Source organism: Globicephala melas, chromosome 13 (assembly GCF_963455315.2).
Source record: "Globicephala melas chromosome 13, mGloMel1.2, whole genome shotgun sequence".
Taxonomy (NCBI): Eukaryota; Metazoa; Chordata; class Mammalia; order Artiodactyla; family Delphinidae; genus Globicephala; species Globicephala melas.
This window is the reverse complement of record NC_083326.1, coordinates 73,178,099-73,245,276: the sequence shown is the minus strand read 5'-3', so window position 1 is coordinate 73,245,276 and position 67,178 is coordinate 73,178,099. Positions and strand designations below refer to the sequence as shown.

General features: G+C 49.5%; 2 protein-coding genes and 1 long non-coding RNA gene across 7 annotated transcripts; 1 reads left to right on the top strand and 2 right to left on the bottom strand.

The window, feature by feature from the left end:
* Positions 1-961: 961 nt before the first annotated feature.
* POP5 (POP5 homolog, ribonuclease P/MRP subunit) lies at positions 962-3,237 on the bottom strand. The gene is made up of 5 exons (XM_030860559.3): positions 3,138-3,237; positions 2,928-3,070; positions 1,742-1,891; positions 1,477-1,560; positions 962-1,364 (listed from the first exon to the last, which is right to left on the bottom strand). The coding sequence occupies exons 1-5, from the start codon at positions 3,155-3,157 to the stop codon at positions 1,249-1,251; spliced, it is 513 nt and encodes a 170-aa protein (XP_030716419.1). The 5' UTR covers positions 3,158-3,237; the 3' UTR covers positions 962-1,248.
* Positions 3,238-29,657: 26,420 nt separating this feature from the next.
* Positions 29,658-38,914, bottom strand: LOC132598374 (uncharacterized). 2 transcript variants are annotated; one of them, XR_009566488.1, is made up of 4 exons: positions 38,321-38,914; positions 32,922-33,216; positions 32,282-32,417; positions 29,658-32,082 (listed from the first exon to the last, which is right to left on the bottom strand). It is a non-coding gene; the product is annotated as an uncharacterized lncRNA (long non-coding RNA). The 2 variants fall into 2 exon arrangements; XR_009566487.1 differs by having other exon boundaries at positions 33,011-33,216.
* A 2-nt stretch (positions 38,915-38,916) lies between these two features.
* On the top strand, positions 38,917-65,140 carry CABP1 (calcium binding protein 1). Of its 4 annotated transcripts, none has more exons than XM_060310949.1 (7): positions 38,917-39,638; positions 52,011-52,187; positions 55,076-55,106; positions 55,379-55,522; positions 57,286-57,395; positions 57,618-57,765; positions 60,947-65,140. In XM_060310949.1, the coding sequence occupies exons 1-7, from the start codon at positions 38,991-38,993 to the stop codon at positions 60,970-60,972; spliced, it is 1,284 nt and encodes a 427-aa protein (XP_060166932.1). In that variant the 5' UTR covers positions 38,917-38,990; the 3' UTR covers positions 60,973-65,140. The 4 variants fall into 4 exon arrangements, with proteins under 4 accessions (XP_060166932.1, XP_030716422.1, XP_060166934.1 ...); XM_060310951.1 differs by lacking the exon at positions 38,917-39,638 and adding an exon at positions 46,486-46,509; XM_060310950.1 differs by lacking the exon at positions 38,917-39,638 and adding an exon at positions 47,013-47,248.
* The last annotated feature ends 2,038 nt before the right edge of the window (positions 65,141-67,178 follow it).

Genomic DNA, 67,178 nt, shown 5'->3' with positions numbered 1-67,178 from the left:
TTTTGTGGTACGTGGGCCTCTCACTGTTGTGGCCTCTCCAGTTGTGGAGCACAGGCTCCGGACGCGCAGGCTCAGCGGCCATGGCTCACGGGCCCAGCTGCTCCACGGCATGTGGGATCTTCCCGGACCGGGGCACGAACCCATGTCCCCTGCATCGGCAGGCGGACTCTCAACCACTGTGCCACCAGGGAAGACCTATACTTCTTAATAGATTAATAGCTACTATGAGCTTGAGTAATTCGAGTAATGCCTTTAGGTCAGGCCTAAAGGGTTCTTGAGCTGGGTTTAACTCTAACCTCCCATTCTTAAAAGGAAGAGATCCTGGGTCAGGAACTCTTCTGGGTGGATGAAGGGGCATGTGAAGCAAAAAATCACAAATCTTTGTTAAATATTTAAGGGACTTTGAGTGATGTCCATTTCATTAAGGAGAAAATAGGTCCTAGAAATGTCTTTCATAGGTAGCAGATCAAAACTGATCATAGTCTCTTCTTCCTCCTAATTCCTGTGAGTGCACTGTCTCACCTGCCTTCAGGTACCAGGCAGGTAAAAGGCAATGGGGAAGGGTGGAACTGCGGAAAACTACCAGAAGTTGGCAGCTGCTGCTTGACTTTGTAATAATGAGGTCAGGTGAGACCAGGTTTTTTCCCCACTCAAAACTGCAAGAACTGTATTTTTTGTCAGGTTACCTGGTTAAGTATTGGCAAGGAATCTGGAATTCTTAAGGTCCTGTGGGTCAGTACTGAGACCAGCTATAGATTTGTGCCAGTTTAGTTGCTGTGTCTCACTAAAACTGCTACTCTGAATGACCTGGATTACTTAGGGCCCATCCTAGGGGCAGGGGTACAAGGTTTCAAGTGGGAGGCTGTGCATCTAGTACCACATGGGGAGCCAGTTTTCCAGCCGAGGGTGGAGGGGTGAAAGAGACTAGGCCAAGCATGAACTTCACATGCGCACTAAATACTACAGAAGCCAAATACATTTATTAAACCTGCTCTCAGCCAGGCAGTTAGATACAAAGATGTCTATAACTCCAGGGGCTTCACAACCTCCAGAACCACTTAACCAGGCAATGCTGGGTAAAGGTGACTTCGATTAGTTTTAAGCAAATAAGTCCATTTTGAGCTGGTCACTTGGCCTCTGGTCAGCAGTCATGCTGTTTGAGAAGTACAGAAGATGCTGCTGCCTCCCAGAATGTCCTGTCCCAACAAGTGGGCCCTGAGGCTGGGGCACAGGGCAGTCTGTAGAGGTTCACTCCATTGCCTCAGCAGCCTCCTCACCACCACTGTCTGAAAGCTCCTCCCCAGCCGACGACTCCTCTAGTAAACAGCTTCTTGTGACAGACTTCTGGATAGCCTCTCGTTCTCCTGAAGAAAGTACAGTACGGGTGATTAAAGATGTCTTTGGGAGTGGCCTTTCATTCAGCTGGAGGAGGAGGCCAGTCACTTGCTCAGTGGGCACAGGGCTAGCGTGCCTTACCTTCATCAGTGCAGTTCTGCAACAGGATCAACAGCTGTCTCCTGTTGTACTGAATCAGGAACTTCTGACATGTTCTGATTGTACCTGGCACATGAAAGAGCTTTGTGGTCAACAGCTTGTGAAAAGTGTTTGCCTCAAGAGTCTTGCAGAGCTAGGAAAAAGTATCTTGCTCTTGGCAGGAGAGCAGGAAGACCCACCCACCACTGAAGACTGAACACTGAACTTGTTACCTATTGGAAATGAGACATATCACATGCACCCATACCTCCCACGTGTAAGGTGTTGAGAAAACACGGGTAATGGTGTCCTTTGTTCTCCAAGTATGTGATAAAGGGAAGAGCTGACCACACAAGCCGGTAGAATTCCTTCCTGCATCGAAGTAGCACTATTCCAGTATAGGCATTGAGGTATCGCACTACAGCAGGAAAAAAAAAATCATTTGGGGAAACTGGATTCTCGGGAATGGGTTAAACATCTTGGGGTAATTCAGAGCCTATGCGCTAGAGATCCTTCAAGGCAGTGGCAGCTGGGATGCATCAGTAAGCAAGAAATGATTTCTGAAGAAAAAAAAATTAGGACAGACCTTCATTTACAGAAGGGAGAGAAACAACATCCAGTGCCTCGCACACCACTCAGAATTGGTGAATTCAGAATTTAAAACGGTCTTCTAATCGACTGACTAGTTAATGAATGGGTGGGGAGCGTATAGATCCATCTTCCTCAGAAAACCCTTGGCTGAAAAGCAAGTTGCTCTGCAACTGGTCTATGCAGGTTCTTGTAGCAGCCAACTGGGTCTCACCTGATGTAGGAGAGTTGTGCCTACGTGCATTCCTTATACTGGATTCAATTTTGAGTAGATGGTAAGAGAATGAGTTTACATAGAGTGCCTGTTGAAAGGGCCTTCTACATTTACCTACACACATTCTGTACTTCACAGGCCCTTTTCAGGGTTAATTTTGACAATGTTTTTTCCATGTGATGTCAACGTAACCAGTCAAGTAACTTAGAACCATACACGGCTTCCCTCATTTAATTTTCACCATCCTGTTAAACAATACATATGTCAAATAGGTACAGGGGGTTCTTGCCCAAAGTCTCACTGCTTACTGCTCTTAGCTCTCCGCCTAACTCTGGACTCACGCAGACTTTGGGCTCGGATCCGAGATTCCTAAAAAGGACGATATCTTTTTAAAATTTATTTTGCCCCACCCCCACCCACCTCATGTGGGATCTTAGTTCCCCCTCCTGGGATCGAACTCGTGCCCCCTGCATTGGAAGCGAGGAGGCTTAACCATTAGGCCTCCAGCAAAGTCCTAAAGGATTATATCTTACATAGGACTGTGCACAGGGCTTGGCAGTTGCTGGGGTCGCTTGTGCCCCTTCTTTCTCCCTCCTCTGGCCACTGCCCCTTCCACGTCCCGCCAGCCCCCGGTTCCCCAGCACCCTCGCACCCGCGAAGCCGATGGAGCAGGCGGCCGCGCCGAAAGTCCCGTGCACGCGGGCAATCGTGTCCCGTACCAGGCCGCCCAGCACTCGGTCCTCCAGACTCAGGCGGCAGCGGGGGTCGTCAGACACCACTTCACAGAGCAGGTACCTAAGGCGGGCGAGAGGGCGGTGAGCGCGGGGCCAGGCCGCTGGGGACCGGGCAAGGGTCTGCTTACCTGTGCTTGAACCGCACCATTGCGGCCTCCGCCTCCAGCAGGCGGATCCGCAAACCGGATGTCTGCTTTCTGGTCGGCGGCCAATGGGAAGTTGTCCTGGCAGCCACTCAGAGGGAGAGGCGGAGCTAGAATGTAGGCGGAGCCCCGTGTCGGTCTCCTTCGAGCTCCTCCTCCCTCTGAGGAGCGCAGGCGGCCTGCTCAGATATTCGCTGATTTGAGTTGTTTGGGAGCTGGATTCCAAGATTGAACACCTTGTGCTGTGATGGGTGGTTACGCCCCACGCTGGAGTTTCCACCGCTGTGTAGGACGCAGCCGCGGCATTCGGAACCTCCAGGACGTTTACCTTCTATTAGCTTGCAACACAGTCGTGTGTGCACTTATATTTTCTCCCCAAGATGGACGGTGGAACTTTTGAAGGCAACACTTTGCACTCACAGGCAAGGGATTGACAAAGGGGAAATCAGACCCTTATTTTCAGATTAGAGCTCGGTTTAATTTCCCCATACAGCCAAATATGTTATTACTGCTTAGGCCTTTCAACAACCTTATGGAGTCGGGTGTATTGTCTTGTTTTTTGTTTGCAAAAACCATCCGTGGTCTTTATATTTTCTGTGTGGAACAGAAATGCACAAAGAAGCAAATAAAAATAAATTATAATCCCAGCACCGAGAGAGAATAATTTATAATGTAGTGGGTTTTCTTCCTTCATTTTCCCCCTGTGCCAGCAGTTCTCCAGTGAGGTCCAGGAAGCACTGGGTTTTCTGAGACTCTTTCAGGAAGTTCCCAAGATCAAATTACTTTCATAATAATACTAAGATGTTATTTGTTTCACTGTCTCAGAGTGGACAGTGAAGTTTTCCAGAGGCCACATAACAGTGCTGACATTATTGCTCTGATGGCTAAGAGAATTGTGTATTGTGTTTTAAACACTTCTCAGTTTTAACAGACATGGTAAATATCAATATATCCCACAAAACAAAAGCTCTTTGGGATCCTCAATAATTTAATGAGTGAAAAGGGGTCCTGAGACAAAAAAAAAGTATGAGATGAGAACTTCTGCCGTATGTTAAATTATATTTTTCCTTTTATTTTCTTTTTAAGAATAGGATCATACTGGACTTCCCTGGTGGCGTAGTGGTTAAGAATCCGCCTGGCAATGCAGGGTACACGGGTTCGAGCCCTGGTCCGGGAAGATCCCACATGCCGTGGAGCAACTAAGCCCGCGTGCCACAACTACTGAGACTGTGTGCCACAAGTACTGAGTCTGCGTGCCAAAACTACTGAAGCCCGCGTGCCTAGAGTCCGTGCTCCACAACAAGAGAAGCCACCACAATGAGAAGCCTGTGCACCGCAAGGAAGAGTAGCCCCCCGCTCGCCGCAACTAGAGAAAGCCCACGCGCAGCAACAAGACCCAAAGCAGACAAAAAATATATATATATAGGATCATACTGTTTAGTACTCTTTTTTTCCCCTTGAATATCTTTTTTAAAAATTGTCTTAGTGTGGCATAACATACATAAAGCGCATATTAAGTGTACAACTCACTGAATTTTTACATACGTATAGACTTTTGCAACCATTGCCCACATTAAGAGAGCATTTCCAGCACCCAGGAAGGTTCCTGTGCCCTCTCCCAGCCATAAACCTTCCCAGAAATGGCTTCTATTCTGACTTCTATCACGATAGATTAGCTTTGCCTGTCCTTGAACTTTATATAAATATAAATCTCCAACAGCATGTTTGTGTGTGCGCGTCTGGCTCCTTTCTCTCAACATATTGTCTGTACGATTCATTCTTGTCATTTGACTATATTTTAATGTCAACTGTTCTTCAAGGTTATTTTTCAGCTGCTAAACTGGTCAATATTCCCACGATGGACGTTTAAATTAGTTCCAGATTTTCTTGTTATACCCAGCACTTCGATGCCCAGCCTTGTAACAAGCTCTTTATATCCATCCCTGATTATTTGTAGACCTGTCATGGACTTGGTGGGCTCTGTGAGGTCCCTGAAGGGAGTCGGGTTTCACAACCGATTGTTTGCAAGATCTGGAATGAGTTCTCAATTTTTCCATCTCTCACTCTAAGTCACCTTAAAAGAGGGATGCTAAGGAAGTAAGGGGAAGAGGGAGAGCTGTGGTCCTGCTGAGGGACCAGGGCTCTTTGCCCCTCACCCAAGAACCACCTCTTTATCCAAAAACTGTTCCCGCCAGCGTCCTCCTTTGGTCAGCAGGGGGCGTCAGAGGCTCGTAGTGCGTGGAGAAAGTCTCAGCCTCTGAACTTCCCCCCTCCCGTCCCGTCCCTAAAGTAACTCCCCTAACACTTCCCAGCCTTCAACTCACTTAATCCAAACACCGCGCCAATTTTATAGATGCCGTTGGGGCTTTCAGCAAAGTCACACATCCAATAAGGAGCAGGATCAGAATTCGAACTCCAGGCCATCCGACTCCGTGGTCCTTGCTCCGGTCCACACCGCTGATGTCCTCCGGTGCACGGTTTCGCTGTCCACTTCGTATACACTGGAGAGACTACAGACGTAAATTAGAATCTCCTCTCCGTCGTTTACCAGCCACGTGCTGTGAGGCGGTTGATTCGCGTCTCCAAGATCTCAGTTTCCTCATCTGTGCAACAGGATAATAATGGTCCCTCCCTCATGGGTGCATATGAAATTTAAACCAGATATCGTGGGCAAACGCCTGGCACAGTGAGTGCACAGTAAACGCAGATTTGAGCGAATGATTTACCGCTACCCGCAGGCATAGCCCCAGGGGAAGCACAGCGGAGCGGTCCTGGGCCTCCGCTCCTCCGACCAGGCCGGGCGGCCTGCCTGGAGGCCACACGAGGGTCCCGGGCGGCCGGGAGGGGCGGCGCCGGCGGCTCAGCCCGCTCCCCGCGGTAATTAGCCGGTGTCTGCTCCGGCTGCGCCAGCCGCTAATTACACGTCTCCTAATGAGGCCGGTGGCTGTTTGCAATCACCCGGGTCCCCGGCGCGCGGCGCGGGAGGCCGCGGGGGAATCTGCTCGCTGGGGTGTGGACAGCGGCTGCCTCCCCGGCCAGGAGATCCGCTTGGCGGCGGCGGGTGTGCGCCCCGGCAGTGCCTGACCCCAGAATGCGCGTCCGTCAGTCTTTGGAACCATTATCATCCCGCTTTTACAGGTGAGGAAGGGGCCTGTGGTTCGGAGAAGTGAACTCACAGGCGCGAAAACTCACGCTGGAATAGTCTAATCCTTACCTCCCTGCCCCCGAGCCTGTGCTCTTAACCGGCTACTGCCTAGATCAATGGGGTACTTGCTGTTGTGACTCGTGGGACTACTCAGAAGAGTGGGTCTCAGATCAGATAAAAGGAGGAATGGGTGTGTGTGGGGGGGAACTTCCTTTGAGCTCTTCCCCTCCTTCCCATCTGAAGGTTCTCACTGTCAATTTGCCCTTTTGGATCAGACGCAAAGCCGAGTATCAGCTCCAGTAAGTCCTTTAAACCTTACTTGGAAACGTAAATCACACAACCCATTTCTCGGACTGGGAAACCTGGCGCATTCCCTAGGAGGTAGTTGAGGCAACTGCTAAAATGCTCCCATAACATGAAGGTGGGAAGCTGTAACTATGTACCTTGTTCTCAGGGCCTTCTGCGGTGGGATCCAGAGTAGCCGGCTTTATTCTTCATCCTTACGTTCTGGGCTACCAATTTTTTTAAAACAAATTTTATTGGAATATAGTTGATTTAAAATGTGGTGTTTAGTTTCTGCTGTACAGCAAAGTGAAGCAGTTATACATACACATGTATCCACTCTTTTAAAAATTCTTTCCCCATATAGGTTATCACAGAGTATTGAGAATTGTTCCTTGTGCTATATTAGTTATCTATTTTATATGTAGTAGTGTGTATATGTCAATCCCAATCTCCCAATTTATCCCTCCCCCTCACCCCATCGCCAGCTACCATTTATTAGGCTCTCTGTTCCAGACCCTGTACTGAGCACTTCATGCGCTTGACTTCCTTTAGTCCTCATGACAACCCCATGAATGTAGGCCCCATTATTCTCTGAGGCTCAGGGAGGGGAGTGACTTGTCCAAGGTCTCACAGTAATTTCAGCAGACAGAGACCTTTTGTCTTACCCCCAAACCTGTGCTCTTGACCCCTTGCTCTCTACCTCTTCTGGGATGTCTGGGACCTAGAGGAATGTTCAAGGAAGGCATATACATTCTGAAGTGTCTTTGGCAGCCAGGGGGTCCCGATCAGAGCCTGGATGCTGCCGTGGTGGATGGTGGCAAAGGAACATTGTTCAGCTTCAGCATTTTGTTAATCAGCTGCTGCTCATTAGGGGCTCCTGCTCCTCTAATCCAATCAGCCAATTCCCTATAAAACCTTTATGGGGACAACCTGGATAAAATTAAACCCTCCATCTGCCTGGCCAGGGGCCTGGGGAGCTGCTGTATCCACTGGGTTGCAGGGGGAGGCACGGCCCTCCCTGGACCTCAGAGACAGAACCATCCTGCTTCTTCCCTCATCCTCCCTGCTTTGTGGACCTCTTTTCCTCTGCCCTGCCTGCTGTGAGGATTCACTCATCCCCAACTTAGTTGAAATTACAAAGGCACTACTGTTTGACCCAGCAATTTCTCCACCAGGAATTTATCCCACAGAGATTCTTGCACTTGTGCCCAATGACAGGTAGACTAGGACATGTCTTGCAGCATTGTTTGTGATAGCAAAAGGCTACTTCAATGTCCGCCAGAAAGGATCCACTGTATGTGTATATTTATTAGATGACCATGTACCAGAGAATTTGTTAAATGCTTTACATAGATTGACTCATTTAATCCTCACAACTACCCTATAAAACAGGGACTTAGTTTTATTAACCCCATATGACATGTAACTTGCCGAAGCTTCACATAGCTGGTAAGCAGCAGGGCCAGGGTTTGGACCAGGCAGTTCTTGTCCTTAACCACTATCCTATTCAGCTTCTCTTTCTTTATGTGCATGGAAAATTTCCAGAAGGTGACACAAAAGCTTTGATGGTGGTTAACTGTGGGGAGAAGAATTACAGGTGTGACGTAGGATGGGGACCTCACTTTTTACTGTGTCCCCTTCTATACCATATTATTTTACCATGTGCATATGTTAGTTTCATAATTTAGAGGAGTTACTGAGCCCCAGTCACTACAGTATGTTATTACTAATCCTTACCTCAACCCTGGCCGTGGGTTCTATCATGACCCCCATTTTGCAGGTAAGGAAGCTGAGCTCACCGAGGTGGTCTTGCTGGGTGACATGCCTGGGAATGGCAAAGGGGTACTGACCCTCAACCCAGTGCTCACTCCCCTAATTTATATTAGCCTCCTGGGCTTGGAAGGCCCAGAGGGGAGAAAAGCAGTTAAAAGCATGGACTCCAGAGCCAGCTTACCTGGGTTCAAGTCCTGACTCAGCCACTCACCAGCTGTGTGACTTTGGGCCAGTCACTTCCCCTCTCTGAACCTCAGTTTCCTCTCTGTGAGAATTAAATGACTTACCTCCATGTCAAGTGCTTAGAACATTACCTCCATGTCAAGTGCTTAGAACAGGGCCTGTCTCATTGTGAACGCTCAGGAGATGTTGAGTATTTTTATACATTGTCCTGAATCCTGTCTTCCCCAATTTCAAGCTCAGAGCAGTTCCATCTCCCAGCTGGTGGGTTCAGCTGTGGCTGCTCCCGTCCCCTCCCTGAAGGGAAAGGCCCAGCCTGCCCTGTGCCCCAGCCTCCAGCAGAAGTCCTTTGGGATCTGTTCTCCTGGGTTATCCCACTGTGGTTGCTGTGATCAGAATTGATCACATCACCAGAGCTGGAAAAAGGGGCAGAGCCGTAGGGCTGGTGTGGCCCAGATCCAGGGTGAGGCTGCGACGGGCGGCCTCCCAGTTCGGGATGTTCCCAGCGCCTTCCCACCGCTCATGTTTGGAGGGAGAAGGGTCTCAAAATAGCTGTTGCTTCCCCAGCACGGCACTAGGCCAGGGACAGGAATAGACATCTGGGGGTGGCCGCCTCAGCTTCCCTCAGGAGCCCTGGGGGACCGGGAATAGGCAGAGGCCAGCCTCCCCGCAGTGTGGGGCGGGTGGCTCGTGCAGCTGTCGGTATGCAGTGACCCACCTGTGACAATCCAGCCCATGCCAAGTGTTGCCTCACCTGGGCTGGGTGGTCAGCAGGTCACCAGCACTGGCTAGATCCTGGCCAGGACCTGGACTCTTAGACCAATAGGAAGTGCCCTTCAACACTGGCCCCCACAATCCTCTCTTGGCAGGTGGGGAAACTGAGGCCCAGGGAGAGGTTCACATGCTCGAGATCACAAAGCTGGTTAGAAGCCAAGCTGACGGGAGAGGCAGGCTCTGGGGCTTTGAGAGCCTTTATAGGGTGGTGGTTAAAGGGTTAAAGGACTCAGAATATAGGGGTTCAAATCCAGCCACTACTACTTACATGATCTGTATACATACTCGTGGGCCTCAATTCCATTACCTATAAAATGGGCACAATAATAGTTCCCAGCTTCTTTAGTGGTTGTGAAGATTGAATGAGTTAATACTTGTGGCTATTATGATTGTTAGTGTTTTCTTATCAGATTCCTCACTCGTTCATCCTTAAGGCATTGGCTGAATACCTCCCGTGTGCCAGGCACAGTGCTAGGCCTAGATTGGTGCAGCTCACGTAGTGGCAAGAAGAGATTAGTTGATATCTCAGGGAATCTGCCATGTGCCAGCTACTATGCAAAGCATTTTTACCTACAGCATCCCATTTATTCCTCATGACAACCTATGAGGAGACATAATCTTGCTCTGTTTTAGGCCTGAAGGGAGTGAGGCTCAGAGAGGTGAAGTCACTCCTCCAAGGTCACACCGCCAGGAGGTTGCAGAGCCAGAATTTGAAACCTAGCCTGCCTGCCTGTAGAGCTCATGCAAACCGCTGCATGACACTGTCTCTTTACCGGGGAGACGGACAAAGTCGTTCAGTTGGTGCAGTCTGGAGGTTGGGTAGGAGGTTTTTTTTTTTTGGCCGTTCCTCATGGCATGCACTGGACCGCCAGGGAAGTCCCAGGTAGGAGGAGTTGAGTGCATGGAGGAGGGCTGTACTCTACCTCCCTGATTTCTTTCTTCTCCAGGCCCCTCCTAGTAGCCAGGACCTTTTCAGTGCAGGGGCAGGGGAAGTCCACAGCTGAGTCTCACTCACACAGCAGTCCCATGTCAGATGTGAGCTGGTCCTCAGCCCCCACTACCGAATTCCCACCTCTGTTCCCCTGGGTTTCTCTGAGTACCCAGTATATGCCAGGCCTGTGCTAGGCTCTGAAAACACAAGGAAGACTTTGTCTCTTCCCTGAAATTGCTCAGGGTGTGGTGAGAGAAAGAGGTTGCCCAAATAACAAGAGCAATACAGGGCAGCTGCTGTGATGAGGGTGTAAGAACAGGAGCAAGTGGCTGCCAGCAGGAGGTACCTAACTCAGCCTGGAAGTCAGGGAAGGCTTCCTGGAGGCAGTGATGTCTGAACTGAGGCCCAAAAGGAGAAAAATGGTTAACCAGGAGAAGAAAGAGATGTAGGAAAGAGTGTTCTAGATAGAGGGACGGCTTGTGCTAGGAGAGGAAGTGCTGAATTCTGGGAACTCTGAGGAGCAGGGGCTAGAGGTATGGGTGAGGGGCACTGGGGCTGTAGAGGTGGATGGGGACAGTCATTCAGGGACTTGCTGTCCACACTAAGGGGCTTGGATACCATCTGGAGGGCTGGGAGAATGAGATCGGGGGCTAGAAGTTTCCCTCTGGTTTCAAGGGAGGATGGACCTCAGGAGGTTGGACTGAAGGTGGGAAGTTTGATGAAGAGGGTGCTGCCTGGGAGGGAAAAGAGAGCCTTGGACTAGGGTGCTGGGGGGGGGATGGAGAGAAATGAGTGGCTTTGTGAAGGTTTTAGAGGTAGAATTGGTTACCTATTGCTGCGTAATAAATCACCCCCAAACTTTTCGGCTTAAAACAACAACTTATTAGTTTTCATGATTCTGTCAGGTGACAGGGCAGTTCTGCTTCATGTGGCTTGGGGCACTGGGATGGCTGGAAGGTTCTGAAGTGGCCTCACCCACAGAAGGCTGGTAGTAGGTATTGGCTGCCGTCAGTTGGGGCTATCGTCTAGGGGGCCTCAGTTCACTTCCATGTAGCCTGTCCATGGGGCTTGGGCTTCTTACAGCATAGCAGCTGGCTTCCAAGAAGCGGAAGCTGCCACGTTCCTTAAGGCCTGGCTCAGAAGTCCCAGAACGTCACTTCGGCTGCATCGTAATAATCAAAGCCCGTCCTAAGACCAGCCTCGTTCGAGGCGAGGGGAAATACGCACTACCTCTTTTATCAAATTTGTACAATTTAGCGGCATTTAGTGCGTTCACAATGTTGTGCAACCAACACTTCTCCCTGATTTCAACTTCTTTTTATCAGCTCATAAGAACACCCTGTACCCATTATGCCATTGCTCTCCATTCCCCCTCTCCCCAGACCCTGGCAATCACTGGTCTGCTTTCTGTCTCTATGGATTTGCCAATTCTAGATATTTCATATAAAAGGAATCAGAAAATATGTGAACTTCTGTGTCTGGTTTCTTTAGCACAATGTTTTTGAAGTTCATCTATGTGGTAGCATGTATCAGTGCTTCGTTCCATTTTGTGGCTGAATTATTGATCTATTCTACTGTATGGATATACCACAGTTTGCTAATCCATTCATCTGATGGACATTTGGGTTGTTTCCGTCTTTTGGTGATTGTGAATAGTGCTATGATCATTTGTGTATAAGTTTTTGTTTGAACACCTGTTTTCAATTCTTTGGGGTATATACTTAGGAGCTGGGTCATGTGGTGTGGTTTAACTTTTTGAGGACCCACCAAACTATTTTCCACAGCAGCTGTACCATTTTACACTCCCATCAGCAATGTATGAGGGTTCCTGTTCCTCCATATCCTTGCCAACTTTTTTTTTTTTAAATTAAAGCAATCCTAGGGGGTGTGAGGTGATATGTCACTGTGGTCCTGATTTGCATTTACTTAATGACCAATGATGTTGAACATCTCTTCATGTGCTTTTTTACCATTTGTATATCTTCTTCGGAGAAATGTACTTTGCTCAGTTTTCAGTTGGGTTGTTTGGTCTTTTTGTTGTTGAGTTGTAAGTGTTCTTTGCATATTCTAGATACTAGATCCTTATCAGATATATGATTTACAAATATCTCCTCCCATCTTATAGGTTGTCTTTTCACTTTCTTGATAATGTCCTTTGATGCACAAAAGTTTTTACTTTTCATGAAGTCTCATTTATCTATTTTTTCTCTTGTTGCTCATGCTTTCGGTGTCAAATCTAAGAATTCATTGCCAAATTAGAGGTCATGAAGATTCACTCCTATATTTTCTTCTAATTGTTTTATAGTTTTAGCTTTTTAGGTCATTGATCCAGTTTGTGTTAATTTTGAGGAAACAGGCACAGAGAGGTAAAGTAACTTACCCAATGCCACCCAGATAATAAGCAGCAGAGCTGAGATTCAAACCCAGGCCATCTGGCTTCATTGTGCTGACTGGTGGGGAGAGCATTAAATAGGGCAATTTGTTCAGGGAAGAAACACTCTAAAGACATGACATTTGAGTGGAGACACATAAGATGCCAGCCATGGGAAGTCCAGGAGGCTGTGTATATGGAGTGAGGTAGGGGTCTAACTTCATTCTTTTGCATGTGGTTTACCTCTACCTCTTGACGGGACGTCAGCATGCCCTTACAGGGAGGGGGGGGGGATGGTTGGAGGCCATCTTTGGAGACAGTTCAACACAGCAGGTCTTGGTGATGAGTTGTCCATGAGGGGCTGGGGAGGGAAGGGGGTGGAGAAGGCAAGCAGGGTGACATCCACTTTTCTGGATTGAGTCAGTGTCACTGGGCAGATGGGGAAGCCTGGGGGAGGAGCAAGACTTAGGTGAAGGGAATAAGAACTCAGTCCTAGACATGCTGAGTTTGAGCTTTCTCAGGCATCCAGGCACCAAATAAATGATCAAGGAAACATGGAAGGATGCTAAGATTCCATTCATTGAATGAATAGCTATAGGACTCCTAACACTAATACCAGGGAACATTTATGTGGTGCCAGCCATGGGCCAGTCACTTTGCACTTTTTTTTTTTTTTTAACATTCACTATGTGCTCATTACTTGGTGTTTTACAAACGTTAATCTAAAATTCTTACAAAAATTCAGAGTGATGGGTATTTCTAGTTCCATTTTTCATATTCGAAAACTGAAGCTTAGTTTCGTTCCTCAACCTGTCTGAAGTTGCACAGCAGGTTAGCAGCAGAGCCAGAATTTAACCGCAGACCCTCTCTCTTCAAGATCTGGGCTTTTTCGCTTTTTCGCTTTTCAAAAAATTGAGCTACAATGTACATACAGTAAACCAAACAAATCTCAAATTTGTTCATTAAATTTTATATATACCACCTCCTAGGTACAGATGTAGAACATTTCCAGCCCCCTGAAAACTCCCTTTCAGGGATATTTAATTCTCACAGTGACCCTAAGGGGTAGGTATTATTATCGTCCCCATTCTTCAGATGAGGAAACTGAGGCTTAGAGAGGTGAAGCCACTTGTCCAAGACCACACAGCGGTGGAATCTGGATTCTAACTCAAGCCTATAGGACTAGGAGCTTGGAGTCCTTTCCACCTCCCCCCACCCCAAGATTTCTCCCAGAGGCCAGACTCCAGACTCTCAGGTCCTCTGAGACCAGGCTGAGGATCACCTTACCCCTCACTGGGCTGGGACTGGACTCAGGCCTGGAGGGTCCCTGAAGGCAGGAGCTGGCCTCTGCTGAAGGATGGAAGTCCCTCATTTGTGGTTGTGTGGGGAGTGCAGGGCCAGGGAGGATGCAGATTTAGGATAAGGAGAGAGGAATGAAATGAGCTCTTCCTTGTGCCGGTCCCCATCAGTCACGGAGGATGAACAGTGGGCAGGAGCCCAGCTGGGGTCCTTTCCCAGCAATAGGCCCTGGGGGAAAAGCTCAACTCTGCCTGGACCTGATTGGCCCAAAGTGAGGAGAGGAGGGGGCTTTGGACCACTTCCTCAGCATCCCGGGGGCAGCTGGGAGGACCCCAGGAGTGTCCTCTGCACCTCTTCCCACCTCTGTGTGTCTGCCCTGCACCCCTCTGACCTCTTCTCCTGTCCCTCTGCTCCAGCTAAAGCTGGCCTCCTTGCTTTCTTTCCAACCTGTCAAGCTCCTACGTGCCTCAGGGCCTTTGTACTCAATGTTCCCTCCATCTGGATCCTCCTTCCTCCTGGACTTCCTAGGGCTGGTGTCTTATCATGCGTCTCCACTCAAATGTCATGTCTTCAGAGTGCTCTTCCCTGCACAAATTGCCCTATTTAATGCCCTTCCCACCAGCGGGCACAAAGGAGCCAGATGGCCTGGGTTTGAATCTCAGCTCTGCTGCTTATTAGCTGGGTGGCATTGGGCAAGTTACTTAACCTTTCTGTGCCAGTTTCCTCAGCTGTAAAGTGGGGCCAATGATAATAGTGCCTACCTCATAGGGTTGTAGTAAGGATGAAACTATTTAACATGTTAACAATGTTTGGCCCATTGTAGATGCTTTAAAAAATTTGCTGTTTTTCACATAACACTCATCCCATCCTGAAATTATCTTGGTTACTGGTTTGTTTACTTGTTACCCCAGTTAGAATGTGAGCCCCATGAAGATGCTGGGTCCGTCTACGTTGTTCACTGCTCTGTGCCCTGTACAGTGCCTGGATTGCGGTAATAAACTTGGGTCGAATAAATTGAATGGACGAATAAGCCAGGCTGCTAGATGATTCTGCTTGCAGCTCCCCAAACATGCCACGCTCCCTCTTATTTCTTGACCTTTGTGCTTGCCGTTTCCTCTGCCTGGAGCCATTCATTCCCCAGAGGAAGGGAGGGGAGCAATGAAGAAAGACTGCCTTAGGACTTCCCTGGCGGTCCAGTGGTTAAGACTCTGCGCTTCTAATGCAGGGGGTGCAGGTTCAATAGCTGGTCGGGGAACTAAGATCCCACATGCTGCAGGGCCAAAAAAAAAAAAAAGACTGCCTTGCAGCTGCCCAGGTCTCTCTTTTATCCCCTCCTCACTGCCCCCTACCTGAGACATCCACAAGAGAGCAGTGACTGAGAATCTAGACTCTCTGGGACTAGAATCACCTGTCACTACCCCCGTGTTCTGAAACTGAGGAAACAGGCCCAGAGAGGAGAAAGGACTGGGCCAAGGTCTCACAGCCAGCTGAGGGCAACATTCTCCCCACTGGACCCCACATATGTCACCTGGAGGCTGTTTTCAGTGTCCGTGCTGGTCCTGCCTCCCTGCATGGGGCCTGGAGACAGGTGGTAAGTGAGGGGCTTTGGGTTACTGCCCTCCCCCCCGGGGAGGAGGGGCCAGGGCAGCCGGGCCTAGTGAAGGGACACAATTCTGATGCTTCTACTTAGTAACCATGTGGCCTTGGGCTCTCTGAGCCTCAGTTTACTCCCCTGGACGACGAGGAGATGAAAACCCACCCTCCGGGGTCACTAGAAAGATTTGTATTAAAAGTCCTCAGGGAATTCCCTGGCGGTCCAGTGGTTAGGACTCAGCGCTTTCACTGCAGGGGCCCGGGTTCGATCCCTGGTCGGGGAACTAAGATCCCGCAAGCTGTGTGGCATGGCCAAAAAAAAAAAAAAAAATCCTCATGTATCGAGCACTTATTCTCAAATACCCCACAGGGCAGGTATGAATTTTATGCCCATGTTCCAGATAAGGAAACTGAGGCTCAGAATGGGGGCACAGTGACTTGTCCAAGATCACAGAGCCAGCAAAAAATAGAACAGGGATTCGAATCCAGCAGGCTGATGACAGAGCTCACGTTCTCAGCCGGTGCACCGGCCCTGGGCACACAGCAGGCACCCAACAGAGGGTAGCTACGGGTACCCCTCTGACTGAGGCCCTAGGAAAGCCTCGCACCATCTTCGAGGACAAGAGCTCCTCCCTGAAAACCACACCTTTTGTTCATTTCCCTCCCCTCCAATCCCCGCTTGGAGACAGGAGGGCTCTCGCAACCTCTCTCTGATGGATTTTCGGATTATCCCCACCTTGATTAGTTCCAGAGTCTCCTGGCAGAAGCAGGAGTTATTCCGAGGCCTTGATGGCTCCCTCTGGCCTCACTCCCCACCCCCACCCCCACCACCCGGTAGCAAACACCTCTGCTTCCAACTGCACACGTTAGGGTTCGTTAGCTGCCTCCCCACCGCTCACTTTCTGCCCCTGCAGCTCAGACTGGAGCTGACACTTGCTCTCTGCTCCCCGCTCCACAGCCGCTTCCGCCTCCCCACGATCTGGTAGGGTGGGGATATCAACTCTTTCCTAATCCTTGGTCCCCAGACTTTGCCTCAGTTGGAGTGGTGACCCTCCCTCCAATTGCAGGATTTTTCCAGGAAAACCTCACACACCATTTGGATGCAAGTATTTTCTCCCTGTTCCTTTTGGTATCCAGTCCTCAATGTCTTTCAGCCTGGGGTGGGAGTGGCTCAGAAATTTCCAAGGCTAAATTTTATGGTATGTAAATTTTACCACAGTTAAAAAACAATTCCCAAGGGGACTCAGGATGGGGGGCGGCATGGGGGGCAATGGGCAATGTTATGTCACAGAGAGCGGGGCTGACGTCACAGGGACGTGGCATGGGTTCTGCTGTCGCTGTCTGTTCTCTCTGTGCCTGGCTCTCCCTTCCAGTTCTGAGCTCTGCCAGGGCCGCCCGCAGGCCTTGCTTGCTTTTCAAAAATAAATCTGGAGTCTCTCACAGAGGTGGGGAGCTGCTTCCTTGGTGTCCCAGTCTGTGTGTTATTCCTTTCGAGGCAAGACTCCCTGAAGCCGACTCAGGCTGGGCCAGGGGCAGGTCATTGGTTGTCTGTCTGAAGTAGTTCAGATGCTAACATCTGGGTCTAGCATCCATTACCTTCAAGGTAGCAGGGTCCTCCCCGGTGCTCATCAAGTCATTCATTCATTCATTCAGACATTCAACAAGCATTATTAATGCCTGCTATCTGCAGAGCACACCTCTGGGTGGCCTCTATTCTTTTCTCATTTGTTTCTGAGATATCTCCCTGCTTCTCTTTGAATTTCCACTTCCTTCCCTAAAGTAGGGGATCTTAATTAGGGTGGCCAGTCAGTCCCACAAGGAAACAGATGGCATGTTCAAATTGGGCACTTTCAGGAAGGCTGAATAAAGGGACAGTTTAGGTGTGAGCAGGGGGTAAGGAAAGTGCTGTCAGGCCTGGCAGCCTGGGCCCAGGGAGCAGTTCTACTGCCCAGAAGGAGATGTGTGGAGAGAACCACCTTCAGAGAAGCTGTGCCCTTCTGCTGAGGGAGCAGCCAGCCTGAGGTGCCCTGCAGGGAGGGAGCAGAGGAATAAACATCCTGACCTATGAATGGATAAAGAAGATGGGGCACATATATACAATGGAATATTACTCAGCCATAAAAAGAAACAAAATTGAGTTATTTGTAGTGAGGTGGATGGACCTAGAGTCTGTCATACAGAGTGAAGTAAGTCAGAAAGAGAAAAACAAATACTGTATGTTAACACATATCTGTGGAATCTAAAAAAAAAGGTTCTGATGAACCTAGGGGCAGGACAGGAATAAAGACACAGACTTAGAGACTGGACTTGAGGACACGGGGAGGGGGAAGGGTAAGCTGGGACGAAGAAAGAGAGTGGCATGGACATATATACACTACCAAATGTAAAATAGATAGCTAGTGGGAAGCAGCTGCATAGCACAGGGAGATCAGCTCGGTGCTTTGTGACCACCTAGAGGGGCGGGATAGGGAGGGTGGGAGGAGATGCAAGAGGGAGGGGATATGGGGATATATGTATACATATAGCTGATTCACTTTGTTATACAGCAGAGACTAACACACCATTGTAAAGCAATTATACTCCAATAAAGATGTTAAAAAAAAAACCCAAAAACATCCTGACCTGCCTCTTCCTTCCCTTTTCCACCTCCTCCTGGGGCTCCCCATTGGCCAAACCTGATTAGAAGTCTGGGGATGTTGAGTCTGAAGAGGTCAGTCTCCCTGGGCACACAGCAGGGTGGGAAAAGGTGCAGAGTGTTCCTAGATGGACAGATGAAGGATTATTGATTTATCACTGTCTGGTTAGTAATAGCAGAAGTAGTAGTAGGTCCCATGAGACATGCTCAATAAATGTTAGCTACTATTATTAGTGCTTGTATTAGTTATTTACTGCTGTGTAACAAGTTACCCCAGGGACGTCCCTGGTGGTCCATTGGTTAGGACTCTGTGCTTCCACTGCAGCGGGCGCAGGTTCAATACCTGGTTGGGGAAACTAAGATCCCACAAGCCGCGCCACCAAAAAAAAAAGTTACCCCAAAACTTAGTGGCTTAAAACAATAAACATGTATTACCTCACACAGTTCCTGTGGGTCAAGAATTGGAAGCAGCTCAGCTGGATTGTCCTGGCTCCGTCTCTCCCGAGGTTACAGCCTAGCTGTTGGCCGCTCACCTCAAGTAGTTCACTCCTGAGGCTGGCAAGCCTGGCGCTGGCTGTTGGCAGGAGGCTTCAAGTTCTTTGCCATCCAGATTTCTCCACAGGGCTGCTTGAGAGTCCTCGTGGTGTGGTGGGTGGCTGGCTTCCCTCAGAAGGAATGATCCAAGAGCAGAATCCTCAAGATGTTTTCTGACCTCGTCTCAAAAACCACAGACCATCATTTCGACAATACCCTGTAGGTTTCACAGGTCAGCCTATTCAATGTGGGGGGTAGGGGCAGATGGGGGCAGGAATGCCAGGAGGCAGGGATCCTTGGAGGCCTTCTTGGAGGTTGGCTACCCCAGTTCCCAGTACATTCACTCATTTAATCCTTTCCAAATCCCTAGGAGGTTATCTAAACAAAACAAAACAAAACAAAAATCCCTATGAGTATTATTATTATTATTGTCACTTTTCTGTTTAGGAAACAGAGGTACAGAAAAGTGAAATAACTTGCCCAAGATTAAACACCTAAGTGGCAAACCCAGGAATTGAATGCAGATGGAGTATTTTTTTCAATCAATTTTATTGGGCTATAATTTACATACAATAAAAACACTACAGTAGAGATATAGACCATTTTCATCCCCCCCACCCCCCAAAATTTTCCTTCATGCCCTTTGCAGTCAATCCTCCTGGGCCCTGCTCTAGGCAAGCTCTGATCTGCTTTCTGTGACTATAGATTGCTTTGTCTGTTCTAGAACTTCATGTAAATGAAACCATTCAGTATGTTCTCTTTTGTGACTGGCTCCTTTTGTTGAACAAAAATGCTTATGAGGTCCATCTACATTGTTACATGCATTGGTAATTCTTTCTTTTATTGCTGAGTAGTATTCCACTGCATAGATATAGCGTAAGCCTTTTTTAAAATTTTTTAAAAAATAAATTTATTTATTTTACTTATGTATTTTTGGCTGCATTGGGTCTTCGTTGCTGCGCGCAGGCTTTCTCTAGTTGTGGTGAGCGGAGGCTTCTCTTTATTGAGGTGCGCAGCCATTGCGGTGGCTTCTATTGTTGCAGAGCACAGGCTCTAGGAGCGCGGGCTTCAGTAGTTGCGGCGTGGGGCATGGGCTCAGTAGTTGTGGTGTGTGGGCTCTAGGGCACGTGGGCTTCAGTAGTTGTGGCTCACGGGCTCTAGAGCACAGGCTCAGTAGTTGTGGCGCATGGGCTTAGTTGCTCCGCGGCATGTGGGATCTTCCCGGACCAGGGATCAAACCCATGTTCCCCGCACTGGCAGGCAGACTCTCAAACACTGTGCCACCAGGGAAGTCCCCAGTGAATTGTTTTTAATGTTTGTGCTTTTGTGTGTCCTAAGAAATCTTTGCCTACCCCTAGGCCACAAAGGTTTTCTCCTAAAAATTTTATAGTTTTGGTCTTTCCATTTAGGTCTCTGATCCATTTTGAGTTAGTTTTTATGTATGATGTGAGGTAGGGGTCATAGTTCATTTTCTCTTCTGTGTTGATATGTTTCAGTACTAACATCCTTTCTCCACTGAATCATCGTGGAACTTCAGTAAAATAATCAATTGATTGTATTTATGTGGATCTATTTTTTGGACTTTATTCTGTTTCATTGATCTATATGTCTATCCTTATGCTAATAGTACATTGTCTTGATTACTACCGATTCATAGTAATTCTCAAAATCAAGTAGCATTCAGTGCTGCAGTTTTGTTCCTGTTTTTCAAAATTGTTTTGGCTACTCTAGTTTGTTGCCTTTCCATATGCATTTTAGAGTCTACTTGATAATTTCTACAAAAAAAAAAAAAAAACCCTGCTGGAATTTTGATCAGGACTGTATTGAATCTAAGATCAATTTGGGGAGAGTGGCATTTTATACGTGAACATGGTATATCTCTCCATTTATTTAGGTCTTCAATTTCTCTCAGTAAGGTTTTGTAGTTTTCAGACTGCAAATCATGCACATGTTTTGTTAAATGTATCCCTAAATATTTTATGTTTTTTGATGCTATTGGAAATATTTTTATACATTTAACTTCTCGATTGTTCATTGCTAGTACAGTCCACCCTCCTGTATCCAGGGGTTCTGCAACTGCAGATATGGAAGGCTGACTGTATCATCCCATTTCATATAAGGGACTTGAACATCTGTGGATTTTGGTATCCATGGGCAGGGTGGTGGATCCTGGAGCCAATCCCCTGTGGATACCAAGGAACAACTATATATAGAAACACATTATATATTCACTTTGTATCCTTTGATCTTGTTAAATAAAATGATTAGTTCTAGTTTTATTTTGTAAATTCCTTAGGTTTTTCTACATGCATAATCATGTCATCTGAAAATAAAGACCATTTAACTTTTTCCTTTTTCCATTTTTTTTTTTTCTCACCTTATTGTCCTGGCTAGGACCTCCCAATGTTGTATGAAGTGGTGAGAGCAGATATTTTTGCCTTGTTCCCAGTTTCAGGGGGGAAAGTGTGTAGATTTTCAGCATTATATATGTGAGGTATTTTGAAGCCTTGCCTTTTAATGGATTAAGGAAATTCTCTTCTATTCTGACTTGTTTGTTTTTGTTTTTAAATCATGATTAGGTGTTAATTTTATCAAATGTTTTTTCATATCAATTAACATGACCATGAAGTCAACCCAGATATGGATATATATTTAAATTGAGGTGAACGTAAAATTAACATACAATTAACCATTTTAAAGCAAACAATTCAGTGGCATTACACAACCACCATCTCTATGCAGTTCCAAAATATCTTTAGTCACTGCAAAAGGAAACCCTGCACCCATTAAGCAGTTACTACTTCCCATTCCCTCTCCCCAAGATCCTGGCAACCATCAATTTGCCTTCCTTCTCTATGGATTTGCCTACTCTGGACACTTCATATAAATGGAACATTCGACCTTTCCCGTCTGGCTTCTTTGACATTGCATAACATTTTTGAGGCCTATCCACATTATAGCATGTGTCAGTTCTTCATTCCTCTTTTTGGCTGAATAATATTCCATTGTATGGACACACCACAATTTCTTTACCTAGTTTTTTTTATTTTATTGAGGTATAGTTGATATACAATGTTGTGTTAATTTCTGCTGTACAGCAAAGTGACTCAGTTATACATATATGTACATTCTTTTTTTTAATATTCTTTTCCATTATGGTTTATCATAGGAGATATATTTTTTAATTAATTAATTAATTTATTTATTTATATTTTTGGTTGCGTTGGGTCTTCTTTGCTTTCTCTAGTTGCAGCGAGTGGGGGCTACTCTTTGTTGTGGTGCGCGGGCTTCTCATGATGGTGGCTTCTCTCATTGCAGAGCATGGGCTCTAGGTGTGCAGGCTTCAGTAGTTGTGGCTCGTGGGCTCTAAAGCGCAGGCTCAGTAGTTGTGGCACACGGGCTTAGTTGCTCTGCAGCATGTGGGATCTTCCCAGACCAGGGCTCAAACCCGTGTACCCTGCATTGGCAGGTGGCTTCTTAACCACAGCACCACCAGGGAAGTCCTATGATATTGAATATAGTTCTCTGTGCTATACAGTAAGACCTTGTTGTTTATCCATTCTATATATAAAAGCTTACATCTGCTCACCCCAACCTCCCACTTCATCCCTCCCTCAACCCCCTCCCCCTTGGCAACCACCATTCTCTTCTCTATGTCCATGATTCTGTTTCTGTTTCATAGATCGGTTCATTTGTGTCATATTTTAGATTCCACGTATAAGCGATATCATATGATACTTATCTTTCTCTCTCTGACTTATTTCTCTTAGCGTGATTATCTCTAGTTGCATCCATGTTGCTGCAAATGGCATTATTTTGTTCTTTTTATGGCTGAGTAGTATTCCATTGTATATATGTACCACATCTATTTTTTTTTAAATAAACTTTTATTTATTTATTTTTGGCTGCGTTGGGTCTTCGTTGCTGTGCACAGGCTTTCTCTAGTTGTGGCGAGTGGGGGCTACTCTTTGTTGTGGTGCGCGGGCTTCTCATTGCGGTGATTTCTCTGTTGCGTAGCATGGGCTCTAGGTGCACGGGATTCAGTAGTTGTGGCACACAGGCTCAGTAGTTGTGGCTCGCGGGCTCTAGAGCGCAGGCTCAGTAGCTGTGGTGCATGGGCTTAGTTGCTCCGCGGCATGTGGGATCTTCCCGGACCAGGGCTCGAACCCGTGTCCCCTGCATTGGCAGGCGGATTCTTAACTACTGTGCCACCAGGGAAGCCACTGAAGAGATGAGTTTTAATCTGGGAAGGCTTCATGGAGGAAGCAGCTTTTGAGGAGAGCCTTGAAGTTTGAGGAGTGAGAGCTTTCCTTCAGCCCACAGTGATTAATAATGATGGCCACTGTTTACGTGCCAGGCACTGTAACGAGCACATCAACTTCTCTGGCGGCAGCCAGCTCGTGAGGGGCAGAGGAGAGTTTGCATGTGAACCCAGACCCACATCCTTAATGACTGCCTTATACTGCCTTTCCAAGCCTGGTTCCAGATTAGGGTTGGGGTCTTTCTTCTCCATATTCTATCTCCCCGTCTCTTGTTCTGGGGATACCTGAATGGGACTAGAGAGTGACAGGATGATGGGCAAAGCCTGGACTTGGATCATCCCAAGTCTTGGGCAGGACTGTTCAGCTCCTACCCTTCCAGGTCCTTCGGATTTAGCGGAGACCTGGGCCCCTGGGGGACAGCACCTCCCGTTCTTCCCATGGCCCTTTCCTCCCTCAGCCCCCTTCTCCCCCTCTCCTTCCTTAGCCCCTCTAGCTCATTGGGCTGTGCTGGAATCTGTGGGGAAAGGAGCAGGATTTCAGCTAAATATAAACCAGGCTGTTCCAGTTTCCAAATAGAACAAAGGAGCAGGGTGTTAAGTTGATTTTTATAAATAAAGAGAGAGGGAGTGAGAGAATATTTTTTCGAGATGTTTAATAAAATCGCCTTGTGAGAGGCAGGAAAATCACTGGGCTACGGTGGGAGGGTTTGGGGCGGGGGAGAGAATGGGGAATGCTTCCTCCTTCCTGCCGTGATACTTGCTGACTCCTTGTTCTTTTCCCGGGATCAGGGAGAGACCGTGGGGCAGAGGGGGTTAAGAGGCAGGAGACGGACACGAGGGTCCCTGGGAGGAGGAGGAGGACAAGGAAAACTCATCATCATGATAGTTACTGCGTATTGAGCGCCCACAGTATGCCAGGTCCTGTGCTAGATCTATGCATCATCCCACCAAACGCGCACAAGCGTGAGAAGTTGGGATTCTCGTCACTGGGCACTCTGTGATCTAGCCCCTGCCTGCCTCTCTGACCTTATCTCCCTCTCTCCCCCTGGCTCGCTCTGTTCCCACCACACCAGCTCCACACACCAAAGTTATTCCCTTCTCGAGGCTTCTGTGCCTCTAGGTCTTCTCACCATTCATGTCTCAGAATAAATGTCACTTTCTTCCTGACCACGTTGCTAAATATGCATTAGCTAAAAGAATGAGGCTCAGAGAGGTGAAGTGACGTGCCCGAGGTCACACAGCTAGGAAATGACAGAGACAAGAGGGAGCCCAGATTTATCTCACTCCCAAATGCATGCCGTTTCTACTACTTTATAAGGCTTCCAGCATGGTGAGGGCAGGGGACGGGGACTTAAGGAGATTTCTCTGGAACCTGGGGGTTTTGGAGAATGACCAGACACAACTCTGGAGGATCAAAGTGGGGGGGTGATCAATGAAGCCAGAATGTCACCATCATCTTCATCCTTAAACAATGTGTGTAACATCTAAAAATTATTAAACAGACAGACCATCTTTTGGGAGCCATTAGGCAGAGAGAATTTTATTCAATATCACCCAAAGGAGAGCTAGTCTAGGCTTTGGGGAGGTGGCAGAGAGAGGGCTTCTTATCTCAGGAGGTGGGAGGGATGGTCAGAGGAAGCAGAGATATCTTGCACCCCCGCCCACCTGCCCTCTTCTTTCCCTTGACCCCCTACCTCCACTCAGTGGCACATCACGTGTGGGGTGGGCTAGGAGCAAGTGTCTGCACGTGTCCCCACGGTCAGACGGGGGCTGGTTAAGCCTTTCTGCTGATGTCAGATTCTGCCTCACCGGGTACCGTATGGCTTGGACAAGACATATGGCTCTCTCTGAGTCTGTTTCTTCCTGTGTAAGATGGAGATGGTGAAATTGGCTTGGTTATGAAGCCTAGACATACGGCATTAGATGTCAGGAGCCCATACCTCAAACACATGGTAGATGTTCCATAGATTAGATGAAAGCTGTCATTTTCTTATTTATTATTACCCTTCTCCAGATTATAATCTAATTGAGCACAGGGACGGTCACTCCATTAATTGAGCAGCTACTATAAGCCAGGCTCTGGGCTAAGAACTCTATGTGGAGTATCTTGTTGAATAGTACCTACTTCAGTTCCATGAAGTAGGTACTATTATTATCATCATCATAACATCACAATAGTATTGATATTATTACTATAATACTATTCTTTTTTTTTTTTTTTTTTTTTTTTGCGGTACGCAGGCCTCTCACAGTTGTGGCCTCTCCCGTTGCGGAGCACAGGCTCCGGACGCACAGGCTCAGCGGCCATGGCTCACGGGCCCAGCCGCTCCGCGGCATGCGGGATCTTCCCGGGCCGGGGCATGAACCCGTGCCCCCTGCATCAGCAGGCGGACTCTCAACCACTGCACCACCAGGGAAGCCCCTATTCTTTAAAAAAATTTTTTTATGTTTTTGGTTGCGTTGGGTCTTCGTTGCTGCACACGGGCTTTCTCTAGCTGCGGCAAGCAGAGGCAACTCTTCGTTGCAGTGCCTGGGCTTCTCATTGTGGTGGCTTCTCTTGTTGCGGAGCACGGGCTCTAGGTGTATGGGCTTCAGTAGTTGCAGCACGTGGGCTCAGTAGTTGCAGCACGTGGGCTCAGTAGTTGCAACCCATGGGCTCTAGGGAGTGCGGGCTTCAGTAGTTGTGGCGCAGGCTCAGTAGTTGTGGTGCAGGCTCAGTAGTTGTGGCTTGCGGGCTTAGTTGCTCTGCGGCGTGTGGGATCTTCCCAGACCAGCGCTCAAACCCATGTCCCCTGCATTGGAAGGCAGATTCTTAACCATTGTGCCACCAGGGAAGTCCCACTATAATACTATTCTTATTATGAATGAGGAATATGGGGCTCCCGGGGTGAAGTGACTTGCCCAAGGTCACACACCCAGGAAGCAGCAGAGCTGGGCCTGAAATCCAGGTGGGCCCAAGCGCAGATCTTTTTTTTTTTTTTAATTTATTTTTGGCTGCGTTGGGTCTTCATTGCTGCACGCAGGCTTTCTCTTGTTGCGGCGAGCAGGGGCTACTCTTCGTTATGGTGCGCGGGCTTCTCATTGTAGTGGCTTTTCTGTTGTGGAGCATGGGCTTTAGGTGCGCAGGCTCAGTAGTTGTGACTCACGGGCTCTAGAGGGCAGGCTCAGTAGCTGTGGCACACAGGCTTAGTTGCTCCACAGCATGTGGGATCTTGCCGGACCAGGGCTCGAACCCGTGTCCCCTGTATTGGCAGGCGGATTCTTAACCACTGTGCCACCAGGGAAGTCCCCAAGTACAGATCTTGAGCTTTTAAATGTTATACAATCCTGCCTCCCAGAGCTAATGAAGCAGTGGGTCTCCTGGTGCTCCAGGATGTAGAGCCTGGAATCAGAGAAGAATGACAGGGCCAGAGAGGTTCATGGTGAGAAGCAGAGGCCCAGCTTTGATTAGGGGGTCAGCAAGGGAGCCCAGGATGGGGTGGTGGGGTTGGGAAGTTATGTTACAGTTCAGGGGGCTGTGGCTCTGAACCTCTGAGTCATTCAGACTGAGCAGCTTGACTCCCAGCCACAGGAGATGCTATTTATAACCTGCAGGTTCTAGCAGCCTCCGGATCACGGAGCCCTGAAGCTACCTGGGGCCCTTCGCCCTGGGCCTCAGGGCAAGGAGGGAAGGCAAGTGGTCAGGGAAGGCCATGGCCCAGCCTCCCTTCTCCTTGCTCTGGACTCTCCAATCAGCACGAAATACACACTCAGGTACCCTGTGGCTCGCTCTGGGGGAGTCTGGCTTGTCATCAGCATAGTGCCTGGCCCCTAAGAGGCTTGAATAAATGATTGAATGAATGAACGAATGAACAGCCATAGCTTCAGACTTTTTGTTGGGTCAGATGATGTCATTTCTCTGCCCCAAACTCTCCAGTGGTTTTCCATTTCATCTGGAGTAAAAGTCACAGCCCTCACAGCAGCCTACAAAGCTCATACACGATGTGTCTCCTTTGCTGCTCCTGGGAACACTACTGGAATGTTCCTGCCTTGGGGGCCTTGGCTCTGCTTCCTCCTCCTGGGACACTCTTCCCCAGATACTGGCCTGTCTTCCTCCCTCACCTCCTTTAGGTCTCTGCTTAAATGCCAATTTCTTAGTGATGCCTTCCCTGACCCTTCTACTTAAAATTGCACCGACACAGTATACTCCCAATCCCCTTTCCCTGCCTCATTTCTGTGTCTGTTGCCATCATCCAATGCACTACATATATTACTAATTTATCATTTTATTTTCTGTCTCCTTCAATTAGAATGTCAGCTCCAGGAGGACAGGAATTTTTGTCTCTTTTGATTACTGCTGTAACCCTAGTGCCTAGAACAGTGCCTGGCACATATATGGCACTCAAAAAGTATTTGTTGGTGGCATGAATTCACTGGGATTTTTCACAAACTTGCTGTGTGACTTTGGACAGCTAACCTCCCCTCTCTGGGCCTCAGTCTGTTGGATTCAGTGGCCTCCCAGTTTGGCTAGTCATAGGGCTCTATCCCTTCATACTGCTTCCTGTGATATACATTTTTTTTTTTTTTTTTTAACATTTGCTGAAAGGAGAGCTGGCCAAGGCCTGGCTTGATATTTTTCTCCCAGACTAGGCTTCTCTGTGCAGAGCTTTCGGGTCTGTAATCAGGCATATGCCAGCACCCTTATATCTACGTTAGGGGCTTTGAGCAGATGCATCTGTGTGAATGAGCCTCTACATGTGTTTGGGATGGGACATTCCAGCAAAATGTCAGTACAGGTCCTAATTCTGTCTTCCTGCTTCTTTTTGTTTTCAATGGAGCAAAAAGTAGACCTTTCCAAGGGCATGGCTGACCCTTCTCCAATTAACTGATGGAAACACCAACTCCTCTGGAGATGCAAGGGAAGAGCTTGTTGGCTGTGAATCCTCATATCTGTAACAGGCTGTTTTCACTTCCTCTGGAGCCAGCTGTGAGAAACCCACAGCAGCACTGCCCACTGTTGGATGAGGGAGGCCCACAGGAGCACTGCAGCCTTCATTGGGGGTGCCAGGCCCATTTTAGATCTTATCTGTTCTTAAGGGGAAATGGGTCCAAACTTGCCCAGGTTTCTAGAACAATCCCTGGCACATTTTCTTCCCTCATCTCCTCGGGTCTTTCCTCAAATACCAACAACTCAGGGAGGCCTTGCCCTGACACTTTTACTTAAAATTGCACCCATGCAATACGCTCCTTATTCCCTTTCCTTGCTTCATTTTTGCTTCATTTTTATCCATAGCACTTGCTACCATCTAACACACTACATATATTATTAAAGGGCTTTGGAGATTATTAGCATGTTCATACTCTATCTCATTTAATTACACGATCTCTTCTGTTTTTGCACACCCCGAACTTACACAGTACAGTACCTGGCATCTGGTAGGCGTCACTACGTTTTTGTTAGAAGAATTAATTTTCCTGAGTAGCAGAAGGCAGGCAATACTGTCATTTTACAGATGATGATGAGGCTCAGTGGTGACATGACTTGTCTGAAATCATACAGCCAGGACATGAACCCAGGCAGGCAGCTGGCTCAGAGTTACTAGGGATGGAGAGAGGGAACCACTTCCCAGTGGTGACCACACTTCGGGAAAACAAACTTTACTTTTGAAAGATGAGGGAGGGCCTAAGAGAGCTTGGGCGTTTGGGAGCCAGAGAAACTTGGTTCAAATCCCAGGACTGTCATTACCTATGCCTGTGGACAAGTCCCCCAAACCACAGGAGCCTCAGTTTCTCTATCTGTAAATAGACACAGCAATCCCTACTACATAAAGCCCTTGGGGTAATTTAGTCCAATGCCTGCCACTGGACGATGCTCAATACATCCCAAGCCCACCCTGACCGCCCCCACTGACCTCCTGAATCCCTTTCCCATTCCTACACTGCCTCCCGCTTTTAAGCGGACCAGGTTGAAATGTGCAGCTGCAACATCTGGGCGAGGGTGGAGAGATAACGAGAGAACTAATCCTCCCGCGCATGCGCAGCCTCCAAAAGTCACGTGGCTGGATGCCAGACAAGCCCAAGGTGCAAGGCTGAAGGAACGTTATGTTCCCACTGGGACTCGGTCCTGTCATGTTCTCATCTCAGCCGGAGCTCCAGGTCTTGAAGCGCCTAGGTATACACTTGAGGGGGAGAGAGAAAGCAAAGACCTTCCAGAACCTCAAAGAGGTTCTTTTGACCTTTTCATTTTTGAGAGATATCTTGCTGGGCCTCTGGGACCAAAGAATTGGTAGAAATGGCCACCATCAGGCAGGGCAGCCCTCCTGGGTTCAGTCAGGCAACAATTGAGCCTTCAGCTCTTCACGGGCGTCCGGATATAGGGACACAGTGACACAGGCCCAGCTGGGGAGACAGATATTCCCTGGAAAGTGTGAACTGAGGGAAACTGGAGGGGTGAGTCTGAGTTAGTCTGGAGAAGGGAGAGGAAGAGGTTGCAGACAGATCTGGGGACAGAGTGCAAAGGCCTTCAAGTGGGAAGAAGCCTGGATGGTTGAGAGAACTGAGGCAGAACAGTGGCCCTGTGAACAATTTTGGACTTCATCCTAAGAGCAGTGGAAAGCCATTGAGGTTGGGGAATAATGTGGTGTTTATGATCCTTCACTGCATAATATTTTTGCCTTGCTTTCTCATTAAAAAAAAAAAAAGGATTTTGAATTCCACACCTGTCAAAGTAATTTTTTGGGTTTTTTTATTTTTCAGAAGGAGAAAATAAGGGAATGGTAGAATATGCATTTACCTCCAGGATTAAATGTGCTAACAGATGCAAATTGCCTAGCATTCTGTGTGTGGTCTATAAATGGTAGTTCCCTTATCTTTCCTCTGAATTCCATTTCACAATTTCTGCTATTCCAAGAGCACGGAAGGAGACCAATCCTCCCTACAGACTAAAGATAAATTTCATTTGAAGTACTTTAGATGGATGAAAAAACAGAATTGGTTCAAAAGATCAAAGGCTGATTATTTTACCAAATTATTATTCAAATAGTGAGGTCCCCCTGATCATACAACATATTCTCTGATTTATGGAAATACAATCTCTATTCAACTTTTTAGGAACACATTTACAGCATAAAACAAGACCGCATTTCACCATGTCAGAGCCCGTAGCGATGTTATTCCTCACTGTAAGATTTCCATCTTTCTGGCCACGTAGTAGGCATTTGAATATCTGCGTGGTTGATTTAAATATTGGGATAAATCTTCTGCTAAACCTCAAGTCGGGGGCATCAGTTCTGCAACTCTCTCTTCATAGTTGTTCACATGAATTTTGATGGCATGAAAAAGCTTGTTCTCGAATTATATTTAGCTCATACAAACACTACTGCACAATTATGTTGTAAGGAAGAATTAGGTGTTATCTTTAAGTTGTTATCATAGCCTTGTGAAAAGGTGAACATGGAGAATAACTATAAAGTAGTAGCATATCGTATTATTAATTTTGCTTTTTTTTTTTAAACTGTGGTGCAGGGCCTGGAACAGACTGACATGTGTGGTAGGTGTATCAGTCAGGTTCTGTATAAGAAGCAGATGGTACATTCAAATTAGATAACTTGAGGAGGTTTTAATAAAGGGACTATTTACAAAGGTTTGGGTAGAGTGTAGGGAAGCCACAGGGGTAGTGCAGTACCCAGGGGGCTAGGGATAGCTGGGGTCTTTACCATTCCTAGATCTAAAAGTTGAAGGGAGGGAGAAATTCCGGAACCCAGAAAGAGAGCTGTGTGGAAAGGGCTGCCTTGAGAGGGAGCAGTGACCTTTTATCAAAAGACATAACCAACCTGAGGCGATCTGGCAGGGAGAGAACCAGGGAAATAAATACTTCACCCTCACTGCCCTTCTGCCCTCCAGTCTGCTGCTGCTGTCGCCTCCCACTGGCTGTACCCAAATGGAAGCTAGAGGCTCAAGTTGATGGAGTCTGTACAGGGGAGTATCCCAGGCTACATGGTGGATCAAAAAGGGCAAATAGAAAATATCTGGTACAGCGGGCTTCATTTCCAAGTGGAATAAATACCCGACATTTAAATCTTGGTGTCTTAGACAATGTGTCTTTAGGAATGGCCCTTTGGCGGTAGGTTCAAGGTTATCATTTGTTCGTTCTTCGGATCTACTGAACATTCTATAAAAAGTATTATGCTGGGCGTTTTGAGAGAAGCCCGGCAATGACAAAATTATCCCAGAAATGCAGTGAATTCTCCTTCCTGATGCATGTACTTTAAGAACACGTTCCCACTCTATCACAGAAGCACTTGTTTAGAGGTCTGAATATACCTGTGACCCCACTGGACTCAAAATTAGATGCTGCTTCCTTCCCCAGAAGCAAGAGAGTTCAGTTCAGGCAAGGCGCAAGGTTCTGAATCTGGTGGCTGGCAACAGGCAGTTATGTTTCTTGCCGTGTTGGTACCTTTTAGGTAGTGGCTGAATAGTCATTTTTTCAGGCTAGGGGACCAGAAGAGGATTTATCAGTGCAATTCTGGAAATAGGACTTGCTCTTGTGAATGGACTCGACTGTGGTCTCATACTTTCTCAATCTGTAAAATCGTCCCCCTCTTTAATGAGGTCCTCTTGGAAGAGGAGGGAAGGCGTCTCCTTTAGTGACATGACTCTGACAAGCAAATCAATTCGTTCCATTCGTTTCCTCTTTGAAAACAGCAGTCCTCGAGCGTTACATAATCTAATCTCCACGCCTCACTGGTTTGTTCTGTCCTCCTGAGGAACTAGCAGATGGTGCCAACGCGGAGACCCGCACACACGCCTCGCAAGCCTCATGGTAACAGGAGAGCTGCTCACGGTGCCCGTCTCTTTGCTGTGGGGTCCCTCACTGGCATTTGTTTCCCTGGCTCAGTCTGCTCTTTAGCATTCCTCAGGCACCGCTGGCTTCTTGCCTTGGGCTCTCATTCCAAGATTAATTGGAAATACAGAAAGCAGATAAAAAGAGAACAGAAAGTGAAGTTGCCAGGGCAGAGAATTTGCCAGATCTCTTCTAAAAGGCCTCCTCCATTAAAGGCTGAGCATCTTTGGAGAGTTTAGCTCCAGACCTTCCTCATCCAGCTGGTCCCCGGGTCCATCCTTGTTGCTGGGTTACACACAGCCCAGGGACGGGGTTGGCTGTGACAGAGCTGGGAGACCAGAGAGCTGCTTGATAAGGTCTCTGAATTTCTCTCTCTCTCTCTCTCTCTCTCTCTCTCTCTCTCGCTCTCTCTCTCTCTCTCTCTCTCTCTCTCTCTCTCTCTCTCTCTCGCTCTCTCTCGCTCTCTCTCGCTCTCTCTCGCTCTCTCTCGCTCTCTCTCGCTCTTTCGCTCTCTGTGAGTCACATACCTGCAGGAATGATTGTTCCCCAGATAGGGCAGTTGCCTGGATCCGCCTTCAGGCCAGTGATGTCATCCTTGCTTCGGGAAAATTATCTCGGTACTCTGTAAGGGCCTCCCAGCAAGGCCCTGTCAGCGAGAAGGCCCTGTCAGCGAGAACCACAATGTTTAGATGTCCAGGCAAAGATATTGCCTATGTAGCTAATCTAAAAACGTGGAAACGGCAGCCTCCAAGGAAGCAAAGGCTTCTTGAGCATCCTGTGGTGGGTATAGTTCTACTGATACTTTGGACCAGAAATCAGCTGACATGCTCTGGTTGTGAAAATATTGAAATACGTCCATATCAGTTGTTAAATAGTTATATCTTTATGCTCCCAAGTGCCTCCCATCCTTCTGCTAATATGTAAGTCCATTGAGAGGCTCTTATTTTAGGTGATCTCTTTTTTTTTTGATGTGAATAATTTTTAAAGTCTTTATTGAATTTTTTACAATATTGCTTCTGTTTTATGCTTTTATGTTTGGGATTTTTGGGGTGAGGCATGTGGGATCTTAGCTCCCTGACCAGGGATGAAACCCCTACCCCCTGCATTCAAAGTCTTAACCACTGGAACGCCAGGGAAGTCCCTAGGTGATTTCATGAGCAGCTCTACCTTTCCATGCAGCACTGTGAGCCTCCTTTGCTACTTTGTTTCCAACCGCGCGGTACCAGGATGTCTGCTTGGTGTTGGGCCAGGCTCACCTCCACGTGCTGCAGATGTAACTGCCCTGCTCACAGACTGGACTGTTGGCTGACTCGGATTTTGGATGGAACTTCCAGGCAATTAAAGGATAGAGCCCTCCTGCCTGTGGCACAAACATGGCTGGTCCTTGAAGGTCACATGTACCTTTATGCTGGCTGGTCACTCACGATCCAGGTTGTATATACAGATGACAGAAACGATCTGTCTGAAGGAGGAAAACAAACCTAATCATGTAGAATCTTCTTTCAGTTCCATCCCCTCCCCCCACTGAGTCCAAGCATAGGGGACTAATTTCTATAAAAACAACGAATGCTTTGCTTCTTTCAATTTGTGACTCATTCACTCAATGTCAGGTGAGTACCTACTATGCTATTATGTGTCGGTCACCTTGCTAGGTGCGGGATATCTACTAGTGAATAAAACAGACCCTGTCTCTGCTTTCGTGGAACATACAGCCTAGTGGGGGAGACAGATAATAAAGGAGGCCACCATGGTTGGAGTGTCCTTAGGTCATCTGGACATGGGTTGCATTTCAGCTGATGGAAACTGTATGGATGTAATGGTGACTTCTGGTGAATGGTATATGGAGTGCATGTGCCTACACTGCTAGAGTATAGGGGTGTGTGGCATTAGTATTAAAGGAGTAATGGTGGGGCGAGGGTCGGGGGGTGAGTTCACTTCCTGTATCCAGTCAAGATCTCAGAGAGGCTGAGAACTGCCTTGGACTAGGGAAAGAAAATAAGGAATATTCTTAATGACAATGATGATGATGATATATTTAATATTTGGAGATCAGGTATGCTGTTCTTAAAAGAAGATGGTAACTTCTGACCAATCAGTCATCGGTAGGGGACAGAATTTCTCTCATCTATGCTTTTTCTCTCCTTTGCTCTTGAAACCAGGGAACAAATAAATACAGAACTTGCTAGCTAGGAGGAGGGGTACAAACTGCACCCCCAAAACCATGGATGGTTAATGGCCTACGTAGGAATCAGCTCGTGACAACCTTGGCCTCACTGTCAGAGCCTCTTCCCAATGGAATTCAGTCACCACTATTTTGAAAATCATAATTCATGTCCCTAAAACAGCTTGGTAGTTGGTTCTACTTGTCAGTATTAATTATTTTTGCTCTGTCTGTCCCGCTTGTTTGATTTTTCTTTGTATTGAGTTATAATTTATACACAGCAGGATTAGGTGTCTCAGATGTACAGTTCAGTTTTGACATATGCATATATATTCTTATAACCCACATCCCTTTTCATTTTATTTTAAAAATCCTGGAATCCTCTTAAGTGATGAACATTTGGGTCCAAAGGCAGATTTCTGAAAAGGAATCCCCTATTCAGTCCACTGACTGTCCCCTCCCCCCACCCCCTGGAAAAAAATTATCATCCAATCCTTTCCCGAGTTCCCCAATCACCACAGAGGCCTTAAAGCCATAAGAACATTTTGTAATCCCAGCTTTCTGAAACCTAACAGAGAGATTTTCGTCATCTGAAAACAAGGAAGAGATTAAGTACGGAATTTGATTCTGACAATGGCAGAAAGGAACCAGCTAGACAAGAAACGTCCTGGAGAAGTAATCCAAGCACCGCTGTCCAAATCCTCCCCACCTTTTTCACGACTCTGAACATGACATACGGTTCTGTTCAGGACAGAACACTTTTTAAAGGAGTCTGCTACAGGGACATGACAACATCAGATGGAGGTATTTTAAATGAGAGATCCGTGTACATTTTAAGAATTTTGCCCTTAACCCTGCTTTACTCATCTGAATGGATGCTCTTACAAATGAGACACAGGGGCTTCCTTCGTGGCGCAGTTGTTAAGAATCCGCCTGCCAATGCAGGGGACACGGGTTCGAGCCCTGGTCCGGGAAGATCCCACATGCCGCGGAGCAACTAAGCATGTGTGCCACCAACTACTGAAGCCCGTGCGCCTAGAGCCCGTGCTCCACAACAAGAGAAGCCACCGCAATGAGAAGCCCGCGCACTGCAATGAAGAGTAGCCCCCACTCGCCGCAACTATAGAAAGCCCGCGTGCAGCAACGAAGACCCAACGCAGTCAAAAATAAATAAATAAATAATAAATAAGTAAATAAATTTATAAAAAAAGAAAGAAAGAAATGAGACGCAAAGATAGCTAAACACACTGTTCTCTCTAGACTAATGTCGTGGTCCCAGACCCATCTTCTCTATTTCACTGCCCTTGTGTCTTTCCAACACTCCAAAACAGCTCTTCTTTTGCACAACTTTCACCAAGGGTTTTGCAGTCAAATAATATAATGTAATTATACATGTAATTATTTAATAATTATAATTTGTATAACATTTAAAGGCAAGTGAGAGGCTTTATGTGAAAGTGCTTTTAAAGCTATAAAAATATGTATAATCCAAAAGGATTATTTAAAAATTTATTTCTATGTGGCAGGATACTTTGCAGTAACTATACTCCCATTATAGCAATAATCAGAGAGGCAAGCCATTCTCATTTTCCACATGCAGAACTTCCCATGTCTTAACGGTGAGATTTCGGAAATATTTCCTGAATACCCGGCCTCTACATTTAGGCCTTATTACCTCCCCATCAGGCTTACAATCCATAAAGAAAGGCGTGATGTTCCCTTATTTACTGCTCTGTTCCCAATGCCTAGCACATGGTGGGCACTCAAGCATTTTGTTACATAAATGAGCCTAATTTCCTGGTTGGTCCTGCCTTCAGTGTCCTTTTAGTTTACTCCACGACACATCAGCATGACCTTCAAAAACACAGTTCTGCTTATGTCCTATATACACTCAAAAAACCTTAGAGGACTCTGTTGTCTGTAGAATAAAGGACAGACTCCTGAATATCACATTCCAGAGCCTTCATGGTCTGGTTCCAGCCACCTTTCCAGGCCTGTCTTCCAGCCCTTATCCCCCCGCCCTGCCAAACCACTAGATAGTTTCCAGACACCCTCTGCAGGTTCACACTCCCAAGCCTTCACCAAAGCTGTCCCCCCTGCCTGGAATGACCTTCCTTTTACCTTCCTTATTCACCTGGTGGAATTTCACTTCTTCAAAACGCAGCTCAAATGTCACCCTCTCCGATGTTTCTCCAACTCCCCTAAGGATTCCACTTTGGTGCTCCCATATAAGCCTGCCTGTCCTTCCCTTAGTGCATGCTACCCATTATATTATAGCGGGGTTTATCCTCTCTTTTTTGTTTTTGCAAATTCCCGGAGAGCAGGAACTGAATCGTACTGTGATTCTGTACACATCTCCTGAATCTGACCACTCCTTCCCGCCTCCCCCACTATCAAGCTAGTCCAAACCACCACCCTCTCTCGCCTGTGCCACACGACAGCACCCGACCGTCTCCCCCTTGCCACACTGCCATCCAGCAATGGACTTGCTGCAAAGCTGCCAATGCTCCTCAAACAATGTAAACAACCAGATGCCTCGCCTCTACTACAGACCTGCTAGTGGCTTCCCTGGACACTTAAAAACAAAACAAATTGGACTTCCAGAGGACTTCCCTGGTGGTCTAGCGGTTAAGACTCCGTGCTTCCAATGCAGAGGGAACGGGTTCGATGCCTGGTCGGGGAAGTTCCGCATGCCGCATGACCAAAAAACAATCAAACAACAACAACAAAACCCCAAAGCCCTGGACTCTCTGGCCTCTGCCTTCCTCTCCAGTTTCATCTCTATCACTCTCCCCCTTGCTCATGCCAGCCCCACTGGTCTCTGCTTCTCTGTGACTGTGCTCATCCCCTCCTCGGGACTTTTGAACTGTCTCCCCTCTGCCAGAAAAGTGCTTCCCCTGAATATATGCCTACCTTGCTCCCTTCCTTCATTATGACCTCTGCTCAAACATCCCCTCCTTAGAAAGGCCCTCCCTAATCACCAGCTAAGATAGCATCCTCCATTAAGCCCTCCTCTCCTACCTGCTTTTAATCTCTTCACGGCACTAAACCACCAGCTGGTCACTATTAATTATCTGTGCGTCTCTAGTTGTTCATTTGTTGCTAGGGATACAGACTTTGTTTTGTTCACCACCATGTCCCTGGTACCTAACACAGTGCCTGGCAAACAACAGGCACTCAAGTGTTTGTGGAATGAATGGATGAATCTGTGTCTCCCAGGTGCCTAACACAGTGCCTGGTTCTAGACGGATTTGTTAAATAAATGACCAAAGTAACGAATTTTACAAATGAAATGGCATCTTGGCCTATATCCACGATAATCCAGGATCTGGAGGCAAGTGTTTCATCCATTTGCTCCACGAACATAATCTTGATTTGTTTTATTTACTCTAAGATCATAGGTGATGTAACCAAGTTCTTCACTTTTTCAGAAACTCGTCTCTGACCGAGGTCTTGCCCAAGAATATTTAGGGAATTTCAGAAAGCTCTCCAAGAGGGGCACAGCGGGGATTTAGAATACCCTTCAGCCCACTGCTTTCAAAAGCTCCTGGGGAAAAAAAAAAACTCCTGGGGGATTCGGATAAGGTACTCTGTCTCCTGCGATTTATCCAGAATGTACATTTGTTGTTAATCCTGCCCAACACTGATTATTCTCAGGGCTGGAACAGGTAAAAAACACTGATTGACCTCAGACTCCGAGAGAATGGACATGGCAATGAGGCATCAGGGTTACTGCACCCCAGCCGGCCTCAGTATTTGTGCTTTAGGAACCTGGGAGTTCCTAAACTCCCAGGATTTGATGTGGCAATTCAGCCCCTGAGAGTAGGTGAGGGGGGAACAGCTGCTGGAGAACAAGAGGAACTTTCCTTGTTCACTTTGGCCTCTGGGCAGTTGTTTTTCCCACCCATCCTGTTTTCCTTAGGGCTTCCCTGGTGGCGCCAGACTTGCCCTATTCTCCTGCATGGATGGCATCAGGGCCAGAGACCAGAACAGGGAGAGCCTGGGAGGTTCACACCCCACTCCTTCAAATCTCCAGTATCCGATTACTAAACAAGAGTAGGGGATGGGGCCTCATAGGCGCAGAGGGAAGGGAACTAGCTTAACTGCATGTGCGGCCCTGTTGCAAACACTAGACTAGGACTTTTATGTGATGGTGTCATCGGATGTCACCGAGAAGTTAGTTATGATTATTATCTGCATTTTACAGAAGAGGAAAACAAGGTTCAGAGAGGCTGATGACACTTGCCCAAGTTACCCAGATGGTAAGTGGCAGAGCAGGGGTTTGAGATTCAAACCAGGCCTGTGTGACTTCCTGGCTGCCTACCAAGAGCAGGAATTTAACATCTAGAAGGGCAAGAGGGTGAGAGGGGGGACAAGAGCTGGAGGAGCAGCAAAGGGGTCCTACCTGAGACTTGAGCATCACCAGACCCTGCAAAGCCCAGGTTAAGCGGATACCACCTGGCTTCTGTTCTGAGAACTGAACATCCTGTGGCTGCTTCACCAGGGTCATCCTGGTCCCACTCTAGGGTACTGGGAGTGGGTGAAGCCCCCATAGAGTGGAGCCTTTCCTGCCAGCAGTGTCCTTCCACGCCGTTCTGGCTCTGGGCTTTGTAGTGGTGGTGTCATGCATAGCGTGCTTTCATCCTCCTTGGGTCTTGAGTTTACTTCCTTCACCTCTCTCGTCATCTTTTCCAAAGTTGTACCCCGTGGACACTGCACCCCGCCAGCATTTCTGGACGTTCTGGCGGTTCTGGGTCATTTGGAAACGTCCGGGCACGTTAAGGGGGACTGCCGGCGCCACCAAGGTCTGGGCATCTTTGGGGCCCTTCGCCAAGCCCCTTCCCTCGCTCTCCCGGCGCTCCCGGCTACGCGCCGCAGCGCCTCCTCAGCCGCCAGGGGCCGCCGGGAAGCGGGGCTCCTCGAGCGCGGGGCGGGGCAAGGGGCGGGGCGCGGCGGTACCTGGGCCGCCGGGGAGCCGGGGGTGGGCTCTTCTGGGACAGCCGGCGGCCCCCCCAGATTCGCACCGCCAGCCGCCGGGGAGCTCGGGGCTCCAGGCGTAGAGGCTGCGCTGTCACATGGGCGGCGGCGACGGGGCCGCATTTAAGCGGCCGGGGGACGGCGCCCGCCTCCAGCGCGTCCTCGGGCTCGGCTCCCGCCGGGCGCCCCGCTCTCTGCCCGCCGGGGACCCAGCGCCGCGCCGCACCGCGCCGCCCCCGCCGGGCCATGCGAGCGCGGGCCCCGCCGCGATGAGCTCGCACATCGCTAAAAGCGAGTCCAAGACGTCGCTGCTGAAGGCGGCGGCGGCGAGCGGGGGCAGCCGGGCTGCCCGCCACGGCCCTGCCCGGGAGCCAGTGCTGTCCAGCCGCCGGCTGCCCGGCCCCTGCCCGGGCACGCCGCCGCCGTCCGGGGACCCCAGTTCGCGGAGGCCCCTGTGCCGGCCGGCGCCGCGAGAGGAGGGCGCGCGGGGGAGCCGGCGCGGGCTCCCCCAGGCGCACTGCAGGCCCCGGGAGGCGCCGCCGGCCGCGGCGTCCCGACCTTCGCCGCCGTCGCCGCTGCCGCCGGCCCGCGGGCGGGATGGGGAGGAACGGGGGCTGTCCCCGGCGCTCGGCCTCCGGGGCTCTCTGCGAGCCCCGGGTCGCGGGGACTCAGCTCCAGCCGCCGCGTCCGAGGCAGACCCGTTCCTCCACCAGCTGCGCCCCATGCTCAGCTCCGCCTTCGGCCAGGTAAGGGCCGCGCCTCCCGCCCGCTCCCTGGAGAGGCGCTCGGGACCCTGCCGCGGCTGCGCGCCCACAGCCCTCCTCCCGCTGCCCGCGGGTCCCCGGGTCACGCTCCTCTGGTCCTCCCGCCGCCCGGCGCCCTAGCCCGCGCGCCTCCTCCCCCGTGCCTGATTCAGCACCCTGTGCGCTGTCCACGCTCCGGGCGTCTTCAGGACGAGGCCCCACCGCCTAGCCTCCCTCCACTTGCCGGAATGGGCCAGTCCTGGACGGGGAGCGACCTCCACAAACCGCCTGGAAATTTGCAGGGGTCAAGGAGGGGTGCTCCGAGCAGGTGGCACCAAACCCACTCCTCCGGCCTCTGGCCAAGACGGCCAATGAGCGACCCAAGAGAGCAATGGGCATGGAGTCTGGGGATCAAGAGTGGGGACCTCGGGGTACACAGCCTTGCTTGGGGATGAGGGACCCTAGCCATTGCCTGTGGTGGCCCCAAAGACCTGGGAAAAGTTAGGAAAGGTAAAAATATGAGAAAAGAGGAGTGTCTGGGTAGTCATGGAGGGATGTACAGAGCTATGGCTCAAACTGGAACTTTGGGGATATTTTAAGGAGGTTGTCTTCTAGGGATGCCATTAAGACGGTGGGCAGTTGTCGAGTTGTGGGACATGGAATAACACCTAGAGACCCCTAGTCTGAGTTAGTGTGTATTCTAGGGTCAGAAAGGTCACTAAGGGGTCATGAGTGGCTCGTTTTGTTTCTTTTCTCTCAAGAACCCCAAGCAGCTGGGCATCTGCCCTTTAAAAATGGCCCCGTGGTCATAATCCAGGTCTACAGTTAGGGGCTGTGCTGCTGGGAGAGAGGCTCAGCAGAAAGGAACCTGTGAACTCCTGAGCAAAGCCAGGATTTCCTCTAGTTCTGAGTCCATAATTAAGTCAAACTCGTTGGCACAGCATGGACACAGTTCTGCAGCAGCCGAGGAGGGGTGTAACACAGGTCTGATCAGAGTGTCGCGTGCTGTGTGGGCGAAGGTGGGGCCTGTGCGTTTCTGTGCTAGGATATAGCGTAAAGAAGCCGTTTCAAGCTCCTGGCTTGCCATGCTGCCTAGAGCCCATGCTCCAAGGAGGCCGTGCGTGTTTTGTTTCAGATCTGCACATTCCTTTTCAAAATACTACTCTGCAGTGGCTGATGCCGGTGGAGGCATGAAGGCAGCTGACATGAAGGCAGCTGCACGTAGACTCGGGTTGCACGGGGCTGCTGTGGTGGCGTGATAGGGCAGCAGTGTGGCTTTGTTCCTGCCAGGAGCCCTCGTTAGCCAAGTTATCTGGAAACGGTTCTCCAGAGTAGAGATTTGAATGCAGAGCTGTGAAAGTTAGTGCAGTGTTATGTTGAAGAGTTGACTGCAGTGGCTTCTGTATTAGTGAGGGGGTGTCAGGTGTTAGGGCAGGAGTGGTCTGGATTGCAAAAGGGACACTGTGTCATTGAATTGGTGACAACTATCCATTTATCAAATATATTTTGATCGCCTACTTTGCCCAGGCATTTGCTGGGCACTATGGAGACGGAAGTGGACAGGATAGCTAGGGTTCTGGCTACTTTGGAGCTTACAATCTAGCAGCTTGGAAGGGTAGGTCATTGGCCCAGGATCACACACTCTGGTTATTTAGTTTGCTGGTGATCTGACTTCGTTTCTGGAAAAAGGGTCCTTTCTTTGCAGTCTTGCAGGAGTTGCCTGCCTGGGCCCTTTGTGAGCTCAGAGCATTTCAGCTCATGTGCTTTTCTGCTTCTACTTCCTCAGTCATAAAATGAAGGCTGTTTTCCAGTTCTGTGTTCTGAAATGTCACCAGGGTCACCTGAGTCAGGAAGAACTGGAAGGTCCCATCAAATATTTACTAGCTCCCTCTGGAAGCTCTTGCCCCTGGAGCTGCAGGCTTTGTCTTTAAAGCTGGGCACATCCCGTCTAGCCTTCCTGCTGACGGCTCTAAGGCATCTGCTCCAGCAACAGCAACAGCAACAAAACCCGGCCTGGGACTTTGTGTCAGAGTCTCCAGTCTCCTGCAAGAATTAGGCTTTCCGTCCCTTCTCTTTGCATTGAGATTTCTGTCCTTAGAGACAGGGTCAGGACCAAGAGAAGGGAAATGAGATTCTGAATATAGAAACTTTCCGATAGGATCTGCCTTGGGCAAAATATAGCCCTGGGGAAGTATATTTTTCATGTCTCCCAAGTTCCTTTTTTTTTTTAACCTTCAGTGAATCGTTTGACCTCAGTAAGCCTATGTTTCTTTATCTGCAAAATAGGGATAATCATAGTATCTCAATGGGTTTTCGGGGGGAATAAAAGGGGATATGGAGATATGCACAGAGCTTGGCCCAGAGCAAGGGTCTATGGATGTTAGCTATTATTATTGTTGTTGTTGTTGATTAACTACCAAGGACTGTGTCAGAAATTCTTTCCATTTGTAATAGAGTCAGGGAGGGCCAGGGGCCAAAGTGACACTGAAGGTACCAAGATGGACTCTTTCATTAGGGGGAACAGGAATTAGGGTTCTTCCAGTGACCTAACAGAGCATCCTTACTGCCTGCAGGGAGACGGTGTGATTTTGAGGCTAAGGCATGGAATGGTGGCTTAGGAGATAGAGCTGCAGGTTCCAGTCCCAGCAATGTTACTTCCTATTGCTGTGACCTTGGGCCTGTTATTTTCTCTCTCTGGTCTGGGTTTCTTCATCCAGAAATGAGATTGACAAAAAACTACCTTGCAGAGCTCTTATGAGGGTTATACAAGATTAAGGATGTCAAATGGGCTGGCTCAGAGTGAGTGCTGGAAAAGGGCACAGGCTTCATTAATACTATTATTAAAAGAGTAATTGTCAGAACGAGGGCCTGCGTCAGGTAGTTTGAAAGCTGTCTCTGAGCCAAGTGAGGAAGGCCATTAAAAGAAGGAACTCAGGGACTTCCCTGGTGGCGCAGTGGTTAAGAATCCGCCTGCCAATGCAGGGGACACGGGTTCGAGCCCTGGTCTGGGAGGATCCCACATGCCGCGGAGCAACTAAGCCCATGCGCCACAACTACTGAGCCCACATGCCACAACTACTGAAGCCCGCGTGCCTAGAGCCCATGCTCCGCAACAAAGAGAGGCCACCACAATGAGAAGCCTGCGCACTGCAACGAAGAGTAGCCCCCGCTCGCTGCAACTAGGGAAAGCCCGCACGCAGCAATGAAGACCCAATGCAGCCAAAATAAATAAATTAAATAAATTTTAAAAAAACAAAAAAAGGAGCTGAATGACAAAGGACCTCCTCTAGTACCCTCTTTGTAGCCAGCTAAGGACGAGCCACCCAGCTGCCTAGAGAGAAGATGTGGTATCAAAAATTAACTGAGGACAGGCATGACTTGGGGGCAACTCTTGGCACTGGGTCTTGGAAAACTATTTTAAGAATAGTCTTTCTGTTCCTTACCCTAAATTTGGGAAGAAACACCTCTTGTAGATGAGGCAAAGAGGAAAAAAACCCATAGCTCTGTCCCATCCCCTTTCTTTAACTATAGAGACATCTCTTCTGATTTGAGTAGGCTAGCCCAATTCCCAAACTGCTTTGTACGTAAGAGGGTCAAGGTATTTAATGCGTGAGTGAATGAATCTCCAGCCTCTGCACTTCAGTTTCTTGGTTCCTATAGCTTAGATGAGGGAGAGGGACCATATGGTTCGGATCCTAACGGATTCAAGTGCACTAGGCCTGTGTGCCCAGAATGATGGCTTGTGTATCTTACTTACTCCTGCCCAGCCAAGTCACTCCCTACTGTTCTCTGAGAGGGCTGGGAGTCCCTGTGGCCTTTCTCTGGGTCCTGGGGAAGGGGAAGAGAAGGTCAGTTTGTGGTTGAGCTCAATCGTAGATGATAGGAATCACTCGATGTCAGGTCGTAGGTTTTGCAGAAGCAACATTGGCACTTTCAACCTCTGTCTAGAGCCCAGTAAACAATGGACAAAGTATCTTCTCATTATCTTATCTTCATAGCAACCTGTGAAACTTAGCATTATCTTGCCCCATTTTAGAGACAAGGAAACAGGTTCAAGAAAGGGGAAGTGGCTTGTCCAAAGGTCACAGTGTAAGTAAATGGCAGGACTGTGATGTGGTGTGTCTGTCTCCAAACAACCTGCCAGTGCCACACCATACTGGCCGGTGGAAAGTCACAGAAGCGCGTTTCCTATTTGTCAGAAGCATCCACAAAGCACTTCTCAGGTTACGACCCAGCTTTCCCCAAGTGTCTTAACACTGGGCTGCCATCCAAGTTCAAATGCTGGTGATAGGACTGATCAGGGCCCAAAGCCAGCCTCCCTCCTAATCAGGAATAATCAGCAATGGGTTTATCCTTCTCATCCCTCTGATCCTATTATTCCATTCCAGAACTCTAAGCGTGGCTTCTGGAGGCCCAGGGGCTGCTGCCACAGTGCATACTGATGGGGAGGCGGGGCCGTGGGATGTGCTTTACTCCTTAGGGAAGCCCCCACCATTCAGCCCTCTGAAATTTTCTGCCAAAGGTCAAGCCATCTGCCTCCTCAAGATCAGTAGTTACTCCTGTCACACAGAACCACCACACACCCCATCTGCTCAACCTAAAATAGATTAAGCAAGCTCTGGGTTGGAATCCTGAATCCCTGGCTGCCCTTAAGCCTCAAGCTGGTGTCAGCACCCTCTTCGCTAAAGGATGGGATTTCTTCCAAGTGCGTGGACTTTTCCACAAGGGCCTGGTTTTGCTGTCTCCTGGTCTCCTTGTCTCTAAGGACAGAGGTGTATCCCAAGGTCGACAAATATGTGCTGTGCTCTGCACTGGCCTGCGGGGGGCAGGAGCCACCAGGTCTGAGCCTGTGGGTGCCCTGCTGAGTGAATGGAGGCCCTGCTGGGCCCTTTAGGACCAACGTCGCCACCGGGCAGGGGAAGGGGCACCTTCTATGTGCCTGGAACTGTGCCAAGCCCTTTGCATGTATTATTAACTCCTCACAAGAGTCCTATGAAGGAAGCCTTATTAGAGTACCCACTTTATAAATACAGAAACTGAGGCTCAGAAAGATTAAGAAGTCCTCAAGGTCACGTGGTTGCTAGGCAGGTGGGCAAGATTTGAACGCAGGTCTGTCTGACTCTGTATGCTGAGCTCTTTACCTCTAGATCAGTGGTTCTCAACACTGGCTGTGGGTTAGAATTACCTGGAGTATTAAACAACACCAGCGTCTGGGGCTCACTTACACCTACTCCATCAGCATCCTTGGGGAAGGTCCCTAATGATTCTAGTCTGCAGCCAGCATTCAGAACCCCTGCTTCCCACTGTGCTGCCTTTTCACGTATCCACCCATTTAGTTCATACGAATTGGATTTGTACCCGGAGCCTAACTCATCTCCCCTCTGGGGTCTGCGGTGAGACCTAGCTTTTCAAAAGAGTCTGCAGATGGGCAGTGTTCTACATTTTGTCTACAAGTCTTTCCTGATCCCTCCACACTAAGTCAGATCCCTGTCTCACATTCTCAGAGTGTTTGTGTTTCTCCTTCATAGCATTTACCTGAACTGAGATTAAGTATGTTGATAGCCCTTTAATATCTCCTGCCCGCCTGCCAGAATGTGAGCTCCCTGAAAGCAGGGACCGTGTGTATCTCGTTCCCACAACTTTCCCAGAGCCAAGCACATGGGACAAATGATACTTCCTTCTTCCGTTTCAATAATTCCTTATCCAGTACCTGTCCTGTGCCACGCACTTTCCCCGCACGCACCGTATCACCAGGCGAGGGAACTGAGGGCTGCCATGTGAGCTGCCATGTGAGCCAGGACTCAGCCCCGGACCTCCAGATCCTTCCCATCCATCTGAGTCCGTTGCTCTTCCCACGACCCTGCCTTCAGGCTCTGTTTCCGAGGAACAGGTCTTTGAAGAAGGCATTTTTGTTTGCTCTTCCCATACCAGCTCCCCGGCAGCATCTTCACCCCCTTTCCTGCCCTTTTAAGTGTCAACAGCGCCCCCCCAGCCCCACCCAGGCTCCTCCTTCTGGCCTCCAGAGGCCGGAACCAGGCTGCTGAGAGACTCCCCGACTAAAATAAACCATTCCATCGTCGTCAGCGCCACGGTCCTCAAAAGCTATCCAGGGACCTCCCTCCCCAGCTCCCTGGGAGCTGGCCTGTGGCACCTTCTGGGCAGCGTCCCCACCCATCTTCCCCTAACGGGAGCTCTGACCAGCCACCCAAAACTGGACAAAAATTCCTGCGAGAGGAGCCCCTCTGGACTGAAACTCTCAGCCTTGCGTGTAAAGGGTTTTGCTTCAGGGCCTGGGAAGAGCTCGGCTTCCCAGCCTAGCTCTGGTGCCCCCTGCTGGGAAAAGCCGGGTGCAGGGAAACGGGGACACTTCCTCTCCTGGGTCGTCTGGCTGGGGCTGTAGGTCACAGAGGTGACATCTGAGGCTTGAGATGAATTCACATCAAAGCTGGAAGCTGGAGGGACGAGGACGTGCCAGTTACCTAAACAGTTTCATTCATGGGAACTTGAAGACCGCTTTGCAAAGGGCGGCCTCTCTGCACCCCCAAGGAAACCGGTGAAAGATCCTCTATGGGGATCAGGCAGAGGATTAGGAGTTTTGTCGCCCTCGCTCGCTCACGGCCGCCCGCCGTGCCAGCACTGCCTCCATCAGGACCCCCTCAGGGCCGGCTCTTGATTTCCCTTGGGTCGGAGAGAGCGCGCACAGTGAAGGGAGCCGAAGGAGCTGCGTCGGCTCAGCTGTGCTTCCAGCCCTGGAGCCTCATCCCGTTTCGGTGAGGAGGCAAGTGTGAAAAATGGAGCGTGATGGAGACTCGTCACAAGATCTCCCAGGGCCTCACTGGAGCTGCCTGCTCTCAATCCAGCTGCGATGGCGGGGGTGATTAAGATGCGTGTTTGTCCCTGAGCGCCTGCGTGTGTGTGTGTGTGTGTGTGTGTGTGTGTGTGAGTGTGTGTGTGTGTGTGTGTGTGTGTGTGTGTGTGTGAGTGAGAATGCCCACATAAGGTTGGAAGCTGGGAGGCACCCTGGCTTTTGGGGGCCCAAACTAGCCTGCTTCCCCTTCTGGGTCTGCTGGCCTAATTCCTAGCTGCAGCTGCCGTTCTGGGCTCCCCTCCCCGAGGCAATCTCTCTGCAGATTTGACAGCCAGAGAGGAGGGGCCGAGGGAAGGGGAATGGACTGGGGAGAGGCCTCAGCTGTAATCTGATGTAGATGATCCGGCAGCCTTCTCCAGCTCGGCTGCCCTTTGCCGTCAGCTCTCCGGGCGATTTCCTCTATGCCTGCACTCTCCCCTCCTACCTTCGTCTCCTTAAGAAAGTGTCCAGAAAGTTAAACCCACACACATGAACACACACAATCTACAAAAAAAAAAAAAAAAAAAAAAATCTGGGAACAGGAGCAGGCAGACAAGTGAGAGAGCACGCGCGCAAGAGAGAGGACTCAGATCGGTCTTGGAGGAAGACGGCGCAGCCAGAGGGAGGCTAGGGTTGGTGGGGACCCAGACTAAGGTCTCTTAGCCCCCAGGAGCCTCCTTCATGGACCCGGGGATCCTGAGAGGGGCTGCCTCAGCTTAGGATGGGCAACTGTGTCAAGTCTCCACTGAGAAATCTCTCAAGGAAGGTATGTTTCTGGAGTGATCAGGGCCCAAAGCCTGGGGTGGGGGATTGGAGCATCTTGCCCTCTGCCCCAGAAGTTGGGGGCAGAGAGGGTGGGCCTCTGAAACTTGCTACCCTTCCCGTGGGTTCTGTCTAGAGCTGCTTCCCTGTTTCTACCTCCAGATTCCCTCCTATCACAGTTTTCTATGTCCCAGGCTCTGAGCTGAAGTTGGGACTTTAAGCTGCATGGGGCGCCGTGTTTGGGAATTTGTGCAAGATTTAGGAAAGAAGCCACGTAGCTCCATGAAAAGCATGGATCTTTAGGATGTGAGTGGACAGACCCCCCCTTGGAGCCAACAGGATCAGAAGAGGGTTGAGCTGGGCTTTGACCCTGCTGCTGCTGGTTCCTTCCCGGCATTAGGATGGGGGCTCATTCATCTCCTTTGAGCGTCTCTGAGCCTCTCTGGTGGTCTCTAAGCCTTCAGAGTTGTGGGTTTTGAAGTAGATCGTCTTGCTCCTGAGAGGAACCAAGCCAGGTGTCCCCTTCTACCCTTGATAATTCTTGAGTCAGGTCAAAGACTCACAGCTAGAACCAGACTGGTTTGGGGCCCCAGGGTTGTTTCCATCGAGAAACAGAGTGTACAGCAAAGGCATCTGTAAGTTGCTTTCTGTAGTGGATGTATTGCTTACACACCACGGTAATATCCTTTTGCAAGAATCCTTTTAGGAAAGCAAATAATCACCTCCAAATCATCTTTCCTGCAAACCTGGGCTTATATCTGTAAGGTCTTGCTTTAAGTGGGCTCTGCCTGTATCTCTGGTCCTCTGTAGTCAGGCCATAGAAGAAACTCATAGATATTACTTAAAGGAAGAAGTAATGTGAGGGATGTTTTCCTCCAAATCATTTTATTTACCAGATGAGGAACTTGATTGCCACTCAGGTTAAGTAACTAACCCAAGGTCTCAGGTTAGCTAATGGCTTCTCTACCCCCAGCCCCATTCTATCTCCTCTGTTAGTTTGACAGCCTCTCAATTTAGGACATTTCAGGCTTTTCTGCTCATCATCTTCCTCATTTAGCTAAGCTGCTCACATCAAATTCCTTTTAATCTTCACTGTTCCTTGGATCCTTCTGAGGGTTGACTGTTTCTTCTGTGCACACACCCCCCAATCATCTGTCATCTTAAAGGAGAGTCTTTTGCATCAGAGGTGGCCTCCACACTGTTGCAGAGAAGCAGAAACGGATCTGAATTAGTTTAGAGGACCACAGGGCGAAGGACCTTTCCCTGGGTTCTGTCCAGAGTTTCAAGAGGTAAACTAAAGAACAAGTATTGTCCTTCTGTCCTACCCAACCCATCTTCCCTTATACAGCAGAGGGCTTAAGAGTCAGACTTCTCAGGTCTCCTCTTTCTAGCCATATGACCTTGGATAAGTTACTTGACCTCTCTGGGTCTCAGTTCCTTTGTCCATCAAGTGGAAATACTAACATCTACCTCCCAAGGTGATTTTGGGGGCCAAGGAAAGAGCTGGGAATGCTGCCTGGAATATAGTACTCAGTAAATGTTAGCTAGTGTTATTAGCTTTTCCACTCTGGGTTTTCTGAGAAGGGGGATGGAAGTAAAAAGGGAAATAGGAGAGGTTTTGCATCCATGGAGTAGGGCAGAAGATCATAAAACATATTGCATTCAATTTCATGTATTTGTATAATAGTAATCATTGCTTCTTCCTGAATATCTGCAAGATCTCCAACACCTGTTATCTCATTTGCTCTTTTCCACCCAGTAGTTCTCTTGGCTATTTTCTAGAGAAAGGAGCTGGACTCGGAGATAAGAGCGTTACTAAGATCCCACAGCCAACCAGAAGCAGAGCTGAGATGTAAACCCTGGTCTGTGTAAATCCAGAGGTGGTATTTTTTGTGGGGTTTTTTTTGTTTTTTTTGAATTTTATTTATTTTTTTATACAGAAGGTTCTTATTAGTTATCTATTTTATACATATTAGTATATATATGTCAATCCCAATCTGGTATTTTGTTTTTATTTTTGCCTCTGTGAGAGGCTGCCTCTCTCTTTTTCCTGCTGTCAGAGATGTTATTCATAGATTAACGAACCTGACCTTACAGGTCATCTTAGCCCAAATTCCCACTCCCTGGGCAATGCTCTCGCCCACCTCACCAAGTGCTTCCTCACTCAACTTCTCCTTGAATACCTTCAGTGAGAAGGAGCTTGTGCTTGGCGAGCTTGTGTTGTTAGAGAGCTGTTAGGTCATGAGTCGTGCCAGCCCCTCCTGTTGCCCTGCCACACTCAGGAGACGTCCCCTCAGTGCCAGGAAACATTGTCAGCCTGTGGGCCGCTGCCCACTTGGCTTCCTAAGTAGTAGCTGGGAATTGGTAATGGAAAGAGGAGGTCTCCTCCAGGCTCTGAGCAGGGCAGGACTGGGCTGTCAGGTACCATCACTGGCCAGGGAAGAACAGAAGCGTCCTGGGGCAACTTGGTGCCAGGCAGGGTTAAGATCAAGAGCTGCAGTGGAAATTTCCCAGCCATCACTGGTTCCTCCTTCGTAGGAGCAAATGTTTCTCTGTCCTTCTCACTTCTTTCTTGATTGGCAAATATTCTCCCACTTCTTCTGCAGCCAGATGTAAATGCCTTCTGGCATCCAGCATCCCTTAAGTTGCATCATCATCATCATTGTCATCATCGTTGTCATCATCATTGTCATCACCATGGCAACCCCACAGAGTCAGCCCTTACGCTGCTCTAGGCACTGTGCAATAGCCCATTTACCTCTCACAGAATTCTGTGAGTTGCCCTGATCGTACCCACTGGACAGAGAAGGAAACCAGAGCCCAGAGAGGTCAAATGACCTGCCAAAGGTCACATAGCAAGCAAGCGGCAAGCCAGAATTTGTCCCCAAGACTGTTTGAGTCCAAAGCCAGTTATACTCAAGCTCCCCTCGGAATTCTGTGCTGCCTGCTGCCTCCTTCTGGGTGTGCTCATCCAAGCCAAGTGAGTGAGAATCAGCCAGAAACGAAAAGGCTGATTCTCTACCAACATCTCCTGAGATTGTTTCCTGGGGTTAAGCCACGGTCGACTCCTGGGCTCCCTCTGTCATGAAGGTCTCTCTGGTCCTGCCCTGGCTCAAGACATGTCCCCGAAGCCTATGCAAGTGTGGCCGAGGCTCTGAACCTCTCCTGGTCATCAAACCAGAATGGACCCTGGTCATGTCTGACACCCCTCAAGTTCTAAGATTACCTAAGGTGACACTTTTTTGCACTCACTGGACTCAGGCCTTGGACTGAGGTCCTGCACCTCGGGTCTGAGTTGCTGCTTTCCCTTTGAGGAGCCAGAATATTGCTCCTTCATCTCTAGGCCTGGAAGAGGCTTAGGAATTTGGAAGAGAGTCTAGACTATAGCTCCACAGTGTGGGGCTCCGGGGAGGAGGACCACGAGGACAGGGTGAGATGGGGGAGGTTGCTCTGCTTGTCCGCCTAGGAGGACAGGCTACCTGTTAGGTCGTGGGATCTCCTCCTGGGCGTGGCCTTCCTTGAGCTGGAGGAAACTGTTAGAAAGCAGGTACAGCAGGATGGACGGGCAGGGCATGCAGCTCTGGCGTTCTTGGACAAAGACAGCCCTCTAAGTTTCCACCACTCTGTCTTTCCTTGGAAGGTTTGGCTCCAAATCCCCACGCCGGGGGGCGGGGAGGCATCAAGCTCAGGGCCGAAGGCAGACTGCCCTCACCTGGATTCTGGGGGGGGCGGTGCTGGGCATCCTGGCCGGGAGGCTGGGGTGGAAGAGAATATTGTGTCTGGCTGCCGCTGTTGCCCTAAGGGGACAGTCTGTGGGCAGTGTTGACTTTTTATAGCTGCATGGGAAACATCAGGGAAGAGGGTGGGCTGGCCGTGGCCTGGGAGCCCAGCTATATTCCGCCAGCAGAGAGGGCCCCTGCCTCAGCCTCTAGAGGTCCTGCAGGCTGGGCTGGGCAGGGTGCCAGTGAAGGCGGGAGGGACGAGGAGAATTGCTGGTGGTAGAGAGCCTCTAGTCTCAAGGCCACACACTAGGTGGAATCTGACCCACAGATGTGCTTTGTTTAGCCCACCTGGTGCTTTAAATCAGAAGATCTGGCAACACAGGGCTGGAGTTACATAACGCTGTCCCTTCAAAGGGGACACACAGCATCCGTTTTGCCCCAGGCCCCGCCTCTCACACCTGCCTGTTTCATCTCTGTTCACTGCGGCACCTGTGTCTGCAGCCTCCGGTCTCTCAGGCTAGCTGAGCCTCTGCTCTTTGTGTCACCAGTTCTGATGGTTCTCACTGCCTTCCAGTGGGTTCCAGTGGGGGTAGGGTCAGAGCTCAGTCGGGGAGCTTAGCCCCGGGAATTGCGCTGGGACATTGGGAGCATCTTGGGAAAGGACATTATTCCCTGAATGAACAGAAGCCTCCCTCTGCCTGCTTCTCTCTCTGAGCTTCTGCATGCACACGAGTGTGTGGTTCTGTGCACGTGTGTGTGTATGTGTGTTTGTGTCTGCACATGGGCCACACAGAGTGTATCAGACCCAGCTCTCCCTGGAGCATCCGTTTTGGCCAAGGACTGGGGACTCCACCTGTTGGACCAGTTTGATGCCTGCCCCAGAGCATCCTGAGGGCTCTCTGCACCCTGCTGTTTGCCTCGCAAGGTCTGCTCTTGGGAAGGGCCCCTTCTAGGACCAGGAGCCAGGCTGGGGCCAGGAGGACCCAGCTGGGCAGGGAGGTGATGCCCCGCCTCTCTTTTGTATTTGCTTGGTGCTGGCTGAAGATGCGCCAGGAGGAGACCAGCTATACGGTGGTGCAGACGAGTGAGGAGGGGCTGGCGGCCAGCGGCGAGCTCCCCGGACCGCTCCTGATGCTGGCCCAGAACTGCGCCGTCATGCACAACCTGCTGGGCCCAGCCTGCATTTTCCTGCGTAAGGGCTTCGCGGAGAACAGGCAGCCTGTACGTAAGTTGGCCCCGGTGGAGCCGCGCTCGACTTGGCTTCACAGGGCGTGAGCAAAGAGGTGCTGGGAAGAAGAGGGGGCTCTGTACTCAGCAGTGTGCGTCCCCCAACGGATACACCTCAAACCCGCAACTTGTGAATCTGACCCCCAAAGTTTCCCACTGATGGCTGCAAAGCCCTGGTGAGTCCACATCCACCAGCAAGAAATGATAGCAGCTAATATTGCTTGGGTGTTTTTGTTTTTTTTTTTAAGCACTTACTATGTGCCAGGCACTGTGCTAAGTGCGTTGGCTCATCACCTCTCTTAAGCCTCAGAGCAACTCCAAGAGGTAGGTGCTATTATCCTCCCCATTTTACAGATGGGGAAACTGAGTTGGAGAGGTAACATGCTCAAGGTAACATCTGGTGGGTGATAGAGGTGGGATTCAGATTCAGGGATACTGACTCAAAGACCTCCTGTGCTCTGAACAACAGTACTGAATACGCGGCACCATCCAGTAGAACTTTCTGTGGAAACACTGTCCAATCTGTGCTGCCCTCCCTCTACAGGAGCCACTAGCCACCTGTGGCCACCGAGCCCTTGAAATGTGGCTAGTACAACTGAGGAAGTGAATTATTAATTTTCTTTGATTCCAATTTAAATAGTCACATGTGACAACTGCTTTGGATGGCCTCCCATGGGTATCTGAACAGTCACAGAGAGGAAGGTATTAATAGTGATGTTACAGATTCAAACATCAGTAGGTTTAAATGCCACCTGTTAAACACTTTACGCATCTTGCCTCACAGATGCTCACAAAGGCCGTGTAAGGTGAGTATTGGTATTAACCCATTTTACAGATGAGGAGACTGTGGCGCACACGGTTGAAGGGACCTGCCCAAGATCCTACATCTAGGAAGCAGCAGATCTGGGCTTTGCCCTTGAGTCCATCTGACTCTAGAGGCCAAGGTCATCCCTCGACTGCTTAAGTTGAGGAGTGAGAGGTGTGGTGGGCTCCATTCCCACCTGACCCCCCAAATCGGTGCTCATGGTTTCTCTGCCCCATCGGTGGGCATCCCCGGCTCTACTACACATCCTCACGCCGCTCTGCCCTGGGGAGTGTATGATTCAGGGACCGGCCAGCAGGACTCAGTTGGACCAGCTCCGGCCACGGGCACACTGCCAAGGGGTACCCAGCTTTTTTGCTCCCTGGCTCTGGGTTTATAAGAAGTAGGGTGGGGGCTGCAGAGCTGGGTCCTGGAGATGTGAGAGGCTACTTGAGGCCTGCAGGGTGGGAAAGGTTGTGTCACTTGTCCCAGTGAGCATACTCTGCACGTGTGAGTGCATGCATATAGTCGCTGACACTTTCACTTACTGGGGGTCCCGGGCATCGTAAAAGACATTCTTTTTGGTCACCCAAGATCCCAGTCTGACTCGGAGCAGCTAGTGGGTGATAGAGGTAGGATTAGGTAGGTATTAGAGGGCGTGACAACCCCTCCCTGTGAACAGTGACAGGTTTTTAAAGTGGAAGTCCTTACGATTATTTCACAGAAACAGACACCTTCAGGTGAGTCCTACCTTCAGCTAAAAATGCCGCTAGCAGGACCTGGTAGCCTGCAGCCTACTCGTTCCAGGCTCACGTACGCTCTCAGCACTGTCCTACCACGTACGGCCACTTCTGAGAGCCGGGTCCTTCCTGCGCAGCTGGTGGTCCCACAAAATGTTGCTCAGCAGCCCCTTTCTAGAAGATTCTCAGATTTTCCAGCACTGGGGTCCCTTGCCCTGGGGCCGGTTTGGAGCAGGTGGGCAGCAGCCTCTCACCCGCCCTGGCCCTATTGGCTAGAACAGCCTATGTGCACAGCTGAGATGCCTCATGCTCGCTGTGGTCCGCTCGCTGTGGCACACCCGTGTGTCTGTGTTTGCAGTCGGTGTGCCCACACCTGGTGTGCACTTCCTCAGGGCGGGCACACCCTGCCCCGTGTTCTCCCTGCCCAAAGGCAGAGAGCTGTGACATATGGAGAGGATGAGCCCCGTGGACCAGTTTTGGAGCCTGCTAAGCATGTCCATCTGGGCACCGCATCCATTTCATGCCAGTCTGTCTCCCTCCTGGGCAGGCCTGGGGCGACTGACACCTCACCAGCCGGAGCCTGCCCCCTGCTTCCTCTGGGCCTGCTCTTTGGAGACTTCTCTGCCATCTGTTCAGATGCCTCGTCCCAGGGCTTCCTTGACTCCCCAAGGAGAGCTGGGCACTGTTTGAGGTTGCAGACGTGCACTTTGGACCCTGGCAGCCGCCAGAGGCACTGGCAGCCCCCGGGGTCCTATGCTGTGTCCTGTGACAGGGCGAGGTATAGGATGGGGGTCAAACTGGAGAAGGTGGGGCGGTGCCCAGGAATCAGGGCACAGCCACATCCTGCCTCCACTCCCTCAGCTCTTCCTCCACCTCCTGTTCCTCCCTCTTGGGTGCCTGTCTGGGCCCCCACTTCCCCCCCGGCCCCTCGCTTCTCCCATTGCTTTGCAGGCCTCTTCTCCCCTACTCTTCCTGGTTTCTTTGGGTAGAGTCCTCTTCTTTCTGTTGTGACCTCCCGCTAACCCCGTTTTATTTACAGGTTTTGGCCTCCAGACCAGCTCTGTTCGCTGACACGTTCTTGTGTCTGGAATAAGGGGCTGGGGGCCGAGAGGTTCTGTACCCAGGCTGGAGAGGGCTCCTACTTCCCTGGGCATCTCCCATGTCTGTGGGACAGGTGGGGCTGCATCCTTTCCCCTCCAGGACATGGTCCAGGCACGCCTCCGCTGCTGCCCCATCACCTCCCGCCCAGTGCCTGCTGCCACTGGGACGGCCGTCAGCTGGGCCATGTACGACTTCTGGGCCCCTTGCAGCTGCTAATAGGACATGTTCTTTTGTTTCAGGACAGATCACTGCGGCCAGAGGAGATTGAAGGTAAGAACTGGCCCCTTAGGGGAGAGGGCTGCTCAGCCATCCAGAAAGATGAGGAGAGGAAGGTGGGTGGGAAGAGAGGCAGAGATATCTCGGCCTCCTGCAAACGGGGCCTGGTGCAGAGCCAGGCATCATCTGTGGAGCCAGGCGTTGGAGGAATGCAAGAGTCAGCAGACCCTCGGGCTGCCTCTGCCCCAGAGACTCTGCAGGTCATCCCCCCACCCCCCACCCCACCGTCCACAACCAACCCTCCCCCGCTTCCTTCGCTTCCCCAGAGCTCCGGGAGGCCTTCAGAGAGTTTGACAAAGACAAGGACGGCTACATCAACTGCCGGGACCTGGGCAACTGCATGCGCACCATGGGCTACATGCCTACCGAGATGGAGCTTATTGAGCTGTCTCAGCAGATCAACATGAACTGTGAGTCCCTCCACCGGGTACCTCCTTCCCTCCCCAGCCTCGCCCTTGCTGTCCTCTGCCTGGGTTCAAGTTCTCGGCCCACCTCTTCCCAGCTCTGTGACCTGGGGCAAACTACTCTCTCTGTGCCTCGATTTCCTCACCTGTAAAATGAGGGGTGGGATAGAGGGAATAGAGCACAGGAAGTCAATTGGGGGTACGTTTATTTCTTTATTATTTTTTCATGGTGTATTTATTCATTTATTTTTTATTTTTATTTTTGGTAACAGCTTTATTGAGATATAATTCATAGACCATACAACTGGCTCACTTAAAGCATGCACTTCAGTGGCTTCTAGTATGTTTAAAGTTGTGCAACCATTACCACAATCAATTTCAGAATATTTTCATGGCCCCCAAAAGAAACCCTGTGTCGCTTTGCCATTACCCCCAAGTCCCTCCCCAGCCCTAGGCAACCACTAATCTACTTTCTATCTAAGCAGATTTGCCTATTCTGGAAGTTTCTTTTTTATTTTTATTGAAGTATGCTTGATTTACAATATTATATTAGTCTCAGGTGTACAACATAGTGATTCAAAAATTTTTATATATTGTACTCTATTTAAAGTTATTATAAAATATTGGCTCTATTCCCTGTGCTGTATACTATATCCTTGTGGCTTATTTATTTTATACATAGTAGTTGGCATCCCTTAATCCCCTGCCCCTATCTCGCCCCTCCTCCCACTTCCCTCTCCCCACTGGTGACCACTAGTTTGTTTCTGTATCTGTGAGTCTGTTTTTCTTTTTTGGACGTACTTAAAACAGCCGAATACCTGGCACACAGTAAGAGGTGAACAGAGGATGCCATTATTATGTTTTTCTCTGTCTTCATTTTCATTCTCCCAGGAGCAGACCGGGAGACAGGGGTTTGAGTGCGGTAGTTTACTCCGTAGCGGCAGGACGGCATCGGTAGGGGGTAGGGAGATGAGAGGGCGGAGACGAGGAGCCAAGGCAGGAGGCGCTGGAGCAGCTGCCACTGTGGGTGATGGAGTCTAGTTCTGCAGGGAGCTCGGGAAGCTGGCGTAGCAGGCCCACCTCGGAGTTGTCCCCAGCCCTTACCTCTCAGCTGGGTATTTATCCCCCAAACTCAGTCACTGGCTGAAAGTGCTGTGAGCAGACCCCAGGGGGCAGGTCCCCTGTATTTCTCCCCGCTGAGGGCCGCTTGGAAGGTGAATTCTATTTGCACAACGAGGGAAAGGTGGGGGCAGGTGGGCCAGGTGCCCACGGCTTCTGCTTCTCTCTCCGCTTTTCTGCATGTGTGTCTCTGTCTCTCCTTCTCTGAAATTCTTTGCCTGTCTCTGTGACCTAATAATTCTTTCTCCCCTCCGTATCCACCCCTGTCAACTTCCTGACTTGTTCCTTTAGTCAAACTCCAGCCACTCCCCTGAGCCATTCTGTGACAATCCCCGGTCCATGGTCACCTCTCTGTCCTCATTTGGCCTTTGCTTATATCCTGGGCCTGGAGCTGGGCAGGTCAAGGAGGGTTGGCAGTTCCCTCAGTTGCCTAGTTGGAGATGGGCAGTGGTTAAATTTTTATTCTTTTAAATATATATTTATTTATTTATTGACTGCGCCACGTGGCATGCGGGATCTTAGTTCCCCGACCAGGGATCGAACCCGTGCCCCCTGCAGTGGACGTGCAGAGTCTTAACCACTGGACTGCCAGGGAAGTCCCAGATGGGCAGTGGTTAGATGGATGATCCAGCCTGTTCCTCTGTCCCCAGTGGGTGGCCATGTGGATTTTGATGACTTTGTGGAGCTAATGGGACCTAAACTCCTGGCGGAGACGGCAGATATGATTGGAGTAAAGGAACTGCGAGATGCCTTCCGAGAGGTGAGTGATGGGCAGTGGACAGGCAGGGGCAGGGAGTTTGTTAGAATTCCAACCTGGGACGGAAATGTGAGCTCTGGATCCCAGACCAGGGGAAGGAGCTTGGACAGAGAAGGGATCCGGGGAAGGCGGGACAGTGGTGCTGGAGAAGGGGCTCAACCTTGGGATCTGCTTCCAACAGTCTCCATGTTGTAGCTACTCCTCCCTCCTTCCTGCCCTCTCTAGTTTGACACCAATGGTGATGGGGAGATAAGTACCAGTGAGTTACGAGAGGCCATGAGGAAACTCCTGGGTCATCAGGTGGGACACCGAGACATAGAGGAAATTATCCGAGATGTGGACCTCAATGGGGATGGACGAGTGGACTTTGAAGGTAGGTGGAAGTGGTTTTGAGAGTGGAAGAGAAACCAGGGCAGTAGTGGGCATCCACAGAGCCCTCCACGTGTGTATCCATGATGCAATCATCAGTGCACTCCAACTTCCCATCCCCCTACCCTTCCATCCTGCCACCCCTCTAATCTGCTTCCATCCCTACACCCGTCCATCCATCCAACAATCTGTCCATCTTTCCATATCTATCTTTCCATCTTTTCATCCATCTATCTCTTTATCTGTCCAGGTGCCTATTTACCCACTCACCCATGTGTAAACAATTATCCATAGAACCATTTATCTACGGCCTTATCTATCCATCCATGCACCTATTCATTCTTCTCTACATTCACCCATGCATTCATCCATGCATCCATCTACCCATGTACCTCTCTCCAGCTATCCATGCATCTCTACCTCTCAACATTCATTCATACATTTATATATCTCTACTCATTTGCCTATATTTCTACCCATACTTCCACTGATCTGTCCATCAGTCTGTACAGTCATTTTCCCATCTCTATCCATGTACTCATCCATCCATCCATCCCTGTGTCCATCTGCCCCCATCCATCTCTCTCCATCTATCTGTCCACCTACTCCTGCATCCATCCATGTAGGTATTTTCTGAATACCACATTCCTCAACCTGACACTCAGGCCCCCTAAAATCTCTCCACAGCTCACCTCTCTGGCCACAGCTCCTACCATTCCTTCACTCACACTCCACCTTAAGGCCATAGGTGGTCCATGAACCTCACAAGCTGTCATTTGAATACATTGTTCTTTTTGTCAGGATGCCTTTTGTCCTATTCTTCGCTGGTCCTAAATTCTATTCATCATTCAAGACCCAGCAGTGGGGCCACTCCCTCAAACACTGCTTTCCTCATTCCCCAGATAGAACTTCCTCTTTTCTGGGCTTTCACAGCACTTCAGGCTCACCCTCATTCTTCACACTGGCCCCTAAATGCTAGTTATATCTCTGCTTGACTCTGAACTTTTGGAGAAGAGGAACCCTGCTTTCTTTATCTCTGTCATTCCCACAGAACTCAGTACCGGACACATAATGAACGCTCAGTAAAAGTGTTTTTAAAATAACTAATAATAATTATAATAGTGATCATCTATAACTGTACAGTTATTGTATACCAGTCACTGTAGTAAGTAGCTTTACACATATTATCTCATTTAATTTTCATAATGACTCTAGGGACTGCACATTATTACCTCATGTTATAGATGAGGAAACTGAGGCTCAGAGAAGTAATATAACTTCCTAACTGGTAAGAGGCAGAGCTGGGTCATAAACTCAGGCCTGGAATCTCAACCACTACATACATTACACTGTACATGATACCGTCCGAGGCACCATGGGATACGGGAAAAAAAAAAACAAAACAGCAAAACATTGATTCTGCACTCCAGGAACGTGCATTCTGAGCAGAAAGGCAAGATAACCATGAGCAAGACTGTGAATATGTCCAGAACACAAAGGCTGGGAGGCCTTTTCTGGGGAGTAGCTGGTCTTCAAGGTCAAAGAGAGTGTGGCAATGGAGAGAAGGCTTTGCTACCACGAGAGCTGAACATTTCAGGTCACCCCATGTCCAGGTAGTGACTCCCACAGATGCCGGCTCTTCCCTGAAAGCCCAGCATCCCCCATTCATTCTACCAGCGTGTGTTGTACACCTAGTGTGTGCCAAGACCTGATCCCTGCCTTGAGGAGCCCAAGACCAGCGAGGAAAGCCGAAGCCAGCAGTATGGTCCATGCTGTTTGGGGGAAGTACAGCAGGCTGTGGGGCACAGTGGGGGCACCTTTGCCACGCTGGGAGGGGGGGATTAGGGAAGGCTTCCTGGAGGAGGCTATAAGTAAGTAGAGGCTTAAGAGATAAGTAGGAGCCAGCAGGTGAAAAAGAAGGAAGAGATATTTACCCAAAGGAATTGAAAACTTATATCTGCACAAAAAACTGCAAACAGATTTGTTGTTTATAGTAGCTTTACTCATAATTGCCAAAACGTGGAAGCAACCAAGACGTCCTTCAGTAGGTGAATGGATAAATTAACTATGGTATATCCAGACAATGGAATATTATTCAGCGTTAAAAAGAAATGAGCTATCAAGTGATAAAAAGACACGGAAGAACCTTAAATGCGTAGTAAGTGAAAGCAGCCAGTCTGAAGAGGCTACATAGTTTGTGATTTCAACGATATGACATTCTGGAAAAGACAAAACTGCGGAGACGGTGAAAAGATCAGTGGTTGCCAGGGGTTGTGAGGAGAGGGAGGGATGAAGACGGGGAACACAGAGAATTTTTAGAGCAATAAAACTATTCTGTATGATAGTGCAATAGGGATACATGTCATTCTACATTTGTCCAAACCCACAGAACGTCCAACACCAAGGATGAATCTTAATGTAACCGTGGACTCGGGGTGATAATGTGTCAGCGTAGCCTTATTGACTGTAACCAACGTCCTACTCTGCTGCAGGATGTTGACGATGGAGGAGACCGTGCGTGTGTATGGCAGGCAGGGAGCGTATGGGAAATCTGTACTTTCTGCTCAATTTTGCTGTGAACCTAAAACTGGTCTAAAAAATGAAGTCGAGTTAAAAGAGAAGGGAGCAGGGATAGGCTGCAGGAAAGCTGAGAGGTGAACAGGAGGGGCGTGTGTTGGTTGCCCCTGAGGCGCTGACAGGGAGCTCTGTGGAGCCAGAGCTTAGTGGTTGGAGGTGAGTGGTGACAGGTGAGGCTGGAGATGTCAGCTAGGGTCAGAACAGGGAGGCCCTGGGGTCGTGTCAGCATCCAGCACGTTATCCAGTGGGGACCATGAGAGGTTTAAGAGGGGTCAGATACGCAGATAGAAAACTCCTGCTAGCTGCTGTGTAGAAGGTGGATTGGAAGATGCTGGATGGGGGAAATTCTCCGGCCGTCCAGCGGTTAGGATTCCGCGCTCCCACTGCAGGAGGCGCGGTTGGATCCCTGGTGGGGGAACTAAGATCCCGCATGCCGTGTGGCGCTGGCAAAAAAAAAAAAGAAGATGCTGGGTGGACGTTGGGGACCAGCATCGGTCAGGGGCCGCGGCAATAGACACGGGGCCACCGATCCGAGGGAGGTTTGGAGGCAGCGTCCTGGGCCCTGACTGCTGCTTTCTCCCCACCCCCTCCTGTGCACCCCACCGCAGAGTTTGTCCGGATGATGTCCCGCTGAGGCCGCCAGGGCCCCTCCAGGACTGCCAAGCTCCACGGGCGGGGAGAAGAGGAGCCGGAGCTCGCCTCATCCCGCCGCCGCCGCCGCCGCCGCCGCCGCCCAGAGCCCGGGACGTACTGGCGGATGGGGCCTGCCTGCACCCCGGGGAGGTGCCCACCCCGGACCCCCGCCCCTCCGCACTGTGAAAGACTCACGACTCCTGCAACTGGAAAGGGGGGCGCCCGCCGACGAGGAGGCCACCGCGCCAGGCCGGCGGAAGTCAGGCCGGGCGCCAAGTGCCATAGACCCAGCCGCTGCTGACTGGGGGCGCCCCACACAGCATGTCTGCCCCCCGGGGCAGAGCCTCTCGCCGCCCCCCTTAGCTCTGTGCCCGCCCCCCCTCGCCTCAGCCCTGTTATCTCAGAACCAATAAAAATATTTCCAAGAGAAAGGCGGCCGTGGGGGGGGTCTTTGCTTCTCCAGCCTGGTTAGATGACACACGCGTTTCCTGAGTACCAGCTGCGCGCTCAGAACTGGGTGAACCTCCCTGCCCTTGACTTGTACTGAGTTCCCATTAGGCACCCAGCCTCTTCCACCTTTGACTGAAAGGGAGACTGGGGCATATAGTGATGTAGCTGGATTTGCTGCTACCCCAAACAAGGTCAAGTTCTATAAGGAAAGGAGACTGGATATTGGTTGGGTAAGCATCTAGCAGGGTCTGCCTCACTTCCGGCCTCCCTGGAGATTTCACACTGGTCGAGATAATCACATCCACATGTGATTACGAATTGTGATCCTGCTTTTAAGGAAAAATGCAGGGACCTTTGGTGGGGTAGGATAAGGAGGCCTGGACTACTCTCTGGGGAGATCAGGAGAGGCTTCCCTGAGGAAGTGATAACGAGGTTTTTGCCCTGGAGGAAATCGCAGTGTGTGTGAGGACACGAATGTATTAGAATGGAATCAGCTGCCAGACTCTCTGCTGAGTGAGAAGCAGGATGGTATAGTCGTTAGGTCCTGGATTTACTTGCTGTGTGACTTTGGGCGAGTCACGTCTCCTCTCTGAACCTCAGTTTCCTCATGTGCAATAAGGGGATAATAAAGTCCACAGTAAATGATCTCAGGGTATTGCATTGCCCACCTCCAGGGGCTGTGAAATTGTGCAAAGTGGCATTATTAAACAGGATCCATTGTAATCATTGCAATTAATTTCTATAAGCCAAGGGCTGAAGGAATCCAAAGGAGAAGTTTGTGGGTAGAAGTCGCCCAGAATCTTTGACAGGATTGCGGCATAATCGGACAGGTGTGTGGGATGGACCCATGTTCTCCAAGCCAGTGGTTCTCAAACTTGAGTATTTTCATCAGAATCGCTTGGAGGGTTTGTTAGCCCCGCCCCCAGGCCTGGGCCCCACCCAGTGATTCAGATTCAGTGAATTTGCATCTCTAACAAGTTCCAGGGCATGCTTGATGTTCTCAGGACCTCAATTTGAATAACACTGCTGTAAATCCCAGACACGAGGGAGGCAGGTGTGCTGTGGGCTAAAGGCTGGAAGCAGAAGGTAGATGGAGGATTCGTGCTCTCGGATCTTGCAGGGAAGGACTGTGGGCACCCCCGGGCACCCCCCCACACAAAGGCCTGGGTAATCCCCGTGTCCCAGAGGCTAGGGTGTCTGGGAGCTCCAAATTCCCTTGAATAATCCAATTCTGAGACTAAGCCCTTGGCTCTGTGCCCCAGTAGGCAGGCCTGCAGCCCTGCCTGCTCCTGTACCTAGCTCTGCCCAAAGACCCCCAGATCTACACTGTTTCAGAAATCCAGTGACCTTGGAGGGCCAGAGGAGCCATTTGTAGAAAGGGGGCTTCTGGGGGCATCTGTGTCAGCTGACAGGATGAACCCTTGGGGGCACCTCAGGGAGAGGGTAGAGTTAGGGTGTCAGCTAGGACACTTCTGTCCTCAGTATTGTGGCCTCCTAAAATCATAGACAAGGCAGCTGTGATAAAGCGACTTGAGAAGATGACAGGCCACGGTTCAGAGGAGTGCTCGAGTCAAGGGGAGGCCCAGAGGTGCGGCTGCTGCCTTCGCCAATGCTGAAACTAGTGCTTCTCCCCTTGAATTTGTCTTATATCTAGGGGTTCCTAATAAGATCATTTGAAGAAAAGTTTCTCTTACTTTCCAAGAACTGAGACCCATTTTCCGAGATGGACCCTATCCCAGGTAGGAATTCTTTCTGCGTCTTTACCCCTGGGTGGGTGGGTGTCATCTTAGAAGAGTTCTCCTTGTCTGTAAGGTCTTAAACTGGGCCTGGATTTGCCTCCTTGTGACTTGTAAAGTGCAACTCATTCACTCATTCATTCATGCATTCAACCACTGTTTATTGAGCACCTACTATGTGCCAGGTCCTGTGCCAGGGTCCCTGTCTTCTAGGAGCTCAGACTGGAGGGGGAAACAGATAAGAAAACAGACAAGGCTAATGTAGTGGTATAAGTGCTATAGTTACTAGGTTACTTATGAGGTTAGCCTAGGAGAAGTGAGGGTACTAAAACATACCCACCCAATCTAGTGGGGTGGAAGGGACAAATTTGCTAGGACCTGAAGGCTCAGCCATGCTCAGTCAGAGGAAGTGAGGGGAAGAGTGTTTCCAGTTGAAGGAACAGCGGAAGCAAAGACCTGGAGGTAAGGGAGAGTGTGGCTCCTTTGGGAAACGAAGCAGAATTCCACTTGCCTGGTGTACTGGGCTGGAGGGAGGAGTAGAGATGGTGCTGGTCAGAGAGGCAAGGCCTGACCCCACCGCAGACCTTGGAGGGTAGAGCGGCTCAGGTGGGACTTCTTTTTTTTTTTTGTATTTTATTTTATTATTATTGTTATTTTTTGCTGTACGCGGGCCTCTTACTGTTGTGGCCTCTCCCGTTGCGGAGCACAGGCTCCGGACGCGCAGGCTCAGCGGCCATGGCTCACAGGCCCAGCCGCTCCACGGCATGTGGGATCTTCCTGGACCGGGGCACGAACCCGTGTCCCCTGCATCGGCGGGCGGACTCTCAACCACTGCACCACCAGGGAAGCCGTGTATTTTATTTTATTTATTTTTTATACAGCAGGGTTTTTTTTTTAAAACCTTTATTTTTTTATTTATTTGTGGCTGCATTGGGTCTTTGTTGCTGCACACGGGCTTTCTCTAGTTGCGACGAGCGGGGACTACTCTCCGTTGCAGTGCGCGGGCTTCTCATTGCGGTGGCTTTTCCTGTTGCGGAGCACGGGCTCTAGGCGTGCAGGCTTCAGTAGTTGTGGCACGCAGACTCAGTAGTTGTGGCTTGCGGGCTCCAGAGCTCAGGCTCAGCAGTGTTGGCGCACGGGCTTAGTTGCTCCGCAGCATGTGGGATCTTCCCAGACCAGGGCTCGAATCCGTGTCCCCTGCATTGGCAGGCAGATTCTTAACCACTGCGCCACCAGGGAAGTCCCAGGTATCAAGGTTTTTTAAAAAACGGGCCTGAATAGGGACTTCCCTGGCAGTTCAGTGGTTAGGACTCCGTGCTTCCACTGCAGGGGGCATGGGTTTGATCCCTGGTTGGGGAACTAAGATCCTGGATCCTACATGCCACGTGGCATGGCCACAAACAAACAAAAATGGGTCTGAATAAATGACAGTGTCTAGAGATGTGCACTCCAGTGGAACAAAAAAACATAAAGAAACACAAGGGAATTATTCCTATAAAAATGTGAATAGGGACCTCCCTGGCAGCTCAGTGGTTAAGTCTCTGCGCTTCCAATAGCAGGGGCGTGGGTTCAATCCCCTGGTCAGGGAACTAAGATCCCACATGCCTGTGCAGCCAAAAAAAAAAAAAAAAAGTCTGAACAGTGGTTCCTTTTAGGGAGAGAGAGGGAGAGGGCTGGGATTGGGATGGGGCACAGAGAGGGGAGTTTCTGGGGAGTATGGCAAAGTTCTATTTTTTTTTTTTGGCCACACCATGCGGCTTGTGGAAGGCTTGTGGGATCTTAGTTCCCCAACTAGGGATTGCACCGAGGGCCATGGCAGTGAAAACACTGAGTCCTAACCACTGAACTGCCAGGGAACTCCCAAAGTTCTATTTATTGATCCATGTGGTAGTTACAAGGGTGTTTGCCTCTCGCTAAGTTGTACATTTATTCTGTATGTTTTTCTGTTTGTCTTATTTTATAATAAAAAGGTTTTTTTTTTAATTGTTGTTTGTTTTTTAAAGTGTGAACTCAGGAGTCAGCCACCTGGTTTCAAATCTCAGCTCTGCCACTTATAAGCTATGTCTTCTTGGGTGAGTTATAAGACCCTCTGGGCCTCAGTTTCCTCATCTGCAAAATGGGGATGAGGTTACAGGGTTGTTTTGAAGACAAAACAAGCTAGTATACTTGAAGCCCTTGGAGTGGTGCCTGGCACATAGTAATCCTGATACAGGTTTTTGCTATTTTTATGATTATTGCATTGTTATTCCCTATTTCCCTATCCCTTCTCCCATGTGTCTTCATGCCTCCGTGATCCCCTCTCAAGGAAAGGGGAAGGGAGAGCCAGCCTTGGCATTCTTTAATAACTGTGGCTGAACCTCTCATTGACAGTGACAAGATAATCACAGCTTAAGTCTGGGATCTGGCTCTATGACCAGGGAGTGACGATCTGCACAGTATGGTCCTGCAAAGTGGACCTGATGCTGTTGGCTGTGCCTGTGGCTTAGGCTGCAGGGCCAGAATGTCCCTTCACCCCTCTGGAGGTGCCTGCCACCTGCTCCAATGATCTTACTGATGTCTGTCTTTCCTCGAAAGAGGACAAAGGGGCTGAGTTTCATGATCAAGGGATGGGCTTTGGTGGTAACATGAACTTGCTTTCTAACCCATCTCTGCCACTTAGAGAGGTTAAGGGATATAGGTATTAAGGGAGTCCCTCTTCTTCTTTGAGCCTTGTTATCCATTATTAATGATAATAATTGCACATACCTGGGGGGGTTGTGGAGAAATAATCCATGCATAATGCTTAATAGAAGGCCTGGCTCAGGGCCTTCACACATGCTGTTCCCTCTGCCTGGAATGCTTTTCCCTGCATTCATTGAGTAGCTGTTGGATCTTTCTCATTTCTTGGGGCTGGGCTTGAATGTTTCCTTGGCTTCCCTATTGAAGGAAGGAAGGAAGCCACTGCCACATCTCATTTATATTCTTTAGAGCATATATGTAATTTCTGGCCTAATACATTTATTATATTACTTTTTTTTTTAATCGTTTAATGCCCCCTGCCCTTCACTGGAATGTAAGTTCCATGTTGGCAGAGACCACATCTACCTTGTTCACTGCAGTATCTCTAGTGTCTAGTAGGTACTCAGCAATTATTTACTGAACAAATGAACAAAATCCACAAAAAGCCTGGGGGTGCAGAGGGTGGCAGCCATCTGTGACCACTGCCGTCGGGTGCAGGAAGGGCTCCAGGCCCCATTCCTGGTGGCTTCCTGACCTCAGGTCTCACTCTGTTCCAATGTCGGATCTTTGGGGACCATGTCCTTGTGCTACAGGGGTCTCAAAGTCACAGGCAGTGCCATGGAATCAGAAAACAGACAAAGGATTGGGAGTTGGGCAGACCTAGATGCTAGTCTTTGATGATCAATCATTAACAATCTCTGGGACCTTAAGTCAGTTGCTGAAGCTTTAGTTTTCTCATCTGTAATACCATCCAATATGGTAGCCACTCGCCACATGTGGCTATTTAAATTTAAGTGAATTCAAATTCAGTAAAAATTTAGTTCCCTGGTCGTACCAGCCACATCTCACAAGTTCAATAGCCACGTGTGGCAGGTGGCTGCTGTACTAGATGTGCAGATATGGCACATTTCCATCATGGTGGAAAGTTCAAGTCTAAAGGGACAGCTGACAAGTAACCTGGCTTGCAAGCACTGGCTATTGTATTTCTTCTTGCTTCCCTAATTTGCCCAGGTCAAGGGAAGAGAATGGAAAGGATACAGCAGCTGCTTCATTTATTTATGCGGTGTTGTTGGGTATGTGTTAAGTTCCTTTCATTTATCATCTCACTCCATCTATACAACCACCCTATTTTACAGATGAGGAAACTGGGGTTCAGAGAGGGGTTGTGACTTGCCAAGACCGTCCCTGGTGTTCCTGACTCCAAAAAATTGTGTCCTTAACATAAGAAGAGTCTGGGAGATAATAAGAACAGCTAATATATAGGGAGTGCTGACGATGGCTGTGTAAGGCACTCTTGGAAATT

Bases quoted from the DNA above. Each gene is read 5' to 3' on its own strand.
- POP5 (XM_030860559.3), bottom strand. From the start codon at position 3,157: ATGGTGCGGTTCAAGCACAG. The intron at 3,071-3,137 runs GTAAGCAGACCC...CGCCCGCCTTAG, and splicing joins ATGGTGCGGTTCAAGCACAG to GTACCTGCTCTGTGAAGTGG. The intron at 1,365-1,476 runs GTAAGGCACGCT...TACTTTCTTCAG, and splicing joins GCAGAACTGCACTGATGAAG to GAGAACGAGAGGCTATCCAG.
- CABP1 (XM_060310949.1), top strand. From the start codon at position 38,991: ATGGGCGGCGGCGACGGGGCCGCATTTAAGCGGCCGGGGGACGGCGCC. The intron at 39,639-52,010 runs GTAAGGGCCGCG...TGCTGGCTGAAG, and splicing joins TCAGCTCCGCCTTCGGCCAG to ATGCGCCAGGAGGAGACCAG. The intron at 57,766-60,946 runs GTAGGTGGAAGT...ACCCCACCGCAG, and splicing joins TGGACGAGTGGACTTTGAAG to AGTTTGTCCGGATGATGTCC.